The sequence below is a fragment of the Sapajus apella genome, unplaced genomic scaffold (assembly GCF_009761245.1).
Source record: "Sapajus apella isolate SASKATOON/1434 unplaced genomic scaffold, GSC_monkey_1.0 scaffold94, whole genome shotgun sequence".
Classification (NCBI taxonomy): domain Eukaryota; kingdom Metazoa; phylum Chordata; class Mammalia; order Primates; family Cebidae; genus Sapajus; species Sapajus apella.
The window spans coordinates 3,169,970-3,239,273 of NW_022437034.1; the positions used below are offsets into that span (position 1 = coordinate 3,169,970).

The 69,304-nt window shown below is 51.4% G+C and overlaps 1 protein-coding gene, 1 long non-coding RNA gene and 1 pseudogene across 5 annotated transcripts; all 3 read left to right on the forward strand.

The window, feature by feature from the left end:
- Window positions 1–10,079: 10,079 nt before the first annotated feature.
- On the forward strand, window positions 10,080–54,794 carry CHST3 (carbohydrate sulfotransferase 3). Of its 3 annotated transcripts, none has more exons than XM_032256284.1 (3): window positions 10,080–10,328; window positions 51,697–51,936; window positions 53,106–54,794. In XM_032256284.1, exons 2-3 carry the CDS (start codon window positions 51,797–51,799, stop codon window positions 54,403–54,405), a joined length of 1,440 nt encoding a protein of 479 aa, XP_032112175.1. In that variant the 5' UTR covers window positions 10,080–10,328; window positions 51,697–51,796; the 3' UTR covers window positions 54,406–54,794. The 3 variants fall into 3 exon arrangements, with proteins under 3 accessions (XP_032112175.1, XP_032112177.1, XP_032112176.1); XM_032256286.1 differs by lacking the exon at window positions 10,080–10,328 and adding an exon at window positions 10,346–11,186; XM_032256285.1 differs by lacking the exon at window positions 10,080–10,328 and adding an exon at window positions 14,784–17,056.
- Window positions 54,795–55,458: 664 nt separating this feature from the next.
- On the forward strand, window positions 55,459–57,204 carry LOC116535380 (annotated as a pseudogene). Its single transcript, XR_004262177.1, has one exon. The product of XR_004262177.1 is annotated as an uncharacterized LOC116535380 (transcript).
- A 128-nt stretch (window positions 57,205–57,332) lies between these two features.
- LOC116535381 lies at window positions 57,333–59,780 on the forward strand. The gene is made up of 2 exons (XR_004262178.1): window positions 57,333–58,435; window positions 58,515–59,780. It is a non-coding gene; the product is annotated as an uncharacterized LOC116535381 (long non-coding RNA).
- Window positions 59,781–69,304: the final 9,524 nt, after the last annotated feature.

Here is a 69,304-nt window from a genome sequence, read left to right on the forward strand (position 1 = left end):
TTATGTGATGGAAGAAGGCTGCAGAGCCAGCTGGAGCTGGGCTCAGGATTTCAACCCAGGTCTTCCAGTCCCAGGCTCCCCTGGTGGAGTCCCTAGTGGGTGGGGCCGCAAAAGAGTTTGCCAAACACCCATGCTCCTTCCTCCTACCACCTGCCTGGAAAGTTCAAACAAGGGGATTTGAGGGAATAGTAGATATTGGGATATTTCTAGAAGGCAGCTATGCTCACCACTATACCACCAATGCGACATCTGGGATATCTCTGAGCGTGGCAGCAAAACCCATTCAAAGTTCTCCAGCAGGGTAAGAGTTACTAATGGGGCCAGCCCCTGTATAAAACCCTTGACCAGCTTGGACCGAAGGCGAGTATCCAGTGCCAGACCTACAGTCACAATCAGATGGGTCTGTGTGTTCCTCACTGGCTCCCAGGAGATTCTGGTCACCATGGAAGCTAGGCCCCTGGGCTTCCTTCTAAGGACATCTTTGGATAGCATCCCACCAGCCCAGTAGCCCCTCCTGTCCAAACTGGCCCCGGGGAGAGGCTCAGACTGGCCTGGGATGTCCAAGATTTCAGGGCTGACCTGTTGACCCAGTTTCTGATCAGGATTCCAAGAAAGGAGAGATTGCCAGGATTAGCACATTTGGCAGGGGAATGTGGGTGGCTGGAACCCGGTGCTCAAGGCTGGAACATGGAATACTGCAGAGTCGCTGATCTGGAGCTACAAGGGACCTTGAGCATCAACTCATCTAATGTCTTTCTTGTTCAGATAGGGTGATTGAGGCCCAGAGAGGGGAAGCAACATGCCCAAGGTTGTGACTGTCAGGATGGGAATAGTTTTAGGTTGGATTTCCTGAAGTGGAGCCTGAGTCTAGGATTTGAGTGAAAGTGATTATTTGGAAAGAATGGAGGCCAAACAAAGGGGTGATGTCAAGCCATGAACCACAGGTGGGGAGGCGGGGACCCAGTCCTGCAGGGAGTTCAGCTGTGGAGGCAGTGAGGGTCACCTGCAATCCCAGCTACTCAGGAGGCTGAGGCAGGAGAATCACTTGAACTCGGGAGGCAGAAGTTGCAGTGAGCCGAAATCGCTCCACTGCACTCCAGCCTGGGCGATAGAACAAGAGTCCATCTCAAAAAAAAAAAAAAAAACTCTGACAAATAGAGCCAGAGAAGGCCATGGAGAGATGGTTCTCATGCTTGTGTGCCTGATAACAATCACAAAAGACTGCAAAACCACAGCCTTGCACGAAGGCCAATCACAACCTTACACAAAAAGCCCTTCTGCGAGGACATCTGCCCAGCAACTGCCTGTTCCAAACATGAACTGGCGTCACCATGTTATTGATCTTTGTAGCCAAGGATAAGTATTTTAAAACAGTTACGTAATCCTCCTCATTTTTCCCTTTAGAAACCTCTGTCTTCCTTTACCTCCCTGAATACCCACATAGTTTACTATGGCATGCATATTCCCAAAGCAATGCTCTATTTCCAAATACATTTCTTTTCTTTTGAAATGTATTTGGAGAGCCTCTCTCCATTATTTTTTTTTTTTTTTTTTTTTTGGGGCGGAGTTTCACTCTTGTTACCCAGGCTGGAGTGCAATGGCGCGATCTTGGCTCACCGCAACCTCTGTCTCCTGGGTTCAGGCAATTCTCCTGCCTCAGCCTCCTGAGTAGCTGGGATTACAGGCACGCATCACCATGCCCAGCTAATTTTTTTTTGTATTTTTAGTAGAGACGGGGTTTCACCGTGTTGACCAGGATGGTCTCGATCTCTTGACCTCGTGATCCACCCGCCTCGGCCTCCCAAAGTGCTGGGATTACAGGCCTGAGCCACCGCGCCCGGTCCCCTCTCTCCATTATTTAGGTTGACACATCTCAAAGTTGTCCTGATCAGGTGACAAGGGATCTGCCCCTGGAGGGCGTGAATTCCCAGGTACTTCCAGGGCTCCCTCCTGAGCACTGGCCGGTTAGGTGCTGCAGCCCAGGGCAGTCCTTCACCAAAGAGATGCAGGCACTGGCTGGGGTGGGGGGAGGGTGGAGTGCACTGGGAGAGGGTGGCCCAGAAGTGAAGGGAGCAGGAAGGAAAGATCTCATCTGCTCCAGTTTACCAGCTTCTCTCTCTCATTGTACAGAGAAGGAAACTTGAGCTCAGAGAAGGCCAGTGACTTGCTTAAGGTCACACAGCTAGTTAATGGCAGAGCCAGGCCTGGGACCAACTCTCCTGGCTCCAAGTCCTATGAATTTCCCATTTTACTCAGCTGTTTCTTATCACGCTCTTACCCTGAGCCGCTGGAAATGAGGGAGGTGAAAGAGGAGAAAGCCCAGAGGAGACAGGCAATGCTCAGATAAGCTGTTGGTGTGTCTGGCTCCAACTGACACACTGGCTCTGCACACAGGAATGTTCTAGAAATGCTCGGAAAGGTCGAGTGCAGTGGCTCACGCCTGTAATCCCAGCACTTTGGGAGGCTGAGCCAGACTCCTCATGAGTCAGGAGTTCGAGACCAGCCTGGTGAACAAGGCAACCATGTATCCTTGGCTACAAAGATCAATAACATGGCGACACCAGTTCATGTTTGGAACAGGCAGTTGCCGGGCAGATGTCCTTGCAGAAGGGATTTTTGTGTAAGGTTGTGACTGGCCTTTGTGCAAGGCTGTGGTTTTGCAGTCTTTTGTGATAGTTGTTGTTATCAGGCACACATGCATGAGAACCATCTCTTCACGGCCTTCTCTGGCTCTATACTAAAAATAAAAAAATTAGCCAGGCATGGTGGCGGGTGCCTGTAATCTTAGCTACTCGGGAGGTTGAGGCAGGAGAATCACTTGAACCTGGGAGGCGGAGGTTGCAGTGAGCTGAGATTGTGCCATTGCACTCCAGCCTCGGCGACAAGAGCAAGATTCCCTCTCAAAAAAAAAAAAAAAAAAAAAAATTCAAAGAACTTGCTGGCCGATGCGCATGTCCTCCAAATGCACCAGACCAGTGTGTGCACAGAAGTCAATGGGCAGAAGAAAGGCTACAGCATGGTTGGTTTTGCTCTCCGTTTCAGAATCCCAAGCAGGAAGGGTGCTCAGAGCTATGGCACCGTGCCCCTGATGTGTGGAAGGGAAACTGAGGCCTTAAGAGATAATGGACACCCAAGGCTACGCAGATCAGTGAGCAGACCCAAGTCTGGTCTGTGGTGTCCCATGTGGTCACCCTTCCCTTTGGTCCCCAGAACTGGGCACCGGCTATTTCTAGAATTAGGTAACTCGTGTCTCCTCCTCTCCATCTGCCTGGCCCTGCTCCTGCCTTGCTCATCTCTTTTCTAGACCATCACAAAGCCTCTGCCTCCCGGGTTCAAGCAATTCTCCTGCCTCAGCCTCCCGAGTAGCTGGGATTACAGGTGTGTGCCACCGCATCCGGCTAATTTTTATATTTTTAGTAGAGACGGGGTTTCACCACATTGCCAGGCTGGTCTCAAACTCCTGACCTCAGGTGATCTGCCAGCCTCGGCCTCCCAAAATGCTGGGATTACAGGCGTGAGCCATGGCGTCTGGCCTGAAGCCCCTGTTCTTACCCCTGTGCCATCCCACTTCTCGCCCTGGTCACCTTGCTCTGAAGATCTCACCGCATGCCTGTTTCTCCACCAGTCTGTGTGTCACATGACGACTGTGTAGCAGGTTTACCTCTGTCTCCCCAGCACCCAGAGCAGGGCTGGACATGGGATGGGTGCCTGACAAAATATTTGTTGACCGAATGAATGAATAAGTACAAATTGCCAAAACTCTTTCCCAATATACGCTTATTATTACTACTCTCTTTTTTTCCCCTTACCTTTGGCTCCCCCTCAATAATTAAGCCTATCGTGGTCTGTTCCCCTCACACCCGGTAAAGGCTTTGGAATCCCCAGGCCTACTAAGGGTGAGGGTGCAGGGCCACTGCCCCCAAGTGGCAGCTTTGTGTAATGGCTGAGAATCCAAGCTTGAGAGCCAGACTTCCTGGGTTTGAATCCTGGCTGTACTGTTGACCAGTTGGGTAGGCTCTGTGAGCATCCGTTTTCTCACCTGTAAAATGGGGATAATAATGGTGGTGGTGATATGGATGGCGATGGTGTATCAGGCACCTCTTAGGCACCACTTCAAGATGTTCTGCCCTCTCTTCTTATTTATTTATTTATTTATTTTATTTTGAGATGGAGTCTCGCTTTGTCAGCCAGGCTGGAGTGCAATGGTGTGATCTCGGCTCACTCCAATCTCTGCCTCCCGGGTTCAAGCAATTCTCCTACCTCAGCCTCCCGAGTAGCTGGGATTATAGGCATGCACCACGATGCCCAGCTAATTTTTTTGTATTTTTAGTAGAGACAGGGTTTCATCATATTGGCCAGGCTGAACTCGAACTCCTGACTTTGTGATTCGCCCATCTCAGCCTCTAAGAGTGCTGGGATTACAGGCATGAGCCACCATGCCTGGCCCCTCTCCTCTTATTCATTCTGACCACGGCCATGGCAACTAGCTCGGCACAGGCTGTGATGTGCTTCACTGGGTGCAGCCTACCAGCACCTGGCCTCCCGTCCTGGGGCTTTTCTAAGTCATTAAAGCATGAGATGCAGGACTCTCCTTGGTGTCTACCATGCAAAACCCCAAAGCAGGGGGAGTTAAAGGCCCTTGGGGTGACACTGGCCAATGCGGGCTGGGGAGTACATTCTGTCTCTTTCTGCCCTTGGTCTGACTGTCCTAGGGTGCATTTTTTAACTTAAAAAAGCCAGAAAACACTGGGGTGCATTTTATAGGGCCTCTTGAGAAATACTTCCACATAACTGAGAGTTCATTCAAACACCACTGGTGGTGGCCAGTGGGTGACACTTGTACATCACTGTCTCCTGCTCCGATTCACTCCTCACTCCCCCTGTGCCCCATCCTCCTGCCCTCCAGGATCAGAATCCTCACAGAGCAGTTGGCATGAAGCCTGCCCCGCGGGCTTTGCTTTCTAGGGAGCCCAGACTAAGACGAACGCTGGCTTCCTCCAAGGGTGTGTGACAGGTGAAATAAGTTTGTTCCTGCAAAGCACCTAGATCAGGCCTTCTGTCTTCTCATCTCCCGGCTCCTCCCTCCCCTCCCCGACATCCGCCAACCACAAGGCCCTGCTGACTCCATCTTCAAAATAAATCCAGACTAGGCCCACCTCTTTCCATCCGCAGGGCCCCATCTCACCTGAGCCACCACCCTCTCCTGACCTGTTCCCTGACTGGGTCCTAGCTCTAGCCTTCTATACTCTGCATTCTCAGTGACCTCACCAGAATGCAAATCTGGTTGTGCCACTCTGCTCTTTTTTTTTTTCTTGCGTCAGATCCATATGGGAGCTTTTTTTGTTTTAGATGCAGTCTCACTCTGTCATCAGGCTGGAGTACAGTGGCAACATCTCCGCTCACTGTAACTTCCGCCTCCCAGATTCGAGGGATTCTTCTGCCTCAGCCACCCATGTAGCTGGGACTACAGGTGCCTGGGCCCAGCTAATTTTTGTATTTTTAAAGACAGGGTTTCACTATGTTAACCAGGATGGTCTTGATCTCCTGACCTCAGGATCTGCCTGCTTCAGCCTCCCAAAGTGCTGGGATTACCAGCATAAGCCATGGCACCCGGCCGGCCCCACTGCTTTTAAAAAATTGTTTAAAGTCCTTGGGGCAGTGAAGCCTGACTCTCTGGTCTCTTTCCTGACCACACTCAACTCTGCAGTCTACTGCTGTCCTCTCCTGTCAACTTTGTGCTGCATAGGCTCCTCCTGGAAAAGAATGGTCTCTGCCCGCGTGCCCCTCTTCATCTGGCTGACACCAGGTATCAGCAGAAACAGGGAGCCTTTAATTTAACTTTTTGTTAAGAATTTTTTTTTTTTTTAAATTTTGAGATAGTCTCACCCTGCTGCCTGTCAGGTCCCCAAGTCCAAGCCTGGCCATTATAGCCTTGGTGACCTGCACGTACACCCCTGGATGGTCCCCAGGAGCCAGGAAGTCTGAAGTAACCACGAGTAACCAGGGGGCCACAGAAAGAAGTGAAACAACTTGTTCCCGCCTCAACTAATTGCTCTCTCCCTGCAACCTGCAACCACTGTTCCTGCTCAGGCTTGCAAAAATTTCCTCTTGGACACTGAGTTTCTCAAAACCCCCACCCCTGTAAATACATAATTTACAGCATCTTCCCCTCTGCTTGCAACCCAAACCCCCACCATTATGATCATGCCTGTTTGTAATAAATAACCTCTACCCTTGTAACCATGTATCCCGTGACGCCCTTCCCCTCCCCAAGATAAATTCTCACCTTTAACTGATCATTTGCTGCAGTCTATATAACCAGTCCCCTTTCCTACCCCCTTTGCCTAACTCTTTTTTTTTGGACTTGGCCCGATTGCACCCAAGCACGAAATAAACAGCTTTGTTGTCTGCACAAAGCCTGCCTGGTGGTGTCTTTACACAAGTGACGCACCTGACATTGCCTATGCTGGGAGTGCAATGGCACAATCTCGGCTCCCTGCAGCCTGGATGTCCTGAGCTTAAGCAATTCTCCCACCTCAGCCTCCTGAGTAGCTGAAACTACAGGCACATGCCAGCATGCCCAGCTAATTTTTTCTAATTTTTGTAGAGATAGGATTTCACCATGTTGCCTAGGTGGTCTTGAACTCTTGAGCTCAAGCGATCCTCTTGCCTCAGCCTCCCAAAATACTGAGGCTGCAGACGTGAGCCACTGCATCAGCTGAAGAAATTTTGTTTTTTTTTTTTTTTTTGTTGGGGGGTGGGGTTTCGCTCTTGTTACCCAGGCTGGAGTGCAATGGCGCGATCTCGGCTCACCGCAACCTCCGCCTCCTGGGTTCAGGCAATTCTCCTGCCTCAGCCTCCTGAGTAGCTGGGATTACAGGCACGTGCCACCATGCCCAGCTAATTTTTTGTAGTTTTAGTAGAGACGGGGTTTCACCGTGTTGACCAGGATGGTCTCGATCTCTTGACCTCGTGATCCACCCGCCTCGGCCTCCCAAAGTGCTGGGATTACAGGCTTGAGCCACCGCGCCCGGCCCTTTTTTTTTTTTTTTTTTGAGACGGAGTCTCACTCTGTCTCCCTAGCTGGAGTGCAGTGGCACAATCTTGGCTCACTGCAACCTCCGCCTCCCAGGTTCAAACAATTCTCCTGCCCCAGCCTCCCGAGTAGCTGGGATTACAGGCATGTGCCACCACACCTGGCTAATTTTGTATTTGTAGTAGAAATGGGGTTTCATCGTGTTGGTCAGGCTGGTCTTGAACTCCTGACCTCAGGGGATCCACCCGTCTCAGACTCCCAAAGTGCTGGGATTATAGGCATGAGCCACCGTGCCCAGCAAAGAAATTTTTAAACATGTAAAAAATAAGAAGGAATAGTCTAATGAGCCCAACATACCCATCACAGCTTCAACAGTGATCACTACGAGGCACAGCTTTCATTCACACTTCCACCCACTCCCACCCGTGCCTTCCCTCTCCTCAGAGTATTTGGAAGAGAATTCTACACATCATTTTACCTGTACTTCCAGACATAACTCTAGATGATAAAGACTCCTTTTCACAAAAGCAGAACCACAACATCATTATCGCACCTACACAATTTAATGACAGTTTCTTAAATCATCAAATATGCCATCAAAATTCATGTTTCACCAAATTATTTTATGAATCTTTCAAAAATACAGTTTGTTTAAATCAAGATATAAAGTCCATGCATTGTTTTTATTTATTTGTTTGTTTGTTTATTTTTGACTCAGGGTCTGGCTCTGTCACCCAGGCTGGAGTGCAGTGGCGTGAACTCGGTTCACTGCAATCTCCGTCTCATAGGCTCAAGCAATCCTAAGGTGCACCCCACCATGCCCGGCTAAGGGTCGTATTTTTTGTACTGATGCGTTTTCACCATGTTGCCCAGGCTGGCCTCAAACTCTTGGCCTCAAGTGATCCGCTTGCCTCAGCCTCCCAAAGCGCTGGGATTGCAGGTGTGAGCCACCGCACCTGGCCGAAGTCCACACATTGTGTTTAGTTACTCATGGGGCCTTTAAGCATCATCCCAGGATGAATGAGTATTTGCTTAGACATACGTGTGTCTTCTATAGACAGTGGGATTAAGGCATGTTTCCCCCTATGGACCCGGTATCCAATATGTGCTCAACAAGGGCTGGTTGAAAACAGGAATTTTTCCTCTCCACCCCACAACAGCGGCACAGCCCCTTTCTCCTTAATACGACGGTGACACCGTTCTGGCATTTGGCCTTTGTATCCCTCAGGTGCATCACAAAGTTCCAAGGCTCCAAATAAAATTCAAGACTCCAAATGTCCCAGCGGGAAGGCCCCTTATAAGGCCAGCAGGTGCAGGTAAAATGTGGCTTCTTGACGGACTTGTGAGGCTGAAATGCTTCCCTCCCATCTGAGACAGAAGAGTGCCGAAAAGCTGTTGGGGAGCAGGCAGACTGATTCCAAGACAGAGGCCATCGGTGGGGTGAGGTGGGGTGGGGTGAGGTGGGGTGGGGTGGGGTGGGGCGGGGCGGGGGGGAAGGGCAGCCAGGCTGCTGAAGATGCAGACAGGGACTCGGAGGTCAGCTGGGCTCTGAATTCTCAGCAAACCTCTGGATCCCTAGGGCAGGTCACAGAACTGTTAGTGACAGGACCAAAGCACCCAATCAGATTTTTCTGCTACAAGAGACTCAGGTCTCACAGGAGGATCTGGAGTGCTTCATCCACGCCACCCGCTCCCCCCCTCCCCCCAGCAACCTTGGTGGAAGTTTTATCTGGTCTGGACCTGGAGGATGAACTGGGACCTTTGACTCCCACCCACTGAGAGGCCGGCTCCTGGGAAGGCGTGGGTCAGGATCAGCTCTATCTGGTTCTCTTGTTTGCTGCCCATCTGTAAAAGCTGAGAATGGCAGAGGGCGGCCGAGTGTAGATGTTCAGGTTTTAGCTTTTTTGGATTTTCCTGCTTCTGCTGTACAGGAAATAACTTATTGTCTAAACACTATACTATCCCATTAAATGTCAGGACTGCTGTCTTAGAGAGGCCTGAAATAGCTCATGACGCTAAGTACTGGAAGTCCCAGGAGGAAAACCCAGCAAGTGGAATCCAAGACGTTCTCACGTGTTCGGAGACAGGACCATTACCAGGATTCGGACAAGGAACAGGGAGGTTCGGTTTGTGTTCCAGTTCTGAGCCCTTGACCTCGTCTCTCGAGAAGCTGGCCTTTGCACCCCGGAGCCAGCGCTGCCCAGCCGACCACGCCATGCGCGGGAGGCGACCAGGACCCCACTCGCCTGGCAGCCCAGCCGGGGACTCAGCTGCCTGGGAGAGTCCGAAGATAATGCCAGGCAGCGCTGGAGGGCCAGAAAGACCTTCTATCCCTCCCGCTTCTCGGCTCTTCCATTCGTGGAGTCCGGGACTGGCCTGCGGTGCACGAAAGCGCGCAAGGGTGGGTGGGGGACCTGCTGCCGCCCAGGGAGACGGTGCTGTGTTCTTTGGGAACCGGGGGAACCGTCCTCCAGTCTTCTTGCCCCAGGCGGGAGCAAGAAGATTCTCTCTGGGCAGAGATGACTGAAAGCCGGTGCAGCCAGAGGGTTCTCCCTGTCGAGGGTAGGGGTGGGGGGTGGTCACGGCCCGGGAGCTCCGGCACGAAGCCTCGGGGGTCTCTACGTAGCCTCCACCAACCAGCCTCGCCGGGAGAGTATGGATACCCGAGCGGCCCCAGGAGAATCCTCGGGGACTGGAGGGCGGAGGGGCAGCGCCCGGAACAAAGGCCCGCAGAGGGGTCCTGGAGAGAGCGGCTCCCCGGGGGCGGCTCCCCTCCCTCTCCTCCCTCCCCTCCTCTCCCGTCGGCTCCTCCTCCTCCTCCCCTTCTTCCCCCAAAGGCCCGGCCGGCGCGTAGCCCGAGCAGCGCCAACTTCGCCAACGGTTCCCAAGTTGCCGGGCGCGCAGGGGTGGGAGCTGGGTGGGGTGAGGAAGAGGAGGAGGAGGAGAGCTCCCGGGCGCCTTGGACGCGGTTCAGGAATCCGCTGCCGCTCGCCGGCTCGGGCCGGAGCGGGGAGGGCGCCAGGCAGGACCGCTAGCCCGCTTGCTGCGCAGGACGGCGCCCGCCTGGCGCCGCTTCCCTTCCCGCGTGCCGACCAGCCCGGCCGCGCCTGCATCCCTCCTGCCCGCCCCGGGGAGGGCGCACAGCCCGGGCAGCGCGGGCGCTGGGGCCGCGGAGCCGCTTCTGCCGGGATCTTCCAAGAGGAAGGCGAAGTTGCGAGCGGATGCTGCCCGCGCCGGACCCCAGCCGCGGAGGGTCGGGGCCGCCAGCGCCGGAGGAGCCTCAGCGGCCGGGGTAAGTGGGGCGCCGGCGTCCGGGAACTGCAGCCTCGGCCGGGGGAGGCCGCACAGCGGGAGCCCCCAGCCTTCCGGGTCCGCACTGGCGCGCCAAACTTTGGAGGGAGAAGGGGAAGAAGCAGAGGGTGGGAGGGTGAGTTCCCAGCTCGGGGAAAAGCCCAGGCAGGCGCCCACAAACCGCTGCACCCGAATCACACCTGCCAGGTACACACAGCTCATCGCCACTCATGCCCCGCACACGCGCAGGCCGGTTTGCGCACACCCACACCGGCCAGGCACGTGCCACACACCGAAATGCACATTCCTTGGAGCACTGGGGGATTTGGCCTCCACACCAGGCACGTCCTCACACCTCTCCAGCACATCCACGGCCTTTGTCTGCTGCCCCGTAAGCCCCCAGGGAGAGGGAGCCCCCAAAGCGCAGCGGGCGGGAGAGAGGCTTCCTGGGCTTTGAAAACTCATGGCCAGAACCTCGAGACCAACGGTGGGGGGAGCAGGCGTTGCAGTCGGTTCTCGGGGTTCAGCAGGAGCGGATTTGGTGTGGAAACTCGGTGTCTGGGTGATGTGTCTGGGTGTGCGAAGCCCTTCCGGAGGCGAGGCCCGGAGAGAGGAGGGAGTGATTCATAAACTCAGAGCCGGCGTGCCAGGGTCTGTGAGCAGAGGGGAAGAGGCTGGCAGGCCTTTGCTGCGCTAGACAGCAGGATGGTGGCGGTGACAGTCTTCCAGGGAAGAAGGGTCCGTACCCTTCCCCCCAGCGGATGTGTTACCTCCGGGACATCCAGGGGAACTGAATGAGGAGATTCCAGCCCTGGGTGTGGACGGGGGAAGGGGAGGTGGGCGGATTTAAGCCTAAAAGGTTAGGGAGAAGCCAGGGCAGGCCTGAAGCCTTAATTATTTTCCTTGCACCTGAACTTGTGTTTGGTTTCTGATGCGTGGTGTTCCTGGGCCCCAAGATGTACCAGGGATTTTGCTGGGCCTAGCATAGTGCCTGGCACAGCGGTCACTCAGTCAGTATTTGCTTGATGAAAATGACACCGGTAATTGACATTCTTTATGGACTTACTGTGAGGCAAGCCCAGTGGGCCTCTGCTGGGTTGGACGTGGTCTTCCAGCAGAGGAGGGGGCCTGAGTAGCTCCTCGGAGTCCTGCCTGATCGGTTTGGGCCAGTGGCCCAGGCAGTGTGTGTTCCACTGTGTCCTGTGGGCTGCCCTTGGGGGACTTGAGCTCATCATTGGCCTCTGCCCCTCTAAGAAGGCAGCAGGAAAAGTTTCATTTCTGTATCTGGCTAAGGTGAGGTTGATGTGGGTTTTGGTAGATGGCAGGCTATTTGGCAGATTGAAGAATACCTTTAGATCCATCAATCTTCCCATCTCCTGGCTGCAGTGGAGAGAGGTGGGTAAGTGGAGAAAGAGATGGGCCAGGCTGCTGGGCATGTGCTGGGGGCAGGAGGAACATGGGAACATGTAGAATTTGGGGGCAGCTGCTTTTCTTCCTGGCTCCTGATGGCCTGGCTGGAGATGGGTCTCATGAAAGGTCTAGCAGCTGTGTCCTGCAGCAGTGGCTTGGCTCTGTGGTGGCAGCAGGTGGAGGGGTGGTCACAGTCCCTGTACCGAGTATTGCTGTGGGTTCTTCTGTGCCAGCTTGCATGGGTTTTCCAGAGGAACAGAAACATCCATGTTTCCTGGAACTGGATTGCCGGTGGTCTTGGGATTGAGAGTGCATGAAGATGTGGGGCCGGCCTGGGCATGTCATTGAAACGAAATGTGTCATTCCCCACCCCTGCCCCCTTGTGAAGAGCTCTGACTAGGTTCAGTGTGCATTTCAAGCTTCTAAATGCTGAAATTAGCAAGTCATGTGGGTAGTAGCACCAAGGACTGTGGCCTCAGATGAAAGAGGAGGGGATCTGGGCTTGGCTACCCCCAGTTTCAGGTGGAACCTTGCAGCCAGTTCCTTCCCCATATCCCCTTTCCACTTTCATTATGCCCTCTGTGAATCGAGAGCTCTGTATACGTTACTTAAATAAATCATTACACCCCTATGAGGTTAGCATTTCATCTCCATTTTGCAAACTAAGGGTCAGAAAAGTTACATAAGTTTTTCAACATCACACAGCTAGTAAGAGACAAAGCCAGTTTTGTGTATTTGTGTGTGTGTGTGTGTGTGTGTGTGTGTGTGTGTGTGTTTAGACAGAGTCTCGCTCTGTTGCCAAGCTGCAGTGGCGGGATCTCTGCTCACTGCAACCTCCACCTCCCAGGTTCAAGTGATTCTTCTGCCTCAGCTTCCTGAGTAGCTGGGACTACAAGCTAGCACCACCAAGCCCCGCTAATTTTTGTATTTTTAGTAGAGACGAGGTTTCACCATGTTGGCCAGGATAATCTTAATCTCTTCACCTCATGATCCGCCCACGTCGGCCTCCCAAAGTGCTGGGATTACAGGTGTGAGCCACCATGCCCAGCCATGTTTTTGTTTTTTTTTTTAACTTAATGTTAGGTTCGGGGTACATATGCAGGTTTGTTACATAGGGAAATTGCATGTCATGGGGGATTGGTGTACAGATTATTTTATCACCCAGATAATAAGCATAGTACCCAATAGATAGTTGTTGAGTTTGGTTTTGTTTTCTTTTGTTTGTGTTTGTTTTGAGACAGGGTCTCTTGCTCAGGCAGGAGTGCAATGGCACAATCACTGCCACTCACCAAAGCCTCAACCTCCGAGGCTCAGGTGATCCTCCTGCCCCAGCCTCCCAAGTGGCTGACATCACCATACCTGGCTAATTTTTTAAATATTTTTTGTAGAGACAGGGTTTCACCATGTTGCCCAGGCTGGTCTCAAACTCCTGAGCTCAAGCGATTTGCCTCCCTCAGCCTCCCAAAGTGCTGGGATTACAGGCCTGAGCCATTGCAGAGGCCCGTGATAGGTAGTTTTTTATCTTCATCCTCCTCCCTCCCTCCACCCTCAAGTAGGCCCTCGTGTCTGTGGTTCCCTTCTTGGTGTTTAGATGCACTCAGTGTTCAGCTCCCACTTCTAAGTGAGAACATGCAGCATTTGGTTTTCTGTTCCTGTGTTAGTGTGCTCAGGACAATAGCCTCCAGCTCCATCCGTGTTGCTGCAAAGGACATGATCTTATTCTTTTTGTGGCTGCATAGTATTTCATGTTGTGTATCTACATTTTCTTTATCTAGTCTACCGTTGATGGGCATTTAGGTTGATTTTATGTTTTTGCTATTATGACCAGTGCTATGATAAACATATGTGTGCATGTGTCTTTATGGTAGAACAATTTATATTATTTTGGATATGTACCTAATAATGGGATTGCTTCGTGGAATGGTAATCCTGCTTTGAGTTATTTGAGAAATCGCCAAACTGCTTTCCACAATGACTGAACTAATTTCCATTCCCACCAGTAGTATACAAGCTCCCTTCCCCTCCCCTCCCCTCCCCTCCCTTCCCCTCCCCTTCCTTCCCCTCCCCTCCCCTCCCCTTCTCTCCCTTCCCTTCCCCTTCCTTCCCATTCCTTCTCTTCTCTTTTTTATTTTTGAGACAGGGTCTTGCTCTGTCGCCAGGCTGGAGTGCAGTGGTGTGATCTCGGCTCACTGCAGCCTCCGCCTCCTGGGTTCAAGCGATTCCCCTGCCTCAGCCTCCTGAGTAGCTGGGACTATAGGCACTCACCACCATGCCTGGCTAATTTTTTATATATATATATTTTAGTAGAGACAGGGTTTCACCAGGTTGGCCAGGATGGTCTCGATCTCCTGATCCGCCCACCTCAGCCTCCCAAAGTGCTAAGATTACAGATGTGAGCCACCATGCTGGCCAGCACTCCCTTTTCTCCACAACCTGACCAGGATCTGTTATTTTTTGACTTTTTCATAATAGCTTTTCTGACTGGTATGAGATGGTATCTCGTTGTGCTTTTGATTTGCGTATTTCCAATGATTAGTGATGTTGACCATTTTTTCATATGCTTATTGGCCACATGCATGTCTTCATTTGAAAAGCATCTGTTTGTGTCCTTTGCCCACTTTTTTTTTTTTGAGATGGAGTTTCACTCTTGTTGCCCAGGCTGGAGTGCAATGGCACAATCTCGGCTCACCGCAACCTCTGCCTCCCAGATTCAAGCGATTCTCCTGCCTCAGCCACCCAGTAGCTGGGATTACAGGCGCCTGCCACCATGCCCGGCTAATTTTGTATTTTCAGTACAGACAGGGTTTCTCTGTGTTGGTCAGGGTGTCGAACTCCTGACCTCAGGTGATCCGCCAGTCTCAGCCTCCCAAAGTGCTGGGATTACAGGTGTGAGCCACCACGCCTGGACCTTTGCCCACTTTTTAATGGGATTGTTTTTTGCTTGTTAACTTGTTCAAGTTCCTTATAGATTCTGGATATTAGAGTTTTGTTGAATGCATAGTTTGCAAATATTTTCTCCTCTTCTGTAGGTTGTCTGTTTACCGTTGATTGTTTCTTTTGCTATGTAGAAGCTCTTTAATTAGGTCCCATTTGTCAATTTTTGTTTTTGTTGCAATTGCAAAACCAGTATTTGAACCTGGATCGTCTGACTCCAGAACCCACCCTGTCTCCACCATGCCAGGCTGTCTGCAAGGTCCTTATTGGTTCTCCATGGCAACAGGGAAACAGCACTGAAGCTTCTTACTAACGTGGTCCCAGGGCCTCTGCTTGCATTCCTCTTTTTCCACACGCTCTGCCGAGCCTGGATTATACCTTAGGCCGTGGGAATCAAAGGCTGGGTGGTACCAGGCTGCTGGAGCCTTCTGTGTGGCTCTGGAGTCAGGAAACTATGGAGATTTGGAGGGAGACACAGGAAGAGATGACTCGCTGCTTATCTGAGAAGTTCGGACAAAGCTGCCACTTGTGACCATACCTTGAATAGGGAAGAAATGGCCAGGTAGACCAAACATCCTCAGATGGGTTACTGTATTTCCCCCCCATTTCCCGCTGTTCCTCTCCAGGGTTATCTATTACCTGGGGAGATCAGCCCTTACCTGACACCTCCTATTGTCATATACCTGGTGAACATAAGGGCCCATGTCACAGCTGCCCTTCCCACCCTGCCACATGCTCTGGAGAACTGGACTCAGCAGCTCCTAGTCCACAGGAGAGAAGGCTGGGGCAGAGCCGGGGCAGCCAGGGGAGGTCATAACCACATGCCCACCTGGTCCCCAGCTCTTGCTTTTACACCCATGCCCCGCCAGGAGACAGCAGTTCTCCACTGGCCCTATTTACAGATGAGGACATGAGGCTCAGAGAGGTGCCGTGGATGGCCAAGGTCACGAAGCCAGGGAGCTGCAAAGGCCCGGGACAGCTGTGTTTTCAGTTGGGGTGGTATTCTCTACCTCTGCCCCCCAAGAGCTGAGACCAGTTACCCCTGCTGGGGCAGGGTCCTCACTGCTCCACCCACACTCATCTCTGCCCTGAGAGCCCCAATACAGGTGTCCATAGAATGGGAAAGGCTGGCACCCTTCAAAACACGCAAGGAGTATTGGCTGAGCACTGCCCAGCTGGTCCCTGCCCACCTTCCGTGGGAAGCCCACCTGGGCGAGTTCTGAGAGCCTTCCCAGTGCTGAGCTGCAAAGAAACTTGAACCCTCTGCCCGTCCACTGCCGAGGGGACACGCTGACCAGGATGGAAGCTGGGGGACTGGGTGTGGGGAGAAGCCACCCCACTGCAGGGGCTGGGGCTGTCCATCCTTGTACTCCTGGTTCCATCCCAGTGCCTGAGACATGGGAGGTTCAGGGGAATGTGGTCAGATGCTGGGTGAAGCTCTGGGAGGGGCTCTGAATGCTTCTGCTGGGAAGTCCTAGGGCAGCGGCTCAGGTAGGGTCTTTGCTGCGAGGGAACACTCACAGAGTCTCTGGCTTTTGTGAAGTCATGCCTCCAGAGAAGAGACACTTCTCCTTTTCATTCCTTAAACGGAAACAATATTTGTCACCTTTTCTTCTCTGAGGCCTAAAGTGATGGCAGAACGCTGCTAGTCCCACTCCAAGCGTGTGGACTCCACAGCGGGGTTTGGGGTGACCCTGGCAGGCCTGGACGGTCTGTTCTGTGCTTGCTGGTGGACACGCTTCAGCCCTCTGTCTCCATTGCCCCAAATCTGGCTGTGGCTCCTGGGCCCCCACCAGCGTGGAGGGCCGGGGTGGCCCCAGGAGCCCCTGACCACCAGCGTGGAGGGCCGGGGTGGCCCCAGGAGCCCCTGACCACTGGTGGCTTTCTTGTCTCCAGCCACGCTCCTTCCTTCCCCCAACACCCCACCGCCGCCGCCTCCTCACAAAGATGGCTGTGTGCGAAGGGACTGTGGCTTCCCTGGGCCCTGGGAAATTTATCACTGAGGTTCCAGAGGACTCTATGAAAAGGATTTGGAGGAAAAGTGTGGAAAATAAACAAGCCAGTTCCCAGCTCCGCCTCTCCTGAATGCCGCAAGTAAACAACCACCTCAGCGGCCAACCCGGGATGTTCTTATTTGGCCTCTGTGGTTACACCTGCCCCCTCCCCGCCCAGCCCCTCCTCCTTGACTTCGAGAGCCTCAAAAGGCAGGAACACACCCTCCACTGGCCAGTGCTTGTGCTGCAGGGACGCTGGTGGCCGGGCACAGGGAGAACATGTATGCGGGACAGAAGACAGCCGGGGGTCCCAGCTCAGCCCCGCTCCCTCTGAGTCAGTCCCAAGCCCAGGCCCTGCCCAGCAAGCAGACGGTGACCTCTTGGTTGGTTGGTGAGTTTAACTTTGATGGTGCAGAATGATGGGGCTTTTCTCCAGTTTTGTGGCGTCCGAGAAGCTTTGCTTCTTCAACATGGATTTAGGGTAGATAGACCAAAGCTGATTTTCCCGTATGTCTCTCCAAGGTGGGACCTACCTGTGAGCAAACCTTCATACATTTGTTTACTGTGTAGGCTACTGGACAAAAATGTCAGGTTTCTTTGCTTTGGACTGCAGTCCTATCAACTCAGGGGTGGTGGGGTAAGGTCACGCCAATGATTTCCAGAAACTCAAGCGCTATTCTGAGTGACTAAGCCTGTGGGATAGGACGCACATTTTCCATCTCTTAAAAACTTCAATTTATTTAGTGACCACCTTTAAAATCAAGCACCCGGTGAGAAGGGGGAGAACCAGGGCTTGGCAGTGGAGGGCCCCCACCTTGCAGCCAGGGAGTGGCTGAGGGCCCCTCTGGTTCTCTGGCTGCATTGAGCTCAGTCCACAGGCCCTGAAGCCTCTGGGATCTAGGGAGTGAGGCACTGTTGGAAGGTTCTGGGTCCTGCTACTTTGTCCTGCTGCTGCCAGGCTTCTGGAGAGGGTGGTTGTGGGGTGAGCCCTGCATCCCGCAGCCTTGGTGGGGAAGGCCTAGTGGGCTGCACTCCCATCTGCCTGTCCTATTCTGTGTTTCGGGCTTCTGAGGAAAGTTCTGGTTCGTAAAACGGCTCCACAGCTTAGCCATCTGCAGAGTATGTCTGCAGGTTGATCGGCTTTCTGTCGTGTGTGTGCTGTGCTTGTTCACACATGCCATGCCGATGCCCGCCTGTGCCAGCCCCAGCCCCCGCAGCTACCTGAGATTTAGCCCTGGGCGTCTCCTCCCCGCCCCCACTTCCCCGCTTCCCCCTCCTCTCCTCCCTTCCTCTCCAGCTTCCTCGCCATCTGCAGGATTCTGGAAAGTGCTAACGTGTCTGAGCCAAACAGTGCTATCTGAGGAAATATTTTGAAAACACACGGGGCCACCCCCTTCCCCACACTGACTACGCTGATTTTCAGCAAGGAATTTCCCAACTCCAGCCACAGGGAAGGGCTCCAGGTGCCTGGCTTTCCTCTGGAGACTTCCAGGGGCTTGTCAGGGACACGGAGAGAAGCTGAGGGCCCGTCCTGCAGGGTTGAGGACAGACATGTCTGAAGAGGCCCCGAGAATAGAAACCTAGACCCTGCGAGTCACAACTCAGGGTCACCCACCAGAGGGTGAAGAGGTGGCTGTGACCTCAGTGGTCAGGCACCTGCCTTCTTTTTACCCTGAGACATGCGTTTCTCTTTCACTTTTTTTCCTTCTTTTGCATCTGGTGTGGGTGCGGGGGTGGCGTGCACAGGAAACAGTAATGGTATGAGCTGCTGGTGTGCCTGGCACTGCCCTGAGCACCTACAGGGCACCCCGTCACCGAGCTCTCCCAGGAAGTTCTGGAGGTGGCTCCAGTTATTCCCACCATTTTACAGATGGGAAAACAGAGGCAGACAGGCTGGATAAGTTGTTGACATGCCGCAGCTGGTGAGGGGCAAAGCCGGGCCCGAGCCCCTAGGCAGACTCCAGAGTCTGGACTCTCAGCCCTGCCTTGGTATCACCTGTGTGTGAGTCTGTCCCACCATGGCTGCACTAAGAGGGTAGATGGCACACACTGACCTTCATTTTCAAACCGTGGCCAGCGCATGCCACCGGGTTCTAGCTAGGAAGCTCTGGCAAGGTTGGCGTCACCTTGGCCTTCTCCAGGTCTGACTCCGGCACCTGCTGGCTGCCCTGGGCAGGGCATTTTGGATCCTGCATCAGGGTCTTTTGCAAGGTCCACTCTGCTGATGCTGCTCCCCTGTGCCCTGACCTGGTCTCAGGAAGGGTATAGATGGCAGCGGGTGTGGTCTCAGTTGGCAAGGGGAAGCTGGCAGTTTGGGAGCTTCTGCCTCCCTAGGACCATTCCAACAAGACAGAAAACCCCACCCCGAGTGATAACTGGTCCTGTGATCTTTCAACAAATAATTATTCCCCAGCCTCACCTGGACTCCGTATCCCACATTTCAAATTGTCCTCATTTCCCGGACACACACACCCCACTCTCTGTAGCCTTCCCAGCTGCCAAGGACATTCCCTCCTTCCCCCTTTTCCCCTTGGCTTGGATGTCACCTTCTCCTGGAAGGGGAGGGTGGTGGCCCTCCCCATGGCTGCCTGAGGGTCCCCCTCGCCACATTTGGCCCGCTGTATTACGATTGCTGGTTCAGTGTTCTGTGGTCTACACCAGGCAATGCTTTCTGCAAGGGGAGGACGGCTGTCTGCCTTTTTCATCTTTGTAGCCCCCAGCTTGGCAGTGAGTGTCACTACCTGATTATGGAAGGAGTGAGTGACAGATATGGCACAGGACCCGCAGGGGGCAGCTGCCTGGGAGGATGGGGCAGGCCCAGTCTAGGATGCTTCTGTGAGGGAGTGGTTCGTGTCTGGGGAGGCTGGTGGAACTCATGGTGAGCTGGTGGGGATCCCAGCACATGGCCTCTTGAGGTCGTTACCCCGTGGATTTTGGGCTGGGATCCTGAGGATGGGCCTGAAACCCTTCCAGAAGCCCCTCCAGTCCCGTCACTTGTCTGCCTGCTCTGGATCCACCTTTTTGGGCTGGTGGCTGGCTGCACTCTGGGCCCCTGCTCAACTCCACCAGCAAGTGGACGTCTGTTCAGCCTCTCCAGGGTCCAGTTCCCATCCCCAGGTAACGAGGCCTCCCATGACGGAGTCGATTCTCTGAGCAGAAAGAGGGAAGCCTGGTTGGCTGGCTGCCTCCCCAGGGGTGGGTGGAAGTGTTCTGGGGCCCCAGCTCCAGCCCTCAGGCTGTCTATCCTTGCAAAAGTAGTGGGGCCCAGAATGCTGAGTTCTTGGGTATCACCTGTCCAGAAACTGCGTGCCTGTGCTCATGCTGGCACTGCAAGATGGTGGGATAACAGGAGGGACTTTCAGGCTGGAAGAGAGGAGACCTGGGTGTCCCAGTGACCACCTTTGAGTCCCACTGTGATGAGCCCACAAAGGTGGACATGAGGGAAGACTTGGAGAAGGCTTCCTGGAGGAGGCAGGCATTCCAATGCATGAGGGAAGCTGGGCAAAGGCATGGGGATGGGAAAGTTGAGATTGAAGGCAGGGCCTGGTGCGGAGTCTGGCAGGGCTGAACTGAAATGTATAGGATGCACAAGGAGAGAGGGACGGGCAGGATGGAGTTCTGGTTGTGCACACACACTCTAGAGCTGGGCTGCTTTCATGGGAACCCCAGCTCCCCACTTACTGGCTGTGTGGCTGTGGCCAAGTTGCTTACCTTCTCTGTGTTCAGTTTTTTCACTACTGGTACCTACCACATGGGGATGATATGGGAATAAAATGTGTTTCTATACAATTGTTGGGAGCAGTATCTGGCACACTGTGAGCATCAAGAAGGGTGAGCTATTGTTACATAGGTATATGTTTTGATGCAGCTAGAAAAGGAAGTTGAGATCAGATCATAGAGGCCCTTGAATGTCATTCTTTCCATTCACTAAGCACCTGCCATGTGTCAGGCTCTTCACAGTCATTCTCACCAAGCCCCCTATAGCCCGGCAAGGTTGTTAGCAATTTCACAGTTGTCTCCATTTCACAGATGAGGAAACTGAGGCTCGGAGAGATAGAGTAATCTGCCCAAGGTCACTCAGTCAGGGAGAGTCAGAGACAGTAACAACACCCAGGTCTGCTGTCGCTTGAGTCTTCCCTCAAAGTGGATATTGGAGAGACATGGAAGGGGCATCACGGGGATGAGCCCTGGGTGGGGGCCACAGCCAGAAGCACAGCAGGAATGTGGCAACTGTGGGTCCCTGGGGCAGGGTGGAGACGGGGAGAGATGCCAGGCGGGCCTGGAGGCCACAGCATACAGCTCACCATTCATAGCCCAGGGCAAACCATTGAGTCATTTGGGGAAAACATGACATCACTGAGTCTCACTGTCTGCCGCCCACCTGCTGTCTGCCCTCTGTGGTTCTTCTGACTACCTCAGTGCCCCAAGTCCCCAAGGGGACCCGCAGGTCCCAGGTAGCAGGGCCAGGTCAGCACCCCAGCTTCCTGTACTGACTTCCTCTCCCCAGCCATGGTCTTCTACCTTCCCACCTCTCCCCTCCCTGCCTAGGGCCCCTGCCCCAGCCCCACTCATACACACTGCTGAGGCAGAAGCTTCTGGAAGTGCTGATGGGCATGAAGAGCTTCCAGAAGGGCTTCCATGCCAAGCCTTTGATTGGAATTCTGGGCAGAGGGGGAACAGCTCAGAAGCCTGTGTCGAGCTTTTAGAGTTGCTTTTCCTTGAGAATGGTGCCTGCCGTTTGGGTGGGATCGCCTTTTCAAAAGTGGAGCCTGGTAGAGCTATCTGCCCAGCACTATGCCATGACCCAAAGGGGATTCAGAGACTGACAGGCAGGCCCCGCCTTCCTGGAGAATACAGTTGTGTGTCTGAGAGCTCTTTCTGTACCAAACATCCTTGAGCTGAGTGCTTTATTTTCATCCATCTGATTGCACGAGGTAATCTCATTTTACAGATGCCATCCCGGAGGCCCAGAGAGGTTAGGCAACTTGTCCAAGGTCACACAGCCAGGATTCAAACCCATGACTGTCCAACTCCAGATGTACTCTTAGCCACTCTGCCATCTGGCCACAAATGAAGCCACCAGAGAACCACAGAAGGTGGGATGTACTCAACATTTGGTCGATAAATTATACAGTGCAGACAGGAAGTACATGGGGTTTTCATCCCAGAGCAGCCTGAAGTATGTAGATCTGTTCAGGAGAAAATCCAGCTTCTCTCGCTGTGCAAATCCCACCCATGCAGCTGTTTGGGGTGAGAGGTTTCTTTAAATGTCTGTTGACTCTCCTCTCTGGAAGGAACACAGGAACTCAGGGGGTGCCTGTCCTGGTGCTGGTGGCCACACCTGGAAAAGGCGTATGAGTCAAGCTAGGGGCCCAGTGCCAGCTTCCTTGGCCCGTCGGTGGGTGCAGATGCCAGCCTTTGCAGCTGCTGCTGCGACTCACAGCTCTCTCCCGGTGCTGCCCTCAGTCAGGGCAGCTGGTGAGGAGGGTCGGTGGCCAGGCCCTGTGCAGAACGATGCCCTCTCACCTTCGCACGGGAAGCGTGATTATCCTGGCTTTCCAGGTGAGGACACTGAGGCTTAGAGAAGTTTTCTGGCTGCCTCAGCTCCCTCAGTGGGAAAGAGGCAGAACGGAGACTCAGTCTTCTTTCTGCAGGGAGAGGGCGTTTCTTCCTGGAGGTGGGAGGAGCCAGCCTGCCCTCCGACACTGGTTGGCACAGTCCTGTTCGGTTCTCTATTCTGGGCTTGCACTTCTGATTCATTCTGCAGTCAGCGGCTGTCTGTGATTTGGGGAAAATGACCCTCTAGGGTAGGAGAAAACCTCCTGGAGCACTTCTGAAGCCACAGGGGCCCTCCCCAGGCTTTGGGAAATGTTCCTTCTCCACCCAGATGCCAGCACCACCCTCGTCCTGGCGGTACCTGTCCCTGGAAGGGCCTCACTGCAGTGACTGATTACCCAGCATGCAACACACTGCCATTGCTCTCAATGGACAGGTGCTGTGGGGACACGGGTCTGCAAACCTGCCGTCTTTAGGGGTCCCCCATGCCTTTTAATGCGTATATCAATGTACCCCAAGCCCCAGTTCTGTGGAGTTTGTACAACTCCAGCCCCTGCCCCAAGGATTTCTGGGAAGCCCCCAGGAATGCTAATGAGGCCACAGTCTGCCCACCCCAGCCCCAGTCTCATCAGGCTTTAGGGGTGGCCATTCCCCCTGCTATAGAAGAGAGAGAGAACTCAAACCAGCAACTCCCCCTCCTCAGGCTCAGGCCCAGTCACTGCAGTAATAATTTCTGGGAAGCTGTCTTTGTGCTTGCAGAGAAGGCAGGCTTTGAAGTTAGACCGGAGGGGTCGTTTTGCTTCCAGTCGCCCCCAAGTTTTCCTTTCTGAGATAGGATTTGTTCTCTGCCTCTGCTTAAATTCAAAGACTTGTGAAAATGACTTTTCCCAGACAAGAGGCTAACCTCAAAAGAACTTTGCCTCTACAGACAGAAAACTGGAACCTACTTTTATTTTTGTTTTAGTGCGTTTTTTTTTTTAACACCCCTCCCCTTGGTTTTAGTTTTATTAAATTTTAAAAAATCAATAATACATGCCCATGGCACAAAGTTGAAAAGGCACAAAACGGTCTCTGCGCAGTCTCTTTCCCATGCTGGACTGAGACACTCAGCACTGTTAGTTTGGCGTGTGTGTCCGCTGCGTTTAAATTGTCCAGCTTAAAAACAAAACCTTTCCCTGTTTCACAATTCAGTCAACCGAGGCACAACCTGGAAATAGCACCGGGCCCCTTGCAGCGTCCAGCACTGCCAGAGGACTGTTATTACGATAATGACCATGGCTGAGGCTGAGGCTGCATGCCGCCCCCCCCACAAGCAGGGCTACTGCCCACAGTCCCAGCCCCCAGCGCTGAGCAGTCACACACACAGTATGAATGAGGCCAGCCCCCGCCTGCCCGCTCAGCTTCCAAGCCTAGCATTCTCAGGCTCCAGGCTAACCCTGCCCTCCCAGCTGCCCCTTCAACATTGTCGCCTCTTGTCTTACAGGCAGTAGCCACAGCTGAGGCTGTGGGGTCAGGGCATGGCAGGGGTGATCTGACCAACCTCTGCTGCCTCTTAGCCACACTGTGTATTCAAAGTCCCCTAAGCTTGATTGTATTTTGAGACAGGGTCTCACTCTGTCACCCAGGCTGGAATGCAGTGGTGCAACCATAGCTCACTGCAGCCTTGACCTCCCAGGCTCAAGTGACCCTCCTACCTCAGCCTCCCAAGTAGGTGGGACTACAGGTGTGCTTCACCTAATTTTTTTTTTTTTGAGACGGAGTTTCGCTCTTGTTACCCAGGCTGGAGTGCAATGGCGCGATCTCGGCTCACCGCAACCTCCGCCTCCTGGGTTCAGGCAATTCTTCTGCCTCAGCCTCCTGAATAGCTGGGATTACAGGCACACGCCACCATGCCCAGCTAATTTTTTGTATTTTTAGTAGAGACAGGGTTTCACCATGTTGACCAGGATGGTCTCGATCTCTTGACCTCGTGATCCACCCGCCTCGGCCTCCCAAAGTGCTGGGATTACAGGCTTGAGCCACCGCGCCCGGCCGTCACCTAATTTTTAAATGTTTTTAAGAGACGGGGTCTTGCTATGTTGCCCAGGCTGGGGCTTGTTTGTTTGTTTTGAGACAGGGTCTTGCTCAGTTACCCAGGTTTGAGTGCAGTGGCTCAATCTCAGCTCACCACAACCTCCGCCTCTCAGATTCAAGCGATTCTCCTGCCTTAGCCACCTGAGTAGCTGGGATTACAGATGTACACCACCACACCCAGTTAATTTTTGTGTTTTTAGTAGAGACAAGGTTTCATCATGTTGGCCAGGATGATTATTTTTTTAAAGGAAGTCTCCCACCAGCTGGCTCTGAGCCACTGGCTGAGAAGGGAGGTCCATGAAGCATTCAACAGTAGTAACTGCACTGCCTCCTCCTCATACTGAACCTGCCTCTATGCTGGGCATGTGCCACCCATTCTACAGGCATCATCCTATTTCACCTTCATGGCAGCACTGTGAGGGAGCATTGCTGTCCCCGTGTGACAAAGGAGGAAGGAGCCCGGAGAGGTCACATTGTACAAAGTGGTTCAGGGCTGGGCACGGTGGCTCAGGCCTGTAATCCCAGCACTTTGGGAGGTCAAGGCGGGCAGATCACTTGAGGTCAGGAATTCGAGACCAGCCTGGCCAACATGGTGAAACCCTGTCTCTACTAAAAATATAAAAATTAACCGGGCTTGCGGGCACGCGCCTGTAATCCAGCTACTTGGGAGGCCGAGATAGGAGAATCTCTTGAACCTGGGAGATGGAGGTTTCAGTGAGCCGAGATCGTTCCACTGCACTCCAGCCTGGGCGACAGAGTGAGACTCTGCCTCAAAAGAAAAAAAGTGCCTCAGCTGGGCTTGGATCCTCAACATGTCGGGCCCCAGTCACCAGGTTCCTGACCCCGTGCTGCCAGGCTTCCCCGGACAGTACCACAAACTCAACAATCTGCTCCCTTCCTCTGAAGGGTGACCTGTCATTCCCCAGAGCTTGTTTAATAACTAAAGTAGTAATCATAGCAACCTTCTCTACCCTTCACTTTGTGTAAGCATTGTTCTAGAAGCACACACATCCATCATTCAGTCCTCACGGTGCTCCCACGTGGTAGGCGCTGTCCGTATACCCTTTTTGCAGATGAGAAGATCAAGGCACAGGAGCTTGTCTGGTGAGCAGCCCATGTTTACAGGGCACTGAGGAACTGGCCTCTAGGGAATGCGGGGCTCCTGTTGTACCCCAGAGGGGCAGTGCCCTGCCTCCTCTCTGCTGAGCCTTTGGAAATGGCCTCCGAGGGGCGCCTGTTCAGCACAGCTCTGTGAGCCAAGAGCAGGAGTGCTTGAGGCACATGTAGACATCGTCTGCGCCCTCCCCAGGATGCCTCCCCACGTCTGACCTTGGGGGCCTGGTGCCAAGGGGAGGTTCTTAACATACTGGTTTCTCCTTGGCCCCGGGGCGGCTTCCTTCCCTTCCCTTCCTTCCTTCTTCCCTTACATATTTGTTCAGTGCCATACACAGTACCTCTCATACAAGGTGAAAGGTGATAGGAATGGTGCAAGGTAGAGAGAGGAATGGTGTGGGAGAGGAACATGCGGTAGGAGGTTCTCCCTTCTCATCCTGGCCTGGCACCTCCAGCTGGGTGGCCTTGGGCGGGTCGCTCAACGTCTCTGGACCTCTGTTTCTCATGGAGGAGAGGGTGGAGGTGAGGACCCAGCTTGCCTGCCAGGCTTTTGTGAGAATCGGAGGTACAAAAGGGCTTTCTAAACAGGTGAGGGTGACAGATGGCTGGAGAGGGGTTAGACTAGTCCCCTGGGGGATTGGTTATGGCTGTGGGGATGTGTGGGGTTTGGGCTGAGCCTTAAGGGATGGGTGGAAATTGGCCAGGCACAGATGGGGGAGGGGTGGTGCTTTAGGCACCCCCAGCCCTAGGCTCATGGTTGCCCAGCCCCTTCGGGCGTCACCTTCCCTTTTCTGCATTTTGACCCAAAGATGGACTCTCAGCTCTGAGTTCTTTTTAGGAAATGACTTTACTATTTTTTCTTTTTTTTTTTTTTTAATTTTTTTCTTTAAGGCAGTCAGAATATTATTTTTGTAATAATGCTTGATGCTTTGTCTGTAAAATTCAAGTACAATGGGTAAGTACAGAAAAGAAAGCAGCAAATCACCACTAATCACCCCACCCAGATGGAACTGTTTAGTTATTTGGTCAGTATGCTGATAGCCACCTCAATAGGCAGGCCTGCCTGGAGGGAGTGGGAGCACGGGGACACAAGGAAAATGCACAATTGAGTTTACCTTCAGCCCAGAGTTGTAAAGATTGTCTGGCCTGAAACAGTCCTTCCCTTCTGTCCACTGCCTGCATGACTGCATCTGTTGGGGAAAGAGGGAACGGGGAACTCTCAGGCATGGGCTTCAAAACCTCCCATTGAGACAAATTACAGAAAAGGAGCCGGTCTCACTGAGCACATTCTAGCTCCCCAGCAGTGGCTTTCCAACTTTTTGAATAAAACCTCAGACTCAGACACACACACGGAACTGAAACAAAAGCCTTATGAATCCCATATTTTGGCTGGGCACGGTGGCTCATGCCTGTAATCCCAGACACTTTGAGACACTTGAGGAGGATCACTTGAGCCCAGGAGATCGAGGCTGCAGTGTTTGCACCAGCGTACTCCAGCCCCGGCAGCACAGTGAGACCCTGTGTCCGAAAAAAAAAAAGAAAAGACACTCACGCTTATCATCATGATACGTGAGGCATTCTGATATTTTCTAATCTTCACAATGCTGTTGTTTAAAAAAAAAAAAGCTTATCTTAACCTACCGAATTGTTGGCACAGCCTGCAGTTTGAGAAATGTCACTGTTGAGCAGCGATTTTCAAACATTTGTGTGCATCAGACTCAAATGCAGAGCGTACTCAAAACAACATGCTCCCTGTCCTGAGGTTCTGAGTCATTAGGTCTGGAGTGGGACCTGAGGATTCGCATTTCCACCAAGTTCATTTCCACCAAGTTCCCAGGAGGGGCTGATTCTGCCAGTCTGGGGACCCCACTTTGAGACCCACCCTCCTAGAGTATTTTTAAGGCAACATGCTCCCTTGGCAAAGACCCTCAGGGGATTTGCTTTATTGAATGGATGAGAATTGCTAGTCGCTTACATCTGAACGTAATACTTGAGGATGCTGGTCAGGCATTGTCACTGGGCTCCTTAACACCACCCTCCTAAAATCCCGCTCACACTCTTAATATAAAGTGCTGAATGTAGAAAAGGTCTGCTAAGCAAAGGGACATTTATGCCTAGCCCTGGTTACATTCCCTGCCTCTCAAATCCCAGACCCACAGAACATAAAACCCTCCCGGTCTTTCTGAAAACACTGTTCTTCTAAAGGCAATGAAAGGCGCTATTTAGCATGTGGGTTTCACCTTTCTGTTTTTTTAAAGGGAAGAAGGTAGGTCAAGCGTGACTGCCCCATGGGGAAGGCTGTCCCCACTGGCTGTGGTATGGGTCTGGTGGGTTTCACTGGCGGTCCCCGGTTTCCCAGCTTTAACCGGAAATTTTCCTGGCATTGTAGTCCGTGGCAGCACCTTGGCCTTGCAGCCTGCCAGATTCAGAGACTGGCCTATGTCCCAAACTGCTTCTGCTCTCCAACCAGGGACTGACAGCCCCCACCCTTAATCCTCCTCCTTCGTAGCCTTGGGGCCCCCATGGCCCCCTCCCCAGCCTCGCAGCCCTCCAGAAGCCAGCCCTCAGCTGGGAGCAGCTCCGCAAGGGAGAGGAGTGTTAAATGGGCACAGAGCCCCTCTGTTCCAGTAACAATGGCCCGTTGATGACTAGATTCTGCCCAGGTCAGCCCCCTCAACTGGACTTCAGGAAGGAGAAAGGACTCCAGCCCCCACAGGCAGCCATTTCTGGGTGTGAGGTTGATTCAGACGCCCGAGCCTCTGTCTACCCACAGAACCTCATTCTTCAGACCCTGGTGCAGCAGAGAGAAACGCCCATCCCAGGAGTGATTCCGTTCAGTCCAATTCAACAGACAGTTATTGAACAGTCCTGGCCACTGAGGTTTGGTGCTAAGTAGCTGTGCGGAATAAGAATAACCGCTGACATGAATTCAGTGCTTTTTACTGTCAACCCCACCCCTGGCTGCCCAGCAGCCTCTAGGGAACTTATAAAAATTCCCAGGCACAGATTCCCCAACCTTGAAATCTTCAGGGGTGAATCCCTGGCACTGATATTTTTTAAAATCTCTCAGAGTGATTCTCACGCCCAGTTAGGGTGCAGTATCACTGGCCTCTGGTCTGTTAGATGTTGTGCTAAGCATTTAACTTGGAGTTCCCTATTTAAGGAATCAGGTGCTTATGGGATGCTGCAATATGACCCCCACAGATGTCCACATATGCGCCACCAGCATCTGTGGATATGTGACCTTGCATGGTAGGGACTGTGCAGATGGCATTAAGGATTTTGAGTTGAGAGATTATCCTAGATTATCCAGGAGATCTTTAAATATAATCATAAGCGTCCTTATAAGAGGGAGGCAGAAGATTTGACTACAGAAGATGAGTATCAGAATAATGCATGGTGAGAAAAACTATTAGCCATTGCTGGTTTGCAGTTGCTGGAAGGGGCCATGAGCCGTGGAAAGCAGGCAGCCTCCAGAAGCTGGGAAAGGCAAGGCCTCAGACTCCACTTTCTCAGTAAATCCCTTCGTTCCTTCCTTGCTTTGTGTGTTTTGTCCAATTCTTTTTTTTTTTTGAGACAGAGTTTCACTCACGTTACCCAGGCTGGAGTGCAATGGCGCGATCTCGGCTCACCGCAACCTCCGCCTCCTCGGTTCAGGCAATTCTCCTGCCTCAGCCTCCTAAGTAGTTGGGATTACAGGCACGCACCACCATGCCCAGCTAATTTTTTGTATTTGTAGTAGAGATGGGGTTTCACCATGTTGACCAGGATGGTCTCGATCTCTTGACCTCATGATCCACCCGCCTCGGCCTCCCATAGTGCTGTTTTGTCCAATTCTTCTTCTTTTTTTTTTTTTTTTAAGACGGGGTTTCACCATGTTGGCCAGGTTGGTCTCGAACTGCTGACCTCAGGTGATCCGCCAGCCTCGGCCTCCCAAAGTTCTGGGACCACAAGCATGAGCCACCGCGCCAGGCCTCAGTTCTTTATTCAGGACGCCAAGAACATGGATACCCTCCACCTTTAACACAAAGCCACACCACAAGTTGATAACAGGTCCCCAAAGATCAGTTCCTGACCAGGGCGCTGATCTGCCCACTGCTGTACAGTTGCTTCCTTCTGGCTAAATCCACTTGCTCAGACAGAGAGCCTAATGGTTGAATTCATGGACTATGGAGCCAGGCTTCCTGGATTCAGTTCCCAGCTCTCCCTTTAACTGAGGGGAAGTTTTCTCTTCCCCTTGCCTTTGACGGGGATGGTGACTGTTATCTGATCATGATCTAGGGTTCTTGTGAGGATTAAATACATTTATGTACGTGAAGTACTTGGAACAACAATTCCTGTTCATCGTGTTAACTTCTGTTACTATTCAGCTCCTCTGGGGCAGGGGCTGGGTCTTTTCCTTCCTGTTCCTAGTGTCTGGCTCCATGCTTGGCCCAGAGCAAGTGCTCAGCAAATGAATATGCGTGTTTCATGTGAGCTTTTATCACTCAGAGGTTCTTTAGGTACCTTCCCAAAAGCTTTCAATCTTAACAAATTTCCATCTTAGTTTTTCAAATCCTTCTTCTCCTCCTGCCTGCCTGGGAGCTGTTGCAAAATTGCCATCGAGCAGTCTGAAGCTTGCTGTGCTCCTTGCAAAGTCCAGTGAGCAATTCAAAGATAACCCAGATGTCCCAGGCCTCCCGGTCAGAGTGCTTGTGCTGCACAGATGGCACGGCTGCCCCCCGCCTCCTTCACCCCAAGGCCCTGCTTGGCCGACCCGCTGAGGTTGTGCAGAGCTTTTTGGGCCCTATGGCACCACTGCTTGGGCACCAAGCCTTGAATGGTCTCACAGGACTCGCTGCCCCAGCTTCTGTCCTTAACAGAACCCACAACACGTTGTCCCACTGATGAGGGATCAGATATCATGCCATTCCCTCCGGAGTCCTGTCCCGTTTTTCTCCCTCTACCACGAAGAGGAGCATCTTCACTTCACCTTTCCCTCAGAAAGTCCCCACGCCTATTATTCCACATGTATAGACCCCAGGAAGGTCACTTGCTCATGGTTCTGCAAAAAGCCAAACTCCAGTTGAGTTTCAGTTGGAACCCAACTAGTTCACTTCTTTTTTTCCATTTTTCAAAGATCTCTTGAAACAGTGCCTGCTGTTGTGGGAGCTTTTCTTTTCTTTTCTTTTCTTTTCTTTTCTTTTCCTTTTCATTACACTGTTCCATTTTGACAGAAGAGTAGATTCACATGCAATTTTAAGAAATTATACAGAGAGGTCTCAGGAATCTGTTAAGCACTTCCGCCTATGGTAACATTTTGCAAAAGCCTAGCCTAATGTCACAACCAGGATACTGACCTCATAATACAGAATCCCTTGTATTGTTGCCCTTTTTTTTTTTTTTTTTTGAGATGGAGTTTTGCTCTTGTTGCCCAGGCTGGAGTGCAATGGCACGATCTTGGCTCACCACAGCCTCTGCCTCCTGGGTTCGGGCAATTCTCCTGCCTCAGCCTTCCAAGTAGCTGAGATTACAGGCATGCGCTACCACACCCGGCTGTTTTGTATTTTTAGTAGAGACGAGGTTTCTCCATGTTGATCAAGCTGATCTTGAACTCCTGACCTCAGGTGATTCACCCGTCTCAGCCTCCCAAAGTACTGGGCTTACAGGCATGAGCCACTTCGCCCAACCCGTGTTGCCCTTTTATAACTACATTCACTCCCTTCCTGCCCCACCCTTTCCTTGATCCCTAGCAATATTAGTCTGTTCTCCATTCTTACAGTGTTGTCATTTCAGGAATGCTCTGTAAATGGAATCATACAGTGTGTAACCTTTTGTGATTACACAAAAGTTTTCACTCAGCACAGTTCCCTCGAAATTCATCCAAATTATTGTCTGTGTATCAGTGTTGCTTTTTATTCTGAGTAGGTAAAATAAGGGACACAGACCTGTTCTCCTGGCATCCCTCCCTGGTTCACACAAGATTCAGCAGCCCGCCACTGCTCTGGCCTCGCTCATAGCTACTGTGTGTATAGGCAGCAGCAGCTCCCGCTGTCTCTAAGAGCTCCCGGGTAGTGAAGCTGGGTGCTCTAAAAGTAGGGGATCTCCATCTTTGTGAATTCTAGGTTAGAATCACCTAAGGAGCTTCAAGTAATCTTGATGCCCAGGCCATACCCACACAAATACAATCCTAATCTGCAGGTGGCACCCAGGCCTCAGTAATTTTAAAACTTCTCTGGATGATTCTCATATGCTGTCAGAGTTGAAAACCAGTACTCTAAAACAGGTGCAGCAAATTCACAGTAGCTACGCCATCCTTTACCCATGATAGATGTCACAGAGCAATCACAGCACACTTTTCCTGCAGGGAATCCACATGCTTAAATACAGCGTGCCAGGTAGCCCCTTCCCATCCATCAGCCTTGGCCTGGAGTGGAAACTGACTTGCCCTCCTAGCTGAGAAACCGTTCGGCCATGGCCATGTCCAGCTGTGCCCAGGCCCGAGGCCTGTCATATTAGGTGAGTGTCCCTGTAAATAATGCTGGAAAGGTGGGCCCTTGACTGACAGGAATAGCTGCAGCAGGCAGGGATCACCTGGGCTGGTTCTGTAAGATAAAGTTGAAGTGGATCAGCCAGCGTCCCTCCCCTGCAGTCCAGTGTGGGGAGAGATGTACCCAGAAAATACCAACCAACAGTGCAATTGGCATAGAGGGCTCCGGCTGACATCTGTTCAGACCAGCAATAATGCCCAGCCTGTGTGCAATCCTCCCAATTTTCAGAGTTCGCACAGCTTCCCTGGTGCTCATAATAACCCTAAGGGGCCAGCCTAGGCTCAGAGAAGTTATTTGTCACCCAGCATCAGCAGAGAGTAAGTGGGAGAGCTGGGACCCACTCCAAGTCTGTCCAAGTTCAGGGCCATGTGTCCAGTGCTCAGAGCAGTTAGACAATTGACCTCTTTCTACTGGCAGACCAAGTGTAGATGGGCTCCTTTGTGGCCATAGAGAAGCCCAGAGGATAGCAGCAGACCAAGCCCCCTGCTGCCCAAGACCCCTGTGGGCCCTCTCTTCTTAACCCCTGCTTCTCCTACAGATCTAGAGCTGAGATTTGGACAGAACTTGCTGATGAAAAAGACAAGAGGTTGAAGTCAGGGCAGGAGCAGAAAAAGAAAAAACAAAAGGAAGAGGCTGGGATTTCTCTTTTCATCACAGGAATAAAACCCCTTCTGCTGTCACTGGGACCAGCATGTGGGAGTTTGAGGAAGATCCAGAGGAATCAAATTCAGTCTCCACTGTGTAGAAACAGAGGCCAGCACGGTGGCTCACACCTGTAATCCCAGCACTTTGGGAGGCTGTGGGTGGATCACTTGAGGTCAGGAATTCAAGACCAGCCTGGTCAGCATGATGAAGCCCTGTCTGTACTAAAAAAAAAAAAAAAAATGCTGGGTGTGGTGGTGCCTGACTATAATCCCAGCTACTCGGGAGGCTGAGGCAGGAGAATTGCTTGAACCTGGGAGGCGGAGGTTGCAGTGAGCCGAGATCATGCCACTGCACTCCAGCCTGGGCGACAGAGCAAGACTCCATCTCAAAAAAAAAAAAAAAAAAAAAAAAAAAAAGATAGAGGAAATACTCAGAAGTAGGGTTGGAAGAAAACAGGGAGCAGAAGAAATTATCCTCTCTGTTCTGTCCCTTACTTGGTCATTCTCCAGGTACAGAAAGTCTCCTTAGAAGGTCAGGAAGGAGGATAGAGCAGGAATTGGGGATCCTGGACTTATGCACGGAGAGTTTTTCTCTACCCGGATATCTCGGAAATCCTGTGATGGAACCATCTTACAAGGTGCAGAACAAAGTGGGAAGCTGTGGCCATGGTATAGTGTTGAAGGGTCGCCCATGGTCCCCTCACTGCTTCCGTGGGCTTCCCCTGAGCATCTGCACAAATATGCACCCGTTGCATGTATACGTACTGCACACATTTCTGGTCAAAAGGTTGCTAACTGATAAAACTGACAAAAGCTCCAAACCCCACACATGGGCACAGCGATTTGCAATAATGAGCATGACCAAAATGGAAAAAAATAGGTCACATGAGGGAGAAGGAAAGACAAAGGACTCCAGGGCCCAGAAGATTCCTAGCCTTCCTTAGCCGTCTCCTCCTAAAGCAGGGGTAACAAGAACGTGACACATGTGCCAGCCCTTCCCCTGTGATATAGTTGGGATATTTGTCCCCGCCCAAATCTCATGCTGAATTGTAATCCCCAGTGCTGGAAGTGGGGCCTGGTGGGAGGTGTTCAGCTCATGAGGGTGGATCCCACATGACTTGGTGCTGTCTTCCTCATAGTGAGTTCTTGCCAGATCAGGTCATTTAAAAGTGTACGGCACTTCCTCATTCTCTCTCTCTCTCATTCCTGCTTTTGTCATTTGAAGTGCCTGCTCCTGCTTCACTGTCCACCATGAATGAAAGCTCCCTGAGGCTTCACCAGAAGCCAAGCAGATGCCTGTAGAACCATGAGCCAATTAAACTGCTTTTCCTTATAAATTACCCAGTCTCAGGTATTTCTTTATAGCAATGCAAAAACAGCCTAGTACCCCCTATCTGTACACACAGCGGACATCATTAATCAACTGCCACATTCTTTCCTATGGAAAATAAGCCTGACCTCAGGATTCTTCTCATTAAAGTGCTCCAGGCTGCCAAACCAATCTATTAACTTTTATTCATGAGATGAAAATGATTTGCCAGATCAAGTTGTGGTGCTTCACACCTGTAATCCCAGCACTACGGGAGACCACGGCAGGAGCATCACTTGAGGTCAGGAGTTTGAGACCAGCCTAACCAAAATGGTGAAACCTCGTCTCTACAAAAAATGTAAAAATTAGCCAGGTATGCTGGCATGTGCCTGTAATCCCAGTTACTCAGGAGGCTGAGGCAGGAGAATCTCTTGAACCCAGGAGGTGGAGGTTGCAGTGAGCCAAGATTATATCACTGCTCTCCAGCCTGGGTGAGAAAGCAAGACTCTGTCTAAAAAAAAAAAAGAAAGAAAGAAGGAAGGAAGGGAGGAAAAAAAAGAAAATGAAATAATTTGCCATCCTCAGCTTGAGCCCAGGAGTTCAAGACCAGCCTGGGCAATAGGGAAAGACCCTGTCTCTCCAAGAAAAGTTTTTGAAAAATAGCCAGGTGTGGTGGCACATGCCTGTGATCCAGCTACTTGGGAGGCTGAGGCAGGAGGTTCACTTGAGTCCAGGAGGTTGAAGCTGCGGTGAGCTATGACCACGCTGCACTCCAGCCTAGGCAACAAAGCAAGATCCTGTCTCAAAAAAAAAAAAAAATGCTGGAAACCTGGTACGGTCACCGTCTTTGTCAGGCTCCCTCTTGCCTGTTCTTGGTTAGGTTCGTCATAAAGCTGCTTAAATGGACTTGGTCATTCAAGTAAATATTAAGCGCTAACTGTGTGTAGGATGATGGATTAGGACACAACTCTGTATGCTTTTTATTTCTACTTGTTTTCATAACCACTTTCTCTTCTTTTGATATTTTAGTAACATGGTAACAAATTTAAATAGTAGAAGAAAGTATAAGTTAAAAGTCAATGACAGTTCCCTCCTGTGTCCCAGTTCTCTCGGCCACTCTCGTCAATCTCCTGTTTCCATCTCCAAAGATATCCAGCACATGCCCTGTTTGTGTGGCTCCAGCCCAGTTTTTAGGTGGTTGGTAGCATGCCACACATACTCTTGCCCTTGCCTTTATCGCCCATGTCTTGAACAGTGTTTTATGTCAGCCCTCCAGAGCTGCCTCTTTCTTTTTGATCATGATAAATGTACCTAACATTGAGCTAACAAGCTGCGGTTTTTTGGTTTTGTTTTGATTTTGCCTACTAACATGCATTAGGTCATGGTTCAACTTTTGTGATTAGAATCAGTCTATGGTTGTATGTGCCCTTGTTGTATTCATGCCAGCATATCAGCAAGACTAGCTCCTAGAAGTGGAATTCCTGGGTCGAAGAGTGTTATATAGCAGTCCTTCGGGGCTGCTGTAACAAAATATCGTATACTGGCAAACTCACAAATAGCAGAAATTTATGGCTTATGGTTCTGGAGGCTGGGAATTTCAAAATCAAGGAGCCAGCAGATTTGGTCTGGGGTGGGCTGCTCTCTGCTTCCAAGATGGCACCTACCTATGGCATCCTCACCTGATGGAAGGGGCAGACAAGCCCCCTCAGGATGCTAACTTAAAATTAACATTAATCCCATTCATGAGGGCTCCACACTAGTGACTTAGTCACTTCCCAAAGGCCGTACCTCTTAATGCTAGCACATTGGGGATTTGATTACAACACAAAAATTTTAGAGGGGACAAACATTCAGACCATGGCAAAGAGTATGCATATTTAAAACTGTGATGGTTTAACCAAATTGTGCCTCAGAAAGGACGCGCCCATGAACATTATGTATTAGGACAGGACGGGCTATGCTGCAGGCACAATTAGTCCCCCAAATCTCAGTATATAGCACAGCAAAGGCTTATTTTTCTCTTGTATCACATCTGTGCAGATGGGACGGCTCTCCAAGCAGCATCTCAGGGATCCAGGCTGCTTCCGTCGTGAACTAAGCCAGTTGGAACATGTGGCCTCCACTGCTGCCACAGCCAGGGAAGAGAGGCCTGGATGAAAGCGTGGGATAATTTTAAGCAAGGTGGCTTATATCACTTTCACCCACATCCTACCTGTCAGAACCTGTCATATGGCCTCTGCCTGACTGCAGAAAAAGTCTGGGAAATGTGGAGGAGCCCACGGCCACTTGATGAGCCTCATGTCTCTGCCAGTCAGTTCCTCATAAATTCACCCACACAGTATATTCCAGGGCATTTTGTTCTTCACTAATCAAATATATGAAAAATGGCATCGCACAGAATGTCGTTCTGCTCTGCATGTCTTTGCTTTCTTTGGGCAGTTGCCCTCCGCCTTTTTCTGCTGAAATACTCACCGGAAATTATGTTCACACTCCAGACACCCTCCAGTGGCCTTCCCCAAATTTCCCCAAAACCCAAAAACCTTTTGGGGGAAGCCCTAAAACTTTCTATATTTTGGCTGTTACAGGCATACCTCAGAGATACTGCAGGTTTCAGTTCCAGACCCCTGCAACAAAATTAATATCACAATAAAGCAAGTCACACAAATTTTTTTGTTTCCCAGTGCATATAAAAGTTACGTTTATATGGCCGGGTGCACTGACTGTAATACCAGCACTTTGGGAGGCCAAGTCCAGCAGATCACCTGAGGTCAGGAGTTCGAGACCAGCCTAGCCAACATGGTGAAACCCCGTCTCTACTAAAAATACAAAAAATTAGCCAGGCATGGTGGCAGGCAGCTGTCATTCCAGCTACTCAGGAGGCTGAGGTAGGAGAACTGCTTGAATCCAGGAGGCGGAGGTTGCAGTGAGCCGAGATCATCGCCATTGCACTTCAGCCTGGGCAACAAGAGCAAAACTCTGTCTCAAAAAAAAAAAAAAAGAGTTACATTTACAGTATACTGTAGTCTATCAAGTGTACAGTAGCATGTCCAAAAAAAAAGTACATACCTTAATTTAAATACTTTATTTTCTTAAAAAAATGATAATCATCTGAGCCTTTAGCGACCAAGTCGTAGTCTCTTTGCTGGGAGGGTCTTGCCACAATGTTGATGACTGCTGACCAACTGCTGAAGATTAGGGTGGCTGTGGCAATTTCTTAATCTTTTTTTGAGATGAGGTCTCGCTCTGTTGCCCAGGTGGGAGTGCAGTGCTGCCATCATGGCTTGCAGCAGCCCTGATCACCTGGGCAGTGCCCCCACCTCAGCCTCCCGAGTGGTTGGGACCACAAGTGTGTGCCACTATACCCAGCTAATCTTTTTATTATTTGTGGAGGCATGGTCTCACTGTGTTGCCCAGGCTGGTCTAAAACTCCTGGGCTTAAGGGATCTTCCCGCCTGGGCCTCCCAAACTTCTGGGATTACATGGGTGAGCCACTGCACCCAGCCACAATTTCTTAAAATTATCACAACAATAAAGTTGACTGCATCAATTGACTCTTCTTTTCATGACAGATTTCTCTGTAACATGCAATGCTGTTTGATTCACAGTAGCACTTCTTCCAAAATTAGAGTCAATTCTTTCTAACGCCACTGCTGCTTTGTCGATTATGTCTATGGAATATTCTTTTTTTTTTTTTTTTGAGACAGAGTTTCGCTCTTGTTGCCCAGGCTAGAGTGCACTGCCACAAAAATTAGCTGGGTGTGGTGGCAGGCACCTGTAATCCCAGCTACTAGAGAGGCTAGGGCAGGAGAATCACTTTAACTCAGGAGGCGGAGGTTGCAGTGAGCCGAGATTATGCCACTGGCACTCCAGTCTGGGTAACAAAACAAGACTTCATCTCAAAAAAAAAAATTAGTCAGGTGAAATACCACGTACCTGCAGTCCCAGCTACTTGGGAGGCTGAGACCGGAGGATCGCTTGAGCCCAGGAGTTTGAGGCTATGGTGTGCGATAAATCATGCTACTGTACTCCAGCCTGGGTGACAGAGTAAGACCCTGTCTCTAAAAAAAAAAAAAAATTAATTAAAAAAAGCACTTGAAAGTCAAAATTGCTCCTTGATCCATGGCCTGCAGAACGATTGTTGTGTTAGCAGGCATGGAAACATTAGTCTCTTCTTACCTGTCCGTCAGACCTCTTGGGTGACCAGGTGTGTTGTCAATGAACAGTAATATTTTGAGCAATAGGTGTCAACGGTGGGCTTAAAATACTGAATACATTATACTGTAAACAGGTACGCTGTCATCCAGACTTGTTCCATTTACAGAGCACAGGCAGAGTAGATCTTAATTGTTAAGGTCCCAAGGAGTTTTGGAAAGGTCAATGAATATTGGCTTCACCTTAAAGTCACCAGCTGCCTTAGTCCCTAACAAGAGAATCAGTCTATCCTTTGAAGCTTTGAAGCCAAGCACTGACTTCTCTCTAGCTATGGGAGTCCTAGATGGCATCTTCCATACACTGAAAACCTATTGATTACCGCAGCCACCCACGTCAGTGATCTTAGCTAGATCCTCGGTGTAATTGGCTGCCACTTCTCCATCAGCACTTAGGGCTTTACCTTGCACTTTTATGTTATGGAGATGTCGTCTTCCTTAAACCTCATGAGCCAACCAAAACTGGCAGCTTTTCTGCAGCTTCCTCATCTCTCTCAGCTTTCCTAGAATAGAAGAGAGTTAGGGCTGTGCTCCGGTTTAGGCTTTGGATTAAAGGAATGTTGTGGTTTGTTTGATCTCCTATCCAGATCACTCAGACTTTCTCCATATCAGCAGTAAGTCCATGTCACTTTATTATCATTTGCGTGTTCTCTAGAGTAGCCCTTTTAATTTCCGTCAAGAACTTTTCCAGCCAGGTGTGGTGGCTCACACCTGCAATCCCAGCACTTTGGGAGGCTGAGGTGGGCAGGTCATTTAAGGACAGGAGTTCGAGACCAGCCTGGCCAACATGGTGAAATCCCCTCTCTACTTAAAATACAAAAATTAGCCTGGCATGGTGGCAGGCACCTGTAATCCCAGTTACTCAGGAGGCTGAGGCACAAGAATCACTTGAACTCAGGAAGTGGAGGTTGCAGAGAGCTGAGATCACGCCACTGCACTCCAGCCTGGGCAACAGAGCCAGAGTTTGTCTCAAAAAAAAAAAAAAAAAAACTGTCATAAGATTAGAAGAATAAATAAATAAATAAATAAAAGAACTTGTCTTTTGCACTCACAACATGGCCAACTGTTTGGTGCAAGAGGCCTCACTTTCAGCCTTTCTGGCTTTCAGCATGCCTTCCCCACTAAGCTCCGTCATGTCTAGCTTTTGATTTTAAGCAACAAAAGTGTTGACTCTTTCTTTCTCATGAACACTTAGAGGCCATGGTAGGCTTATTAATTGGCCTAATTTCAATATTGTTGTATCTCAGGGAACAGGGAGAGGCCTGGGGAGAGGGAAAGGGACCAGGAATGGCTGGTTGGGGAAGCAGCAGTGGGAACACACACATCTATCAATTAAATCCATGGCCTTCTATGGGTGTGGTTTTGGCACCCCAAAACAATTACAATAGTAACATCAACGATCACTGATCACAAATCACCATAACAGATATAATAATAATGAAAAAGTCTGCAATATTGCGAGAATGACCAAAATGTGACACAGAGACACATAGTGAGCTCATGCCGCTGGAAAAGTGGTACGGATGGGCTTGCTTCAGGCAGGGCTGCCACCACCTTCAGTTCATAGAAAGCACAGTATCTGTGAGGCGTAATAAAGCAAAGCACAATAAAACCTGGCCCGCCCTATTCATAAAAACATATAAAGGCATGTGAGTGATAATATAACGTTAGCTGGGTCAAGATCTTTGCCAGCTGTGGTGTGGAATGGATTGTCAGCAGTTCTGTGCAATTTCCTAGGCTCTCTGTAACTCCACCTCCTTCCTCATTCATGAAAGCACAAGTCAAGCAAGGGACAAAGATAGAATTACTAGGAGAACTTTGTATTCATTGCAGTTCTTTTCACAAAGCTAATTTTTTGCAAACTTTAACGCTTAGCTATTCTTTTTTTTTTTTTTAAAGTTTCATTCTGTCACCCAGGCTGGAGTGCAGTGGCACCATCTTGGCTTACTGCAATCTCTGCCTCCTGGGTTCAAGCAATCCTCCTGCCTCAGCCTTCCAAGTAGCTGGGATTGCAGGCATGCACCACGACGCCTGGCTAACTTTTGTGTCTTTAGCAGAGACGGGGTTTCACAATGTTGGCCAAGCTGGTCTCGAACTCTGACTCTTAAGTGATCCACCTGCCTCAGGCTCCCAAAATGCTGGGATTGCAGGCTTGAGTCACTGTGCCCAGCTGTCCTGAGCTATTCTCAATAACCTCACAATTAATATGACCTCTGGTGTTTTGTGCAATAAAGGGCTTTGTGGGCTAAAGGCTTGAAGGCTGCATGGACAAGGCATATGTGCTTGAATGAAGGGATTGTGTAAGCAAGAGGAGAGCTGGAATTTGGGCTGGCATTGCGGGGTGATGTCTTGTAGTAGACTACTACTAAGAGATGGTGAAGAATTTAGTTTGGAAGCCAGTGAGAATTCTGAAAAGTAGGAAAGGCCAATGGGTTTTATCTTACACACCAACTCTAATGGATTGGCCCTGCATTGAGAAGGTCATGAGGCTATATCCAGTCTCAGCTGAGAAAAGGATGGTTATTGGTTAGTGATATCTGCCCCAGGCACAGGCCTGCGGGGTGGTGGAAGGTGTGCCATGTATTTGCCATTCTTATGCTGAAGATTCTGGAGTAGCCTAAGCTGTAAGAGGATGATGAAGTTGGGCAGGGATGTCACTAACCTGGGAGACAGGAAACCTGGGTGGTAGTTTGGGTTTTGTCACTACCCTATTTATGCCTTGGTCGAGCAGTTGACCTCTCTGAACCAGAGTTTCTATACATGAAAAGTGAGGAAGAATGGATAAGTAAATTACCAAGCTCTTTTCAGTCCTGATGTTTTGCAGTTTTAGGACAAGTGCCATGTTTTCTCCTGATTAGTGAGTTGGTGTACAGAACAGATTTCTCTTGAACCACTTAGAAAGAAACACCCCACAGGCCAGGTGCTCACGCCTGTAATCCCAGAACTTTGGAGGCCAAGGCGGACAGATCGCCTGAGGTCAGGAATTTGAGACTACCCTGGCCAACATGGCAAAACCACATCTCTATCAAAAATACAAAAATGAGCCAGGTGTGGTGGTGCATGCCTGTAATCCTAGCTACCCGGTAGACTAAGGCAGGAGGATTGCTTGAACCCGGGAGATGAGGTTGTAGTGAGCCAAGATCATGCCACTGCACTCCACCCTGGGCCACAGAGGACGACTCCGTATCAAAAAAAAAAGAAAGAAACACCCCCTCAGACTTGCACAGTGGAAGAAGAGCACAAGTAGCATTGGAAAGCGAGACTGCTTTGTGTAAGGCTGCTGCCCTGAGCTACAGCCAACAACGTGGTTATGTCTTAGGGGCAAAATCCACTGGCATTTCTGCTTGTTCTCGGCCCAACCATTCTGAGACGCTGGGTTCAGGCCTCACACCAGGACCCGAAGTGCATGCCCTTCACACAGCAGCCAGAGTAGAGGAAGCTGCTGTCCTTTGTGTTCACCCCATACCCATGGCTCCCACCATTCCTGAGGCCTGCTCAGTCCTTTCTGGCCACAAGAGGCCACAGGGAAGGTGGGAGCAGCTGGGGCCTGCAGGGCAGCTGAGGGGAGGGCATACCTGGGGGTCTGGCTCTAGTGTTTCCGTCTTTCCCTAGCTGACCTGCTGCCTCAGGACATGACACATATTCCACCACCCAGCAGTCCTATGCCTGGGGCAGAGAAAACCATATTCAGTGCCTGGGACAGGACAAGTCAGCAAGTTTATCTCCAGAGAGGTGAGAGGCAGGATGAGATGACCAGGCCCAAATGCCACCCACTAAATGATTGGGTTAAGGACATTGCCAGCTGGTGGCCAGGCCAGGTCATCACTGTTTCCCTCGTTCTGTTGGTTTGGGGGGAATTGAGACACCTCCCCACATTGTAACACTCATCACCAGTGTACAAACCACTGACTGCTACATCTGTAAAAGGCCAGTGGTTCCTTCCTGGTACCACCTAGCACATCTCAGGCGCAGGTGGAGCATTTTGCCAGAAACGTCTCATTAAACTTTTCACGGCCACTGAGTATACACTAGTTGTTGGAAATGTCCCTATTTCACCTATGAGAAAACTATACTCCAAGAGCTTTAAATTTCTTGCCTAAGGTCACAGAGCCTCAAAGACAATAAATAAAAGCAAGAACACTGAAAGCACCCATGGCTTCAGAGAGACTCATTGCTAACTTTGTCAGACATTTTGCCAAGACTCTCTCTCCCTCTCCCACCCTGTATGTATCTGTGTGTGGGTGCATATGCGTGTATACACATACTTTTTTTTTTAAAATAAAATAGACTGCAACTGGACATACTGGTGTGTCCTGTTTTTTGGTTCAGCGTCAAAACATAAGCATCTTTCTGGGCAATAAATTACGTTTATGCTGGCCTCCTTTTTTCAGTGGAGTATTAATTAAGCATCTTGTATGTGCCCAGTGTTCTGCTGGCTCTGGGGGAAGACCATCAGCCTACAGGAAACAACATGTAACTCTTTAAGGCAGTGCATAAGCCCATTCATTTGCTTCACAAACACTGATTGAGCCCTGCTGCGTGCCAGGCACTGTGGGTGCCATGGAGAACAGACTGCTGTCGTCCGAAGCAAGAGCTGGGCTCCTCCTAGCTTCCTCTGTCCCCCTAACCTCCCCTCACCCGCAGGCATTGCTGGGGGTATTTTCCTGTTTCTTTTTGTTGTTTGTTTTGTTTTGTTTTGTTTTTTGAGACAGGGTCTCGCTACGTTGCTCAGGATGGTCTCAGACTGCTGGGATCGAGCAATTTCTTGCCTTGGCCTCACTGTGCCTGCCCATCGTTTATTTATTTATTGTGGTCAAATGTACATAGCATAAAATTTACCATTTTACCATTTTCTTTTTTTTTTTTTTTCAGATAGAGTCTCACTCTGTCAATTAGGCTAGAGGGCAGTGTTGCCATCTCGGCTCACCACAATCTCCGCCTCCTGGATTCAAGAGATTCTCCTGCCTCAGCCTCCTGAGTAGCTGGGATTACAAGCATGTGCCACCATGCCCTGCTAATTTTGTACTTTTAGTAGAGACAGAGTTTCTCCATGTTGGTCAGGCTGGTCTCAAACTACCAACCTCAGGTGATCCGCCCACTTCGGCCTCCCAAAGTGCTGGGATTACAAGCATGAGCCACTGTTCCCGGCCTTTGACTGTTTTCAAGCATACAGTTCAGTGGCACTAAGTACATTCACACTGTTGGGCAGACATCCCCACTGTGCCCCTGCAGAGCCCCTTTCATCTTACAGGACCAAAACTCCCCGTTAAACATTAACCGCCTAGCTCCTCATCCCAGCCCCTGGCAGACACCCTTCTCCTGTCTGTCTCTGTGATTTTGATTGTCTGGGTGTCTCATAGATAAGTGAGATTGTACAGTATTTGTCCTTTGGTGACCAGCTTATCTCACCGAACGTGATGACCTCTGGGGCCATCTGTGTGGAGCAGGTGCTGGCATCGTTTTGACTTCTCGAACATCTCACGGGTGTGACCTCCCCCTCTACCTCTGTGCCACCACCTCGCTCAGCCGCCTGCTCTCTCCTGGTTCCCTTGCAGAGAGACTGACTGGGCTCCTGGCCTCCAGTCCTTCCCTCTTCTAATGTATTTTTCATACCACTTCCAAAGTGATTGTGCCTTCCTCTTTTGAAATTTTAGATTTGATTTTTAAAAGTAATAAACTGATACAGGTGTATGGTTACCAAAAATTCAAACAGTATAAAAGAGAATACCATCCTGGGCAATGTAGAGAGACCCTGTCTCCATAAATGATTTAAAAAAAGAAAGTAGCCTGGCATGGTGGTGCACACCTGTGCTCCCAGATACTTAGGAGGCTAAGGTGAGCGGATGGCCTGAGTCAAGGCTGCACGGAGCCAAGATCATGCCACCGTACCCCAGCCTGGTGACAGAGTGTGACTGTGTCCCCCAAAAAAAAATCATTCAAAGGGTATAAGGTGAAAAGACTTGCAACGTTATGTTTTCGTAGCTCTGCGTCGGTGATGGTGTCCCCTGCATGGCTTGCTTTCACTGTGCCAATGCACCGCAGTTACCCAGCCCGCTGGCTCTGATGAGATGCTCGCCATGCTTCTCACGTGCTGGAGTTCAGGGCTTGGGCCACATCCTTGGCCATGAATCCTGGTCTATGTCCAGGTCGGTTCTGAATGAGCCAGCACACTCCTCCCCAGGCTGCCTGGCTGCATGGTTGAGGGCATCCTGGACACCAGCTTCAGCCACAGCTCCTGACCAGGCAAGTGCAGTGAAGCCAGGAGGTGTGGGTCAGCTCCTGCCTCTCCATCCTGACAGGGAGGCCTGAAGCTGCTCTCGGTTCCTGTACTTCCTGCAGCTGTTGGAAGGGATCGTGTCCAATGGGGGTAAGAAAGTGTGCTCCCCCACAGCCCTGCGCAGGCATAAAGGGCCAAGGGGCAGCCGGGCCTCTCCTGGCCAGGCCTGGCTTAGAGTCTGTGGCAGCCCCACTCCTGCCAGGCTGGCCCTTAGCCCCAAGGTCCACCTATGGTACTCACCCCTGCCCCTTTACAGCCATGTGGACATCCACTGATGTTCAGGTGACAAATATCTTCACCTTTACCTGCTTCTACTCAGTCTTGGGGGCGATTGGACACAAGGAAATCAAAGATCGGTTCTTTCTTGGGAGAGGAAGAGGAAGCTGGAGCCCTGGGGTGCTAGGATGCTCTCGGAAGTAACAGAGCCCCATAGCCCCAAGGCTGTATAGGCTGTGTGCAGTGTGGGGGAGCTGCAGCCAGCCATTCATTCACTTCCTGTTCTTTCATTCCTGATCTTCTTCACTCACTGGCTCATTCAGCAACCTCTGGGCTGGGCGTTTACTCTCCTGTCAGACATCACGCTCCTGACTGGGTGGCCTTGGCCTTCCCAAGCTGTCTCTGTGTGTCCCCAAGTGCGATGGAACCTGGCCTGGACAGGCCACTGGATGGACAAGCTCTTCTCATCTAAAACGGAGGCAGTTGACATTTTGAGCTAAATGATAAGAACAAAATTAAAAAGTAAAAATGAAAAATAAAAACCAAGGCAGGCTGGCATAGGAGCTCCATCTCCCTGCCCTTTTGTGCCAGTGGCCTGGGGGTTCCCTGCCTTACCTCTGTCTCCACTCTGCAGATGCTGAGAAAACTCACAGAAGAGCCCACTCCAAGGTGTTTGGCAACAAGGTGGGGGCAGGTCAGGCTGGCCTCCCAGCGCCCAGCACATGCGGAGCTTTCCCGCAGTGGATTTCAGTGCTCTCACTCTGCCTCGGTGCTCCCACTCTGCCTCGGTGCTCCCACTCTGCCTCGGTGCTCCCACTCTGCCTCGGTGCTCTCACTCTGCCTCAGAGCTCCCACGCTGCCTCGGAGCTCCTCTGTCACCAGCTCTTGCCCTCCCTTGGCTCCTCTTTCCCATGCAGCTCCTCCTCCTCCCCGTGGGAAAGGCCGAGAGGCTGAGAGGCCGGGCCAGCAACAGCTGAGGCCCCCCCATCGCCCCCTCCTCACCCCACCCCACTGTGCTCTTGGCCCCAGGCAGGCGAGGGGAGTGGAGTTTTGCTGTCTGATGCAATGTCTGGCAGGGCTGTCCCTTATCACAGCCGACTTGCTGGAACCCCCACCTTCCCCGGTGGAGGCTGGAACCGGCTGCAGTCCATTTTGGGCCTCAGTGGAAGGGCCTGGCTGGAGGCTATCCAAGTAGAAAACTTCGTTCTCTGGGAGGCATCTTGCCAAGTCACGAGGGAGGCCTCAGCAGAAAGACCCCTGCGGGAGAGAAGGGAGGGAAGCTGAAGCCTTACTTGCTGGTGCTCTCAAGGCCTCAGCTCACGGCCCCCTTTTCCCACAGCATTCCCTCACTCACTTTTGTCTGCTGATGGCTCAGGCTGTTTTCCGCCCTCCCCCTTATTAGCCCACAGCTGTGAGAGGCTGGATGGAAACAAGAATTCAAGAGACTGCAGTTATGTGCAGTTTTGCCCATCGTCGGTGCCCATGGTGTGCACCATGCTCCCGGCACAGGTTCCCAGCACACGCCCTTAGCAGGCACCTGTGGCCTGCGCGCTCATGCTCACAGCCTGTGCACATGTGTGCCACTCATCTGTGGGCAACTGCCTTTTTTTTTGTCCTTTTCATATCTTCTGTCAACTTAGAATGATTGTGCATCTTACACTGGGCTCAATGGTTTGGGAAGGACATTCATTCCTTCATTCCTTCATTCATTCAGCAAGTATTTATGAAGCATCCGCTCTGTGCCAGGTATAATTCTGGGCACTGGAGATGCAAGGGTGGAGCAGACAGATAAAGCTCTCCTCTCCCGGAGCCATCATACTCGGGGATGTGGGGCCATCAGCAAGCGCATTTCATCGTACTGGGGGATGAGGGGCCATCAGGAAGTGCATTTCCGTCTATGAAGGGAGTAAAGCAGGGTGTCTGGAGGGAAAGTGATGGGGGTGGTTCACATTCAGTCAGGAGTCAGGGAAGTACTCCAGAGCGGGGGACATTTGAGCTGCGTCCTGGTTGCTTAGAAGGAGCCAGCTGATGCAGAAGCCCCCAGGTGGGGAGTGGCAGGAAGGGCCAGGGTGGGGTGTTGGGAGAAGAGGCAGGAGGGGTGAGCAGGGTCTGGATCTCGAAGGTCCTTAGAGGGCTTGTGTTTTATCACGTAGTCCACGGAGTGTTTGAAGCAGGACCTGCCTTATTGTCCGTGCCTCCAAGTTCCCATGTGGCTGGGAAGCTAGGCGGCAGCACAGCTGTAACAGGTGCTCAGGTGCTCCCCTGTCTGGGTGGCAAGCGTGCCCATATGTGATCCCATAGAAGGTGCCGGGCCTGAGGAAGCCAGGGGAGCAGAAGGGGAGTGGGGAGGCCAGCAGGAGTGTGGGCCTCAGTGGGGAGGGAGTGGGCGAGGCAGCATGGAGGGTAAGAAGCCCACACTAGCCACACTAGGGCCTCGGGAGATTGTGGACGCCGTCGGGAGCATTATTCCTGGAGGGGTGGGGGCAGAAGCCAGATGAGAGCTGGGAGGTGGCAGGCAGGTAAGGACGTGAGACAGAGGGGGACCGGGATTTGAGAACTGTATCATAGTTATAGGTGGGGCAGGAGTCCACATCCCAGCCAGCACCTGGAAGGTCGGGCTGGCATCTGCCCAGGGCCTGGCACGTGGTGCACACTCACCAGATGGTCACTGCCCTGAAATAACTCAGCACTGTTCTTCTCTCCCTGCCTCTGGTGTTTGCTGTCCATGTGCAGAGTGTTGGGCAAAACTGGGCCGAGGGAGCTGTCCCACTGCCTGCTGCACCCGAGCACGGCCAGACACGTGCTCTGACATGCTTCACTGTTGGCCCTGGCACCCTGCAAAGCGGCCTCCAGTGGGACCCAAGCAGGAGATGCCACCTTTTCCTTGGGCGGTTGGTTATGTAGTTGCTGGAGCATTGAGGGGATGAAAATTTTGCTTTTGGCTTTTTTTTTTTTTTTTTTTTTTTGAGACAGAGTTTCACTCTTGGTGCTCAGGCCGAAGTACAATGGCACGATCTCAGCTCACGGCAACCTCCACCTCTCAGGTTCAAGTGATTCTCCTGCCTCAGCCTCCCAAGAAGCTGGTATTACAGGTGCCCACCATCACATCCAGCTAATTTTTATATTTTTAGTAGAGACAAAGTTTCACCATGTTGGCCAGGTCTCGAACAAGGTGCCAGGCCCAGAAGGGAGAGGGTAGTGAGGGCAACTCCCCCACTCATGCCTGCCTTTTCACCCGTCTCCTATTTCACGAGCATTTACCATGCATCAGATACGTTCCTCACAGCACCTTTATGCAGCAGGGACTGCCCTTTTCATGCTGCAGGTGAACAAACGCCTAATGAAAAGGTTGTCATGTATACAAGGTTGCACAGCATGGTAGAGACACAGGAGGAACTAGAGCTCAGGAGTTCTGGCCCCAGCTCCTTCTGCCTCCCTCACATCATCAGCCCCAGACTACCTGAGGGTAGAGAGGGCAGAAAGTCAACACCCTGTACTCTGAAAACTCAGTGGTGGTTCTCACCCTGTCAGTGGGGCAGGTGGCCTCGCCCCCCACCGTGGGCCAAAAGGGTACATGGGGGACATGGCCCCACTGGCAATTCCACACACTCATGCCAACAGCTGCCAGGCACCAGCCTCACCACTGATTTTTGGACAGCTTGTCTGTGCCAAGTGCCATTCTAGATGCGGGTCCCAACTTCGGGGAGCTTGCATTCTGGAAAGGGAGACAGCTAGAAAGCCCCACCATAGGTGCTAGGTTGGGGGTCCCGGGGAAGCACCAAGAAGCTCAAATGACCTGGACCTGGGAGGGGTGGCCAGAGGCTTCTGCTGGAGGAACGTTAGGTAAGTTATTTAACCTGTCTCAACCTCAGTCTCCTCACCTGTTAAATGGGCTAGCTGCTGTCTCACAGGGCTTTGCTGAGGTTTTGATGAGGAGTGTAAGCGCTTACCTGGCCCAGAGAAATATGTACTCAGGGAACTTCGGCTGCCTATGCCATTGGTTGGCCCTCCCAGCCAGAATGCAGGCCCCGTGAGCGCACAGGCCATGCCTGCTTGTTCACCCCCATAGTCCCAGTGCCTAGGCCAGAGGCCAGCACACAGTAAGTACTCAGAAAATATTCACTGAGTAAGTTCATGAGAAAAGGCCCAGGAGGATCAGAAAGAGGCAGGACTATTCCAGTTAGGAGTAGACGCTCCTAGGCCACGCATGGTGGCTCACGCCTGTAATTCCAGCACTCTGGGAGGCTGAGGCAAGATCACCTGAGGTCAGGAGTTTGAGACCAACCTGGCCAACATGGTGACACCCCATCTCAACCAAAAAATACAAAAATTAGCTGGGAGTGGTGGCTCATGCCTGTAATCCCAACTACTCAGGAGGCTGAGGCACGAGAATTGCTTGAATCCAGGAAACAGAGGTTTCAGTGAGCTGAGATTGCACCATTGTACCCCAGCCTGGGTCGCAGAGTGAGACTCTGTCTCAAAAAAAAAAAAACTGAAAAACAAAAAGCGGTGGCATGGGGATAGACTCTCCTTTCTGTGGTTTCTCTAACCACTCACACTAGGAGGCCCTCGCACCTCCCTCTGCCCCACCTGAGCCTGGGGGCCCCACCCCAGCTGCCAGAGTGCCCGTCTGCTCACCCACATTTGGAACCCTGACCTCACTGCTTTCCCCAGAGGACAGACTTTTCTGGCTGTCCCTGAAGCCACTTTATTATATGATGGAAATGCAGCCCCCAGACCCTCCTTCCTGCCCTCCCACTCCCCTACATCAACATCCGCCCCTTCCCTTGGGGAAAAAAAAAATTCATCTTTTCCAGAAAGAGGGACAGGCAGTAGCATTGAGCAAGGTGGCCCTGGGTGCCCTGTATGAGGTCACAGTAATGTGTTTCCAAACCCCAAGCTGGAGCAGGTTGTCCCCTGTGCATGACCTTCTGGAGAAAATGGATGGACTTTCAGAAGTGGGGGCTGTGCAGGAATATGAGGTCCTGGTGCAGAATAGGGTGTGTGTGGATGCTGCCGCTGGCGGTGAGGATGAATGAAAGAAACGGTGATTCAGGCTCCATGGGCAATGCTGTATTCGCTCCAGCCATAAACAACTTTATAGCCAAGTGCGGTGGCGCACCAGTGGCACACCAGCAGTCCCAGTTACTCCAGAGGCTGAGAAAGGAGGATTGCTTGAGCCTAGGAGTTTGAGGCCAGCCTGAGCAACAGAGCAAGACCCTGTTTCTAAATAATAATACTAATAATACGTACTATTTTAGTTGAGGGTCAGTTTTTCCTTTATCCATCTGTTGTTCAGCAACTGTCTATCTCTTGCCTGGCCCAGAATTGAGAGATAATGAGAGGCCCAGACAAACTCCCTGTCCTCCCTGAAGGGATGTTCAGGGTTGAACAATTGTTGCTTTATGGCTTTATGACAAAATCCCAGGTGCTCATGATCATCTTTGTACAGTGGTGGGGCTGTAGGGAGTCCTAACGTAGCCTGGGGGAGGCTGCCTAGAAAGTGGAGACCCGCAGGCTGAGGCCACATTAAGGAATTAGGTAGAATTCATGCACTATGATTTTTTTTTTTTTTTTGAGACAGAGTTTCGCTCTTGTTGCCCAGGCTGGAGTGCAGTGGCGCAATCTTGGCTCACTGCAACCTTTGCCTCCCGGTTTAAGCGAGTCTCCTGCCTCAGCCTCCTGAGTAGCGGGCATTACAGGTCCCCACCATCACGCCCAGCTAATTTTATATTTTTAGTAAAGACAGGGTTTCTCCATGTTGGTCAGGCTGGTCTCAAACTCTCAACCCCAGGTGACCCGCCCACCTTGGCCTCCCAAAGTGCTGGGATTACAGGTGTGAACCACCACACCCAGCCAACATTATTTTTCTTTAGTTAATTTTTTACAGTTTACACATACACATGGTAAAATGTGTGTACTGATGGCACAGTGTTACATAGCAAACATAAGACTCACTCCACCTTCTCTCTCCACCTACCCGTCCCCCTTCTAGAGGCAACCATTGTTACCAGTCCTCGTGTTTTCCCGCAGCCAGAGTCCATTTGTATCCTGCATCTATATTTTTTCCGGCATTTTTTTTCCAAACGGGATCTTGCTACATTGGAGGTTCTCCACCTGGGATGATTTGGCACCCCCACCTTCCCACCCCAGGAAACACTTAACAATGCCTGGAGATATTTTGATTGTTACAGATGATCAGTGGGGGCCAGGTGCAGTAGCCCATGCCTATAATCCCAACGTTTTGGGAAACCGAGGCAGGTAGATTGCTTGAACTCAGGAGTTCAAGACCAGGCTGGGCAACATGGCGAGACCCCGTCTCTACAAAAAATTTTTAAAGTTAGCTGGGTGTGGTGGCGTGCACTTGTGGTGACTCAGGAGGCTGAGGTGAAAGAATCAATTGAGCCTGGGAGGTTGAGGCTGCAGTAAACTATGATCGTGCTACTGTGCTCCGGCCTGGGCAACACAGTGAGACCCTGTCTAAAAAACAACCCAAATTGGCAATTACTGGGTAGAGGCCAAAGATGCTGTCAAACATTCTATAATGCACAGGACAATCCCCACTTACATGGTCGAAAATGTCAACAGTGCTGAGGTTGGGAAGCCCGGTCCTGCATAAGCACAGGGTCTACAACGTGTACGTGTGTGTGTGTGTGTGTGTGTGTGTGTGTGTGTGTGTGTCTGTGTGTGTGTGTTCTCATGTATATTCTGCATCATTCACATTTGTACATCGACCTCATTATTCTTTGTAGCCACAAAAATCCATCACCTGGATGCTCCACCATTTTCATTCAGGTGTTTGCACTCTTTTTGCCATTATAAACATTTATGCTACAAGGGCTATTCTTTTCCATCCACATGCCTTTGCTGTGTGAGGTCAAGGGAGAAGCTGATGGAGTGGGATGGATGAACCTGATGATTCGTTAGCATTTTAAATGACTTGTTAAAAAGACCTTCAGTCTCTCTCGGGCACAGTCTGTCTGGAGAATGGATCTGGGGTCCTGGCTGCTAACCAGGGCCGAGATCCTCAAAAGTCTGGTGGAGAAATGTCCTCTGCATTCCTCGTGTACAGACAAGGGTGTTCTGACCACCTGTCTCTCCGCAGGACGAGGGTGTCCCCCACCTGAAGACGACAAGCCAGGTCCTGAGTGATGCCCCTGAGCTGAGTGTCCAAGGCCAGCCTGAGGCGCCCCCTGTCTTTCCCCATGGAGAAAGGACTCACTTTGCCCCAGGACTGTCGGGACTTTGTGCACAGCCTGAAGATGAGGAGCAAATATGCCCTTTTCTTGATTTTCGTGGTGATAGTTTTTGTCTTCATTGAAAAGGAAAATAAAATCATATCAAGGTGAGAGCTGCAAGCCCAAGTCTTCATCTTCCTTTCAAGGTGGGGTGGGCGCAGCAGAGAGGTAACTGCAGGGCTCTCTGTGGACCTGCAAATGCCTTCCTTCAACAAGCCATCCCCAGGCCCCTCCTGTGTCCCAGGCAGTGGGTCCTGCACACATCCTCATGACTGTACAGGGGTGAGACTTGGGCTCTGGACTCAGATAGCCTGGGTTGGAGTGCCTCATGGTGGCCCTCTAGAACTGTGAAAGATTAGGCAAGATACTTCCCATTTCTGAGTCTTTGTTTCCTCTTCTGTAAAATGTGGCTAATGATGGTACCAGCGCTGTTGTAAAGATTAATGAGAAAATGTAAAAGCATCTAGCCCAGTGTCTGGCACATAGTTGGTATCCAGTACTTGCTGGCTGTGACTATCACTATCAATGTACTTCCTGGCCTAGAGTGATGCCTTGCATTAGCAGCACATCGCCTGTAGAAGTCTTGATGTCATTGCGCCCATGGAAAGGCAAGGTCCTAGTACTTAGGTATTCTGATGGGCAGGGCTGCCATGTGCAGCTGCCAGGTTGTGTACTGCTCAACTCCAGGGGCATGCCCCTCAAATAGGCTCCTCTGGGAACGCCCCCTTACCCCTTCGAATTGGCAACATACAGCTATGTGCCCTGGGCCTGTTCTCCTCCCAGGCACAAGACCTGCCAGAAAGCATTAGCTAAGATGGGTAGATCAGGGATTGGGTTGTAGAGTAGACACTGTCAATGCCCATTTGGATCACTAGGCAAGGACTGTTTCAGTGCACACCTGTTGGGTTCTACTGCAAGCCCCTGCAGCTCTGCACCTGAGGGCTTCCTCTCTACCTGCACACTGGCAAGCTGGAAGCACCAGGGAGAAAATGTCCCCCAGGTCCCCATCAGACTGAGCATCCAATGCCCACACCTGCTCCGTGCGGCACATCTGTACATGGATGCCTTTCCTCCCCTGCCTCACTTCCCCACCTAGTTCTTCTTGCAATCATGTCCCAGATAAACGATTGAAACACAAATCCTTGCCTCAAAGTCTGCTTTTGGGGAAACCCAACTGAGACAGGCTTTGGTGATCTACTTGGAGGACTGCTTAGGGTTGCCCAGGAGGCAGGGTCCCCAGTCAGCCACTGACCCTGGTCTTCTTTTGTCCTCACAGGGTCTCAGACAGGCTGAAGCAGATCCCCCAAGCCCTGGCAGATGCCAACAGCACCGACCCAGCCCTGGTCTTGGCTGAGAACGCATCTCTCTTGTCCCTGAGCAAGCTAGATTCAGCCTTCTCCCAGCTGAAGAGCCGTCTCCACAACCTAAGCCTGCAGCTGGGCGTGGAGCCAGCAGTGGAGGCCGCTGGGGAGGAAGAGGAGGAGGGAGAAGAGGAGGAGGAGCCGCCCAGACCGGCCGCGGCGGGGCCCCGGCGCCACGTGCTGCTCATGGCCACCACGCGCACCGGCTCCTCGTTCGTGGGCGAGTTCTTCAACCAGCAGGGCAACATCTTCTACCTCTTCGAGCCGCTGTGGCACATCGAGCGCACGGTGTCCTTTGAGCCGGGGGGTGCCAACGCTGCGGGCTCGGCCCTGGTGTACCGCGACGTGCTCAAGCAGCTCTTCCTGTGCGACCTGTACGTGCTGGAGCCTTTCATCACGCCGCTGCCCGAGGACCACCTGACCCAGTTCATGTTCCGCCGCGGCTCCAGCCGCTCCCTGTGCGAGGACCCCGTCTGCACGCCCTTCGTCAAGAAGGTCTTCGAGAAGTACCACTGCAAGAACCGCCGCTGCGGCCCCCTCAACGTGACGCTGGCCGCCGAGGCCTGCCGCCGCAAGGACCACATGGCCCTCAAGGCCGTGCGCATGAGGCAGCTGGAGTTCCTGCAGCCGCTGGCCGAGGACCCCCGCCTGGACCTGCGCGTCATCCAGCTGGTGCGAGACCCCCGCGCCGTGCTGGCCTCGCGCATGGTAGCCTTCGCCGGCAAGTACAAGACCTGGAAGAAGTGGCTGGATGACGAGGGCCAGGACCAGCTGAGGGAGGAGGAGGTGCAGAGGCTGCGGGGCAACTGCGAGAGCATCCGCCTGTCCGCTGAGCTGGGGCTGCGGCAGCCCGCGTGGCTGCGGGGCCGCTACATGCTGGTGCGCTACGAGGACGTGGCGCGCAGGCCACTGCAGAAGGCCCGCGAGATGTACCGCTTCGCCGGCATCCCCCTGACCCCGCAGGTGGAGGACTGGATCCAGAAGAACACGCAGGCGGCCCACGACGGCAGCGGCATCTACTCCACGCAGAAGAACTCCTCGGAGCAGTTCGAGAAGTGGCGCTTCAGCATGCCTTTCAAGCTAGCCCAGGTGGTACAGGCCGCCTGCGGCACCGCCATGCGCCTCTTCGGCTACAAACTGGCAGAGGACGCTGCCGCCCTCACCAACCGCTCGCTCAGCCTGCTGGAGGAGCAGGGCACCTTCTGGGTCACGTAGTGGGGGCCGGGGCCCTGTGTGCCCCTCCTGGTGAAAGGCCTGCCCCGCCTTTTTGCCGCAGCCCTCGCAGACGGCGGGTGCGCAGCGTGGTGAGCGGGCAGAGTCTCCTGTAGCAGTAGGGCCCCTAGCCAGCGCTCCCACCGCAGCGGCGGCCCCAGGGTTAATCGTGGAGAACATGACAGTGCCCCAACCCCTTGAGGGCCATCACACCCAGACCCAAGGGGCTGCAGCCTCCAGAGCAGGCCCAGGCAGGCCCGGGCCTGTTGGCAAGCTTCAGTCTCACACACACAGAAACATTCGTGCCTGGAGACCCTGCAGGCCAGAGTCCAAATATTTAATAACCAGAAGGAGCAAGGCTCTGACCAGTGGCAGTCAGACCTCCTGCTTTATTTGATGTTAACCATTTCTTTTCTGGATGGTGAAGTCTGAAATCTAGGTGGATCCTTGGAGGAGGGGCCGGGACAGCCCAGGGTGTCAAAGGTGGCATTTGAGGCTCATTTGAGGTGACAGTGGCTGTTTACCAACCAGTACAGGGCGAGTCAGCATTTTCATGAATGGGGTGGCTGTGCTGGTTACTGATGAATCAGGGCCCCATATAGGGCTGCAAAGCACACACATGCGTATAGACATACACGCATGTATACCACACGCGGACAAGCATCATAAAGGCACAAGTGTACACACATCTATGCAGACAAGCTTCCTCGCTGCTTATGCTCACAGGGTTTTTCTGTATCACACACATCAGAGGAGCCTGTGATTGCATTTCTAGGATTATTTGGAAAGCAGGGCAGGGGAAGGAAACACGTTAGAGGACCATGATGTGACACGGTTCCCAGCTAAGTTTGATACTGAACGGTGGATTCAGAACTGCAGCGTTCAAAGCCCCTGCCCACCTTAGATTCTCGTGGCTACCTCCTCTGACCCATCCACATCCTCGCAGCTGGCAGGCAGGATGTTTTGAAATGGTGCAGCCAAAGGCCCCGTCCAGCTTGGCTGGCTCCCTAACGCGTCCATATTTGAAGGCTGCCTCAGGCCTGGCAGGCAGAAGCAGCTGTGGTCCCTGGAGGCAAAAGGCAGCTCACCGGGCCTTCCGTTTCCAGCCAGGCCTCACGTGGGGCAAGGCCAAGAGGAAAGTACAGAGTGCCCTTGCGGAAAAAGTCCCACTGGGATGCACCTCTTCCCTGAGAAGCCCACCTTCTCCCTCGTGGACAGAGGTCACCAGCTGGTCCCCGTGGTTACAGCCAGTGCCTGGAATTCCTCCTTAGGGCTCTGGGAAGAGTATTGCTCAATGCAGGATGTGCTGGGTGTTTCATTTGGGGTTTTTAACTTATTTATGGCTTGGTGTCTTTCCTGTTTGATGTTTGGCTTTTGTTTTGTCTCTCCCAAGCAGTGGAGGCCTGAGAGCCTGAGGGAGGCTGGGGAAAACCAGCAGGGAGCACTTGACTCCTGGCAGAGGGAGAGGACAGGAGGAGGAGCCTTCCCATGAGGAGCAAGGAGAGGTGGGCACATGGCAGGCCACAGTGCCCTACGGGCTTTTCTGTTTGAACCCCATGTGGGATGAATCTCAAAGCCAACAGTGTTCTTGCCTCATGTCCAGAAGCAGTGGAGATTCGCAGCCCTCGCCTCTCCCTGAGACGAAGCTGGATTTGAAAATCCCTCCCACACTCTAATATGTTTCCTGGGTGGGCAGGGGCTCAGGACCAAGCAGCAAGTGTACCCAGAGCAGAAGCCCGTCCCGACTCCCACCGCAAACCCAGGAGCAGAACTCAGTATCCAGAGCTTACAGGGGCTGCAAGGGTTTGCTGAAGGCTGCCCAGCTCTGTTTCTGGTTTCCTGGACAACTTCTGTGTCAGATTATGCCCGTTGTAAACCCAGAGGGCTACATTTTGGGTTGAATACGGACACTGGGGAAGCACAGGATCTGAGTCCAGCATTGCCATGGAGGAGGGAAGAGTGTGTCCTGGCAGGAAGCCACCATCTGAGAAGGCAAGGCTGGTATCCGTCCCATGGGATTCACTATAATCAGCCCGTTAGAGCTGCTGGGTCTCTGTCACTGTAGACTCCAGTCATTTAAGGAGGTCTCCACTCTAGGGTTTTTTTTTTTCTTTTGCTATTTTGCCTGAACATCCCAATCCTCTTGGTTTTAGAATCCAAGAGTAAGCTGTGCAGAGATATGGTTCTAATTTAGACTTCAAAGGAACACCAGCTCTGAAAACGTGACCGTGGGGCCAGGATGTTTCTGGCAGGCCCAGAAGTGCTGGCCGTTCTTCCCCAGCCTCCCGCCTGCTCCCTCCTCTGTTCCCCACGTGGAGGAGGGGGGTGCTGGGACTGGGGAGGGGCAGCCACCTCCATCTGAGGCTCTTCCTTAGGGCCCTGCTAGTGTGGACGGCAGACTTTATCCCTCCTTCTTACTCTGGGCCAAAGCCTCCCATGCTGCTCTCTGAGGATGGTACCAAGAATGGGCCTTTGGGACTTCTCAGGACGTTGACACGTGCACACTGCAAGTTGACTTTATTTATTTATTTTGTGAAAAGAAGAGACAGAAGATACCTTTTTATCTGCAGGGACTCAAAGCTGTACCCAAATCAAGAAAGACAAAATAATAATAGAAACCATTCACACACTCCGTTCACGCAAGGACACCAGAAGACGATTCAGAACACAAGAGAATAAGCCCGAGCTGCAGCACCACAATGGCCCCTGGACATTGTTTAAGATCTGAGATCATGGCCCGACGCCGTGGTTCACGGTGGCGGATTGCCTGAGCTCAGGAGTTTGAGACCAGCCTGGGTAACACAGTGAATCCCCATCTCTACTAAAATACAAAAAAAAAATTAGCCAGGTATGGCAGCGTGCGCCTGTAGTCCCAGCTACTCAGGAGGCTGAGGCAGGAGGATCACTTGAACCCCAGAGATGGAGGTTGCAGTGAGCTGAGGTCGCACCACTGCACTTCAGCCTGGGCAACAGAGCAAGACTCCATCTCAAAAAAAAAAAAAAAAAAAAAGATCTGAGATCCCTTGGTTTCTCTCATGTTGATCTGAGATGCCACATCAGGGCCCTTTCTGCTGTATTATCTCTGCCTGGGTGTTTAAGTCACAACTTAAGTGTGTGGGTGTTTCCTAGAAACGTATCCCTTGGGGCTCAGTGATACTCTGGGAACCCGTGGGGTTTGAGGAAGGACTGTGGTGTGACTATTGTCTTGACACGCTGTGGTTGTGGTTGGAGTCATCCACGTGGACACGGTTTTCAGCTTGGAGCTGGGATGGAGAAGGTGGAACTGCTGGGGGCCGGGCCTCCTTTTTCAATGAGGCCAGTCCTGGTTTCTCCTCTGTTCCAGCTGCTCTGCCAGAAGCCCTCCCCTGCGAAGTGCCCACCTGCCTGGAGACAGAGGGAGCAACTGAGGCCTCTCTCCACCAGCCGGCAGCCTCCCCAGCACAGAGGACCATTCAGCAATGAGTGTTACTTATGTTCTTTCTTGTTGATGAGTTCTGCAGCCCAGCCTATAGCAATGGCTCAGAATCTTCCAGGTCTTGGTGAGATAGGGCAGTGTCCAATGCTCACAGGCTGTCCCTACTCTGCCTCTTGCCATCTTCCCCTCAGGACCTGTTCATAAATTGGGGAACGGACGAGGGCCCTGGAGGGTCCTTGGGAGTAGTTAGTGGAGGGCAGGATTCCCAGGTCCCCATAGAGAGGGCAAGAGAAGCCCAGATGTGCACAGAAGCCCATCTCTGTCACACACACCCCAGTTGGTCACCGAGTTATTTTCCAAAAGCTGAGGAACATAAATCAAATTTAGGCTTTTGTCCCTCTTCAATACGTGCACTTGAAAATAACTAAACAAGCAAAAAAGAGATGGTAAATGACAAGTTTGCTTCCTGTCGGCTAGCACCCTCAGCGTGGGAGCTGCTGCCGGAGGCTGGCATAGCAGGGCAGCTGCTGACCAAACCCCACAGAACAGAGGGCACCAGGCATCACATGACATCTATCTCTGCCATCTGTCTGGCAATGGAAGGAGCTCCAGCAGGAGGTCCTTCCCAATAGATTGATTCTTGGCCTGGGTGGTAGAGGAGATAGAAGCATCTAATGGTCTGATCCTGACGCTAAAGTCCTGTAGCCCTGAGTCATCCTCTCCTATACTAGGGCCTATTTTAATTGACCGTAGGGGCCCGGTACAGTGGTTCACACCTGTAATGCCAGCATTTGGGGAGGCCAAGGTGGGAGGATTGCTTGAGCCCAGGAGTTGGAGACCAGCCTGGGTAACATGGGGAGACCAATTAACTGTAGGGCTTGTTCCTTGCTAGGACAGGAGCCGAAGACTGGGTGGCTGTGTCCTCAAGGCAATCCCCTCCAACCCCCATTCCCAAAGTCTGAAAACAAAACCAGATCTCAAAGGGCTGATTCCTGAGGCAAGGAGAGAGAATGGGGGCGAGGTGGGGGCAAATGCCTGCACAGGCCAACTGGGTCTTACTGATCTGTACAAGCTGATAGAAGGTCCACCTGCTGGAATCCAGGGCTCCTGAGTTATTGGGTTTGCCTGTGAAGCTTCTAGGACAAGGCGCAGCCAGATGGAAGGCAGGGTCTGGGGCTTCCTGAATGCAGCCACATCACCTCTCAACTCGCTGCAGTTTCGGAGATTGTGGAAGTTACTCTGTACCTCAAAAGTGCAAAAGCAGAATTGGCAACTTCACATGTCTCAAGAGCTTCAAGATCCTTTGGTCTTGTGTCCTTTGGCATCCCATAGCTGTATGGGGGACAAATTTGTACATGTTTCCAAGGCCACAGACATGGTGCTCTCCTCATGGGCCTAGCTCAGGTACCTAGATCAGGTACTTCTCTGGCGAAATGAAATGACCCACATGATCTGCTTCCTCTACCATTGGCTTGAACTGGGCACCCCCTGAAGTCTCCATCTCAGCTGTATTTTCTGGTCCACATTTGCCTGGCTCCCCCTGCGTCTGCCTGGGTCCTGCACACTGTCCTTTTGCCAACACCTCCTCCCTGTGTCCTGTTTCATGTCTGCGTGGTATGACACCCCTTCATGGCATACATAGCCACAGTATGTACATATGTGCCCGTGTGTGTGCGTGTGTGTGTGCGTGTGTGTGTGTGTGTATAGCATGTAGCCCATTCTGCTCGGCCTCTGGCACTGCTCCACATTACTCCCAGCCCCACTGCTGTCACTGTTGTCCCAGATGTCCTTGCCGTGGCCACAGACAATCTGCCATCTCCTGGAAGTGCTGGGGCTGCCCTTCAGAGCTGGCAGTCGCCAGCAGTCAGGGACTGCTTTGCAGAATAGAATGTGAACCCCTCTCCTGATGGCCTACTTGACTTATTTAATTAAAAATGAAAACATGCAACAAGCAAGACCTGCAGCGTGTCTCTGCCTTTTCCTTTGCATTTGTTCTCAGCAGCAATTGGGTCATATATATATATATATATATTTTTTTTTAATTAACAGTGATAGAAGGGAGGTGACTTCCAGCATGAAGCAGGACAGGGAATTCCCCTGCTCATTCCCAAGGGACCCAAGGCACTAGGGCACTGTGGGACAGGGTGACCGTTCCTTACGTTACCAGGCTGGCAGAGCTGGTGGGGACGGCGCTGGGCGGAGAGAGAGAAAACTCAGGTATTTGGGGGCAGACACAGGAGCAATGCGCCAGCAGTCCGGGAGCCTGGGCACAAGTCCCAGCTTTGCCACTGTCTGGCTGTGTGACCTTAGATAAGTCACTTCCCTTACTTGGACACCAGTTTCCTTTTAAAATGAAGGTATAATCAGTTGTTCACAACCATGGTTCCCAGAAAGCCCCGTTAGGGATTCAAAAGTCAGCTGAAAAGGCAGGCGGCACCCTCTTAAGGAGAGCCACTGTGTGTTTTGATATGCTCTCTGTGTAGTGTTTTGATCTGCTTCGGGTAGCATTTTAGATTTATTTGGCCTTCAACTAAATCTCCAAAAGCACATGAGAAGATTGCCAAGGACCCTTTTAGCTAAGAAATTGAAGGGAATCCCAGAGATACTTAAAAAAAAGAAGAAAACAAAATAAATAAATAAAAAAGAAATGGAAGGGAGTCCTTTCAAATTGCAGCTACATCTGTCATAACAACTTCAGTCCTTGTTAGATTTCAGCCCTGCTATCTCCCAAGAGCTGCCTATAGGGCATGGCATTTCCCCGGAGAGAAAGGAGAGAGGGGCGTGGTGGGAGCAAACGCCTGCACAGGCCAAGTGGGTCTTACTGATCTGTACAAGCTGATAGAAGTACCACCTGCTGGAATCCAGGGATCCTGAGTTACTGGGTTTGCTTGTGAAGCTTCTACGACAAGAAGCAGCCAGATGGAAGGGAGGGTTTTTGAACACAGAAGCCAGAGCTGGTTGGCCTTTGTAGGTCTCGGGACATGGCGGGAGCAGGACCAGCAGCTGCAGGAAGAGGCAGAGGAGGGCTGAGCACAGCGACAGTGGCTCCTGGAGTGAGGGAGTGAAGACTCAGAGAGGCTCAGTGTGAGGAAACAGGCCCCCTCCCCAGATCTCAAACCTGTGTCTCTGCCACTTCACCCAGTCCAGGTCTGGGAAGCTCAAGCCATCTCCCTCCTGCCCCTGAAAGTATTTGAGCCAGTGCCTGTCATCCCAACCTGAACAGAAACTGCCACTCCACAGTCAGGTGCTATTGCTGTCTCCCTGAACTGGGGGCTGGATATAGTTAATTTCTAGGCTGTGTTTCCTACCACAAATGACCCCCTGGGGAAACAAATTGCACTAATCACAGAGCGGAGAAGCCTGGACGCCTCCCCACCCACCCCTGCCTCAGCCACCAGGTCGGAACCGTCTCTCTTCCTCCTCCTTCCCCCCACCCCCAGACTCCTTTGAGATCCTCAGTCCTCCTTCCTACACCCCACTTTACCCAACCCTGGGGAGGAGCCAAGTGCCCCGTGGCTCTCTAGGACAGGGAGAGTCAGCTCGGACTCTCTGGAAAGCAGTTTGGTCAGCAGGGGGCTGGGGTCAGGGACCTGTGCCACTGCCCACCGAGCCCTGCTGGGCCCAGCCCTGGAGCCTGCAGCAGCGTCCCCAAGTGTGTGTGGAGGAACTGTGGTCACAGGGTTGCTTTTGGGAGGGTACAGTGCACATTTGATTACAGGCTCTGGTAGGCTGCTTTCCTTTGACTCACAGCCTAGAGAGAACCATTTTTACGGAATTCCTTTATCATGAAAACCTTTTTTTTCCCCCTAAACAACAGCATTTTCAAGACTCTGGCCTCCTTTATTTTTTAAGGCTTTGTCACCCAGTTAGGAGTGCAGTGATGCAATCACAGCTCACTGCTGCAGCTGGGACCACCCAGGCCCAAGCAATCCTCCTGCCTCAGCCTCCCAAGTAGCTGTGACTACAGGCATGTGCCGCACTTGCTAGCTTTTTTTTGTATTTTTTTTAGAGATGGGGCCTCACCGTGTTGCCCAGGCTGGTCTAGAACTTCTGAGCTCAAGCGATCTGCCAGCCTCAGCCTCCCAAAGTGCTGGGATGATAGGTGTGAGCCACTACACCCAGCCAAGTCTCCGTCATTCTACAGAAGAGTTAGTAGCTACCAGCAGCCTGCAGCTGGAAATCTGTAGGACCAAAAGCCACCCTAAGCAGACAAGAAGGTGGTGGGTGAGTCGGCTGGGAGAAAAAGCCCAGGGTTGGGTTTAAGGCTCATCCCCCTTCACACCATCCTCACTGAGCTGCCAGGGTAGGAGGAGCCCTCAGAGACTGCAGCAGCCTTTCGGGCACTGTGGGCCAGGGTTCAAGGCCCTGAGACATCCATGCTGCTGTCCCCAAACCTCCCTGGTTCTTGTTTTCCTCAACTCAACCCACACTGTGGGGCCTCTGTGGCATGACCCAAAAGATGTGGAATCCCCTACAGAGAGTGGGGACTCTGGAGAACCAGGCCAGGCATAAACACCACAGGATACTATTTATCTGAGAAATAGGAGTTTGAGATAGCTCTTAAAGGAGCCATTTCTGAAACAGTTGGACAAAGGTTACCAGCAGTAAATAGGTTTCCTGGAGGTGTAATCCTCTAGTAGCTAGTAAAACCTTTGCTGAGTGCTGTGGGCTGTTTATTGGAAGAAGAAGCAGGTAGTAAATGCCCAGCAGGAGAGGCCTGCCCAAGAAAATTAGATGGAGGAAAAAGAAGGAAGGGAGGGAGGGAGAAGGAAGGAGAGGGAAGAAAAGAGGAAAGAGGAAAGAAAGGGAGGAAGAGGCTGAGCGTAGTGGCTCACACCTGTAATTCAGCACTTTGGGAAGCTGAGATGGGAGGATTGTTTGAGGTGAGGAGTTCAAGATCAGCCTGGTCAACATGGCAAGATCCCATCTCTTAAAAAGAAGAAAAAGAAAGAGGAAGGAAGGGAGGAGAAGGTTGGGAAAGGAAAGGAGAAAGGAAGGGAGGGAGAGTGACAATGGATGCATTTCAGTGCGGAGAAGGAAGACAGCCACGTCATTGAAAAGTATACCCTTGGGGATGGCCACAGCCACAGTGCCCAAGAGTTCAGAGGGTCAGGCCGAGCTCAGGTGCACTCAGCCCTGTATACCTTTGGCCATGGGCCTAATTTGTCCCATGGATGTGTGGCTCACATTGTGTTTGTTCTTGTTTTTAACAATTGACAGGCCCGGCATGGTGGCTCATACCTGTAACCCTCAGCACTCTGCGAGGCCAAGGCAGGGAGATACTTGAGTCCAGGAGTTTGAGACCAGCCTGGGCAACATGGTGAAACCCTGTCTCTACAGAAACAAAACAAAACATTCACCGGGTATGGTGGCATGCACCTGTAGTCATAGCTACTCGGGAGGCTCAGGTGGGAGAGTCACCTGAGCCCAGGAGGTCGAGGCTGCAGTAAGCTGTGATCACGTCACTGCACTCCAGCCTGGGTAACAAAGCAAGACTCTGTCTCAAAACAAAAACAAACAGTTGACATTCGAGGACAGCACTCAAAAATGAAGGTTTTTTTTTTTTTTTTTTTTTTTTTGAGACGAGTTTCGCTCTTGTCATCCAGGCTGGAGTGCAGTGGCGAGATCTCAGTTCACGGCAACCTCCACTTTGCAGGTTCCAGCAATTCTCCTCCCTCGGCCTCCCGAGTAGCTGAGATTACAGGTGCCCACCACCACACCCGGCTAATTTTTTTGTATTTTTAGTAGAGACAGGGTTTCACCATGTTGGCCAGGCTGGTCTTGAACTCCTGACCTCAGGTGATCCCCTGCCTCGGCCTCCCAAAGTGCTGGGATTACAGGCGTGAGCCACCACACCTGGTCAAAGGGGTTTTATATAAAAAGCTGACTTGGCTCCTCTAGAAAATCAGGTGTCTTGGTTTATGTTACACCGGCAGCCGACACTGGGATAAAGGCAAACTGGTTTCCTTAGGAGCTGCAGACAGCCCGGAAAGGGCGGAGAGGAGGCAGGCAGCCAGCACAACTGTGCCTCTGAGCCAGCCGCCACCTTGCGGAACTGGAGCCAAATCCCTCTGGGAACCAGGTACAAAGCCCGAGCCTTAGAGTCACTCCACCCTGGGATGAGGGGAGGGAGTCTGAAGGCTCCTACATTAACCCCTGTCAGCCTGGGGCTGAGGCTGCTCTTGAAGAGTGTTAATTTCACAGCACAGCCGGTACCCACCCTGCAGAGCAGCATTCCCATACTCTGGAAAAAGCATAAAAGATGCAACGATAAAGATACAAGTGGCTGTTTCCGGAGCACAGTGAAAGGTAAGGTATGGGGGATAGGACGGGGTCTGACAGCAGCTCCACCTTGGGGTGCTCCCATTCCCACAGAAAAATAGGTTCTGGTGGTTGGGGTCAGCAGCCTCTTTAACGGGAGAAGGGCAGGGTCCCCACCTGCCCATCCCCCCATTTCCCCAATACTGAAGCAGCAAATCCCATTGCCATACCTCATAGCATTTGCACTGATGTTAGACTTCCAACACAATATTGTCTCTGTGAATTCATGTCTCTCCAGCCTGAGAAAGCGGCAGGCCAAGAAGGCCACGGCTGCCATGGCATTCACTGTGGTAACTCCCCAGCCACTATTGGCATTGGAGTTTGCAGCCCTCACCTAAAGTTCTGGAATGCTAAGGTCTGGGCTGGCTTTCCTGACAACACCCACTCTGGGCTTCTTAATGCTTAGACCTGAGGAATGAGGTGCTCTCCCTGGTCCACACACAATGGAAATCAACACCCCCTGGCTATCTCTCACTGCACCCACCTGGACTTCTCCCGCCTACCTGAGCAGGTGGCCAGAATAAACAGTGAGGAAGAGGACAGCTGCTTTTGCCCACCTGGAGGTGAGCAGGAACAGGCCCACATCCAGTCCCTGCCACAGCTGCCCCCTGGAATGTTCAACTCATTTCTGCCTCAGTGCACCCGGTGAGGCATGCTCCTCTGTGAGACACACAGACCCCTTGGGCACGCTCTTGCCATGATCAGCGTGGCAATTCCCAGTGTCTGGGCTCAAATGCTGCTCTATTCTCTCCCACACAGGAAAGCTCTGAGGACTGAGGACACTATGTGTACAAAGACCTGGTGGATAGGCCAGGCATGGTGGCTCAAGCCTGTAATCCCAGCACTTTGGAAGCCTGAGGTGGGTGAATCACAAGGTCGGGAGTTTGAGACCAGCCTGGCCAACATAGTAAAACCCCCATTTCTACTGAAATTACAAAAAAAAAAAAAATTAGCCGGGCATGGTGGTAGGCATCTGTAATCCCAGCTGCATGGGAGGCTGAGGCAGGAGAAGCACTTGAGCCCGAGGGGCAGAGGTTGCAGTGAGCCAAGATCACACCATTGCATTCCAGCCTGGGCAACAGAGCAAGACTCTCTCTTTAAAAAAAAAAAAAAAAAAAAAAAAAAAAAGAATGGAAAGAATGGAATTAGCAACCCTATGAAAGGGCCAAAGGAAACTAGCAATCACTCCTTTTTGCCCTCTGCCACGTGGCAGCACGGCACTTGTCCCTTTCAGAACAAGCCACAAGACAGGAAGCAGAGAACATCCCTCACCAGACACCAAACCTGCAGCACCTTGATCTTGGACATCCAGCCTCCAGAACTTGAGAGAGAAATTTCTATTGTTTAAAATTGCCCAGTCTGTGTATTTTATTATATTAGGTTGGTGCAAACGTCATCATGTTTTTTTTGCTGTGACTTTAATGTAAAAAACTACAATTGTTTTGCACCAACCTAATAGCAACTCAAATGGACTAAGATGCTGTGTGCATGCTGTGAAACCCAAGCTAGAATCACAGGCTCCCCTCTGGGGTCACACAGGGCAAGCCCCAGCCTCTCCTGAGTGCCACTTTCCAAAGTCTGCCCCGAGTCTGCTCTTCTCCAGGCTTGAATAGCAGCGATGTGTCCTAGCTGTGTGACCTTGCACCAGTGACTTGCTCTCTCTGAACCTCGGCTGGCTCATGTGTAGAATGGGGATAATGTCAACAGGAAGGGTAAGGTGCTGTATGTAGTATGCCCGATTCGCAGTTAGCCTGAATCAACACATACTTTGAAGTCCGGAATGGAGGCCCAAATGGAGCTTATAATAGAACCTGGGGCCACATAGAATGAGTCCGTCAGCATCTGTCCCAGGAAGGCAGGCTGTAAACCTGGACAAATACTAAAAGGACAAATAACTGCAGGACAAATGCTGAAAAACAGAACTGAGATTCTAAGGACCAACTCTGAGATATCCCATGGAGCAATTTCCCAGAGTTTGGACAAGTGAGCAGGGGAGAGTTTTCTCATTCCTTTTGGAAGTGTTCATTAATTCCACTTCTGTTTTTTGTTTTAACATTCTCTTTCCCCTGACTTGAGGTTGATTTATTTAAGCAGTTTCCCTTCTAAGAAAAATGCCCTCTACTTCTGTCTCTGTCAGTGGAGAGACCGTCACTTAGAACCAAGAAGACCCCGGTTTAAATCAGTTCACTCAAAGCCTTGCCTGATGGGTAGTGCTTCTCCCTCCAGCCCTGGCTCTTGAGGGGTCTGGCCAGCCAAAATAGTGGCATGTTCACACTTGGCCTAACCCACCACTTCCTGATATGTCCTGTTCAGCCGGGGAGCAGGGAAACAGTTCAGAAGACATGTGTCAAGACTTGCTCATGGAAGCAGGAATCCAAGAAACCCATTAGAGGGGAATGCTCCTGACATCTTACTTCTAGATGTCAGTGCCTTTCTCTTTCTCTTTGAGGGATAATTAAGCCTCAGTCCCTGACCTCAGCATTCACATAGCCTGCCACTGTGCCGGACCCAGCAAGATCAAATGAATAGTGATAAAGTTCAAGAAGCATTTGGAATAAGAACTTTTTTTTTTTTAGACAGGGTCTCACTGTTGCCCAGGCTGGAGTGCAGTGGCATGATCATGGCTCGTTACAGCCTCAACCTCCCAGGTCCAAGCAATCCTCCCACCTCAGCCTCCCAGGTAGCTGGGACTACAGGTACACACCACCAAGGCCAGCTAATTTTTTGTAGAGAAGGGGTTTCACCATGTAGCCCAGGCTGGTCTTGAATTCCTGGGCTTAAGCGATCCTCCTGCCTTGGGTTCCCAAAGTTCTGGGGTTACAGTCATGAGTCACTGCACCCAGCCATGTTTTTTTAAATACATAGTGGTGTGCCATCTTTGCAAATGTCAGTGTTTGTATGATATGGAAGATAAGAGTGTGGAATCTGTAGCCAGTCTGCCTGGTCTCAAGTCCTGGCTCTGCCTATTTCATGGCTGTGTGGCCTAGGGCAAAGTACCCAGCCTGTTTTTTCTGCTGTTTACTCATCTGCATAATGGGGATAAAGCTGGTATCTATCTCATGGGGTTGTTGTAAGTATTAAGTTAATGAATGAAAATGGACTGGTGCATAGTTTGTGCTCAGAAATGATTACAGTTATGCTAAGAGCCTGGCCAGAGGTAGAAGTAAAGAGGGTAAAACAGGGGGTTCTAATGGTTCTTCTTCCCAGAAATTGTTACTGAAACCACAGGGATTCAGGCTAGGTCCTGCTGCTCACAGCACAGAAAGCCAATCACTAAGACAGTGAGGATTGCCAAGGAAGAAGGCATCAATTGGGCATCCAAGGAGATCTGTCTCAACTCTGTCTCCTTGATCAACTAAACTTAGGTGTTTATATAGCAAGGAAAAAATGTAACTACATCTAGGAAAATGGGAATTAGGGAGGGAAGAGGAAGAGGAGTTGGTCAACAAGAGGCAGGCATTGGCTTAGGCAATCATGAAGGGTAAGAGGTCTGGCATCTCATTGTCCAGATCTGGTGAGTTTAATTCCTTGATACTATCTGGGAGGCCTGATGGTTAGTTTCCTGAGAAATGAACTCAGATAAGCCAAATGTAACTTTGTCAAGTTTCAAGACTGGGAGGTTTCCTTTCAATATTTATTCCAAAGAAGCCATAAATATCAGTTCTATGGGACAATTGGGTCAGTTTCAAAAATGATTGTAGCTGGACGCAGTGGCTCACGCCTGTAATCCCAGCACTTTGGGAGGCCAAGACAGACGGATCACCAGAGGTCAGAAGTTGAAGACTAGGCTGGCTAACATGGTGAAGCCCCATCTCTACTAAAAATACAAAAATTAGTCAGGCGTGGTGGTGAGTGCCTGCAATCTCAGCTAGCCAGGAGGCTGAGGCAGGAGAATTGCTTGAACCCAGGAGGCGGAGGAGGAGGTTGCAGTGAGCCGAGGTCATGCCACTATACTCCAGCCTGGGCGACAGAGCAAGACTCTGTCAAACAAAACAAAACAAAACAAAAAACAAAACGACAGGATTGGTATTTATGAACATTTCAAGCAACTGGACATTTGTAATATTGTTTCTTGTTCAAAATACCTCATTCAAAACCCTCCAGAAACTCAACCAAATAGTGAGTGTGTGTCCAGCGCCTTCCATGCATTCTCCCACTTGATGATCCTTCCATCTCTTAAAATGGACACTCGGCTATCACCCATTTTATGGATAGGGTTTGGGGAGGTAGAGCAAGGGTTGGATCCAGCTTGCAAACCCAGGTCCTTCCACCTGCACAGCTTGACCTCAGAGCAGCTGTGTCTCACAATGGTGGCGACATGGTGTGCTCAGGGCCTTTGGCACCTTTGCTCCTCTCCTTGGTGATAGGACAAATAAAAGGCTCTCATCCATCAGCCTGGTTTCCTGGGATCTTGGGCAATCCCCAGGGATGTGTCCGCCTCTGTGAACAGTGCTCATCAGACTGTGACCTGACCAAGAAAAAGGCAGTGGCACCGGGAGACTTTCTTTAGAACTTGGCTTTCAGCTGGGCGCAGTGGCTTACACCTGTAATCCCAGGACTTTGGGAGACTTTCTTTAGAACTTGGCTTTCAGTGGGACATGGTGGTTCACACCTGTAATCCCAGCACTTTGGGAGGCCAAGGTGGGTAGATCACTTGAGGTCAGAAGTTCAAAACCAGCCTGGCCAACATGGCAAAACCCTGTCTCTACTAAAAATACAAAAATTAGCCGGGCATGGTGGTGTGCACCAGTAATCCCAGCTACTTGGGGGGCTGAGGCGGGAGAATCGCTTGAACCCAGGAAGCAGAGGTTGCAGTGAGCCAAGATCTTGCCACTGCACTCCAGCCTAGATGACAGAGCAAGACTCTGTCTTAAAAAAAAAAAAAAAAAAAAGAACTTGGTTTTTGGTGCCAATGATGCTGTGCAAAGGCAGGGAAACACCACATGAAGAGCTCCTAGACAAAGCCTCCTGTTCCATTCCAGATGCAAGCCCAAAATAAATAGGAATAAAGCTCAGGCTCAGTGGAGATCAAAGAAAGGCAAACCCAAATAACGGTGACCTCTTAAACTGGCAATATTTTTTTTAAAAAATAGCAAAACACAACTAAGCACAATGGCTCACACCTGTAATCCAAGCACTTTGGGAGCCAAGATCAAGCCACTGTAC

Bases quoted from the DNA above. Each gene is read 5' to 3' on its own strand.
- CHST3 (XM_032256284.1), top strand. From the start codon at position 51,797: ATGGAGAAAGGACTCACTTTGCCCCAGGACTGTCGGGACTTTGTGCAC. The intron at 51,937-53,105 runs GTGAGAGCTGCA...TTGTCCTCACAG, and splicing joins GAAAATAAAATCATATCAAG to GGTCTCAGACAGGCTGAAGC.